Source organism: Centruroides vittatus, unplaced genomic scaffold (genome assembly GCF_030686945.1).
Source record: "Centruroides vittatus isolate TY-2023 unplaced genomic scaffold, ASM3068694v2 contig_1162, whole genome shotgun sequence".
In the NCBI taxonomy this organism is placed as follows: domain Eukaryota; kingdom Metazoa; phylum Arthropoda; class Arachnida; order Scorpiones; family Buthidae; genus Centruroides; species Centruroides vittatus.
The window spans coordinates 270,867-342,955 of NW_027120748.1; the positions used below are offsets into that span (position 1 = coordinate 270,867).

The 72,089-nt window shown below is 29.6% G+C and overlaps 2 protein-coding genes and 1 pseudogene across 2 annotated transcripts; 1 reads left to right on the plus strand and 2 right to left on the minus strand.

The window, feature by feature from the left end:
- Positions 1-312: 312 nt before the first annotated feature.
- On the minus strand, positions 313-26,552 carry LOC136981038 (T-box transcription factor TBX20-like; annotated as a pseudogene).
- Positions 26,553-52,193: 25,641 nt separating this feature from the next.
- On the plus strand, positions 52,194-52,745 carry LOC136980902 (forkhead box protein D3-like). Its single transcript, XM_067277107.1, has one exon. It carries the CDS (start codon positions 52,194-52,196, stop codon positions 52,743-52,745), a length of 552 nt encoding a protein of 183 aa, XP_067133208.1.
- Positions 52,746-55,124: 2,379 nt separating this feature from the next.
- On the minus strand, positions 55,125-62,281 carry LOC136981049 (forkhead box protein F1-like). The gene is made up of 3 exons (XM_067277324.1): positions 62,054-62,281; positions 61,012-61,663; positions 55,125-55,771 (listed from the first exon to the last, which is right to left on the minus strand). Exons 2-3 carry the CDS (start codon positions 61,649-61,651, stop codon positions 55,647-55,649), a joined length of 765 nt encoding a protein of 254 aa, XP_067133425.1. The 5' UTR covers positions 61,652-61,663; positions 62,054-62,281; the 3' UTR covers positions 55,125-55,646.
- Between the last annotated feature and the right edge of the window lie 9,808 nt (positions 62,282-72,089).

The window sequence follows — 72,089 nt, forward strand, 5'->3', positions numbered from 1 at the left end:
ATTTACTTAAATATAAGTTTGTAGCTTATAAACTTAAACTTTAATATAAATATATTAAATTTTAAATAATTTAATATGCGTTTTTAGTAGTGCTATTTGATTAAAGTTCAGTAGATTTGATATAGTTCATTTCTGAGTAAAATGACATGAAAATTTCAGAAGATTCTTCATAAGATTTGGTAGGAAAGTTTGAATTAAAATGAATTTCTCTACATTTTGTTTGGAGAAATTTAAAGACTTTAAAAATAAAATTTAAAATTTGTCGAATTTGCTCTTAAATTTGTATCCTGTAAGCGAAATTAAAGCACACCCTTATACAATTTGTACGATTTTATTGCTGAAATTAATATACAAAGATGTACACAATGACGGTATTCCGTCTTCGATTCCCAGTAAATAAATACATTCAAGAAAAATTGTTTTACTAACAATAAGAGCCAATTAATCTTCATTCATCCTAGGAACTGTACAGGCCACATAAAAGAGATTCGGAGGTCATCTTTCACCTGAAACCGTTCGAAGTCACGTGATCGTTGTACCCGGCAGCAGTTTCTCTTTTGGGATGAAAATACGGCATATATCGGTTGAGAGACAAATTTTCAGTAGGTGGTCTGACTGGATTTGAGTTAAAAATTAAACCGGAAGCGGACGTAGCCCATTGCGTCCAAAGATGAGGCGATAACGCACGTGCGGTATATAGTTGTGGGTGCACTAGCAGATTACATGTATCTCCGGCCATGGGAAGGCCCGGAGAGGGCTTCCACATAAATGGCGGCCTAGCAGGAATTCCTAAAAGTCCCGGATGATCTCTAAGTAGGAGACAGCTGAGGTCGTCCGGTCTGTCTGGATCTAAAAAGGGCCTGAATGAAGGATGAGTTAAAGTATCTGACAGCAACGTTTCCATTGTCTCCCTATAAGGAAAAAATTAAAATGTTATTTTTCTCACTAATTAACGAAAGCTTGAGAGTATTTGGAGATTTTAGATTAAAATATTTAATTGTAAGTCTAAATTAGCTTAAATTTTTAACAAAAAATTGATTGCAGAGATGCGTAGTTATATTCATTACACCAATACATCTAAGTTTATAAATTTCTTTTAATAATAAGATATTGTTTAACTTTAGTCCCTCATTACACGTATTTATAACAGGATTAATTAAGATAAATGTTCTCGACTTATTTCTATTAAAAATTTCAATTTTAATCATATAATTTTTCCTATTGACGCATCTAGCTTTAAATATCAAGTTGCTATAATTTTCCAAAACAAAATTAAAAATCTGCCTGCTTACTACGCCCTTTAACCTAATTTTTTTAAGTGTAGCAAGTGCCATATGAATTTAGATTTGTAGTAAGACTGTATTTTGTTATTTTTCCCACAACAGTAGACATTGCATTCACTTTTATAACGTTAGGGGACCTGTGTATTTCGGTGATGGAACGAAACGTACCAAAATATCTGATAATTCACCAATTTATAAACTTTAAAATAACTTTATTTCAAGATAATCTATTCTGTATTAAAGTCTTTATTACCATATTCCAGGACTTAATTCTATACAGCGCGATTAGATGTAACCTAGGCAATACTGTTTTACAATTTGGTAGAGGAGAGGAACTCCAAATAGTGAAAAATTTAAATATGTGAGCCGTAGAATCATAACGCGAGAATCTAACTTTCAGCGTATTTAGTTTATATGCTGAGTGTATAAGTCTATCGTAAGTCTATAGTAGCAATACATTTTATGAGCAGTCTCACTAAATGACCGTCTTTTGAAGATCTCAGATTTGTCATTCTGTGGTGACATCGATGAGGTTCAACTAATGGGGTCATAAACTAGTACATCATAGGGCCTATAGGCTATCTAATAGCCTTGTAATCAACCAAGAAGGAACAAGTACTTCTGAAGGACTGATACTATCGTCAAAACCGAAAAACGAACTAGTCATATTTATACACATAACAAAATAGATCAATTCTACTTCTTAATCGTAAAACAAGAAATGAAATAAATACTTTTTAGATGATATTAATCTTAACGGAAACAAATTTACTAAAACTTTGTCACAAATCGAAGATATCACATCGTCAAAGTCATTTCTTTCACGTATTATGGTCAATGATAACAAAGGACACGAGGACAAAGGATAAGCTTTAAATCGAATGTGGATAAAGTTCACCAAAAATAATTAGGCCTAATCCAATTTTGTATTTATATCTAAGAACAATAAGGATGAGAAATTCGATTCTGATTTAGATTCGTGTCTACGCATCCATAATAAGCCGCAAAAGGATTCTTGCGGGAAATTGAATCGTTTAATTCCTGAGAATCAAGAATGATTTATAAATTGCACGAAGTTATCTATGATCATTCTTAGATATAATTATAAAAAATGAGTGACTTAACAATCTTACTTGGAATAGCAATTTTATTTAACTTTATTAACCATTTTAAGACAATGGTTAATCCATGACCAATTAAGAGCTCAGTTTTAGACCTAAACTCTCGTAACTCTTTTACCTTAATAGGAAATATTTGAAATTAATATAATACTATTTCCTTTGGCTTAAAGTATTTAACTAACGCTTACCGTTACTTAATTCGTCTTAATTTTCTATTATATCGATCAGAGTTAACGAAGATGTGTTCATAGAATGAACGAAAGAATTTTTATAAACATTTTCTTCAAAGCTTTAAATTAAATCGTTCTGGGATATAGGATTTTAATTAAAAATAATAAATCATCACACTTAATAATTACAGTTTTATTTAAATAAATTCTGATGTTTTTACTTTGATTATCTCCTGGAAAATGGTCGCATATTAAAATGTTATTTGTTCTTTTCAAAGATTTCAGTCGAGCCTTTTTTATAATTTGGATGAAGCTCCTTATATGTTCTTACTCATGGAGATCGATCTTATTGAACAGATCATATTTGAAGATCAAAATGAAGTAATATATTCCAATAGGAACTAAACGCGTTTAGAAAAAAAATGCAATTTAAATCAACTTTCGCCAAATTTTATATTTATCTCAAACGAAAGCACGATACAAGTTTATTACATAAAAATTAATATATCAAATCATATATAAATTAATAATTATACTATATATATATTTTAAATGATCTAAAGACGAATTGAATATTGATTTTTAAACGTAAAATTATACATAGGCCCTATACTCGTATTCTAAATAAACTTATTTTTCTAATTAATTTCTTTATGTATATTTATTATAATGGAATATAATTTTGGAAAATGAATAAAATAAGACTACTTGTAGGAACAATGGATATATTATGCGCAATAATCAAATATTAATATACCGGTAATATTAGATAATGGTAGATAATATTAGTTATTTATTACTGTCTAAGTAATAAATAAACATTCGAAGTTATTATTAAAATATACAATTTTTCATTTTTAAACTATCAACCATCATACTTATGACAACTGCACTGTACTTTAGTGATAAAGATCCTAATGGTCTATAATGTGTTTTTTTTTCTTAAAAAATAAATAAATAAAAAGATATTTTTAACCCAAAATCTATATTTGTTTATTTATAATTACTATTTTAAATCTGTATTTTGCTCTTTTTAAATTAATAAACTCTCAAATTCGCCAACCATTTAAGTTAGCGACTGCAGGATCTTGGATCCATTTTTAACTTCGAATTCGTCAAAGCCTGACTTCTAAGAACAACTAGTAATTTGCAGATAAAATGACAAGCGAATCCTCTTCGTTAATGTGATGACATCTTCTTAAGACAATGTCAAATGTCAGAGTTGAAGGCCCTACAATAGAGCGTTGGGTGCTATTCCATCTGGTATTCTTCGCGTCATTTGGACCCCACGCAATGTCTCGGCTGCTGCATATGGAGTGGGCCACCAACTAATTGCAACTCCGGCGACATCTTATCGAATTACTTCAACTCTCGGTACTCGGGAGCCTTCTCAATAATCCATGACACTTCCTGTCCCGACCCACCTGAAGTATGACTATCCCGTCCTTAACAAGACTTGTCCAAAATTGAAATGGGCCAGGGATAATATGTTTGTCTTGTTGAGATGCGGATGAGGTTCCTTGGTATGTTGGTTTAGATATTCCTGGATCTATTTGTCAACAGAAGGAAATGTTAACTATGCCCACATTCGAGTGACGACCACCCGTGGGTTGACACTCTTAGTTACAAAACTGTAAATCGTCTATAATTAATAATTACGTAAATAGAAGTTTTTGCTTACTGCGTAAATATTTTTGCGCCTTTTAAAATATATTTAAGTTTACAAAGAAAAAAAGAGTTTCCATTGGATATATCTATTTCTGAAATTACGGCTTCCTACCAAAGTTATGAGCTTGGAAATTAATACTTGTAAAGAGAAATTTTAAACAAAAAATTCTCACAAATTTCACTTCTGGTTCCTAAAATATTACCATAAGAATTTCTAAATTTTGAAGAGTTCTCATGCAATATTATTTAATCTTTTACTAAAACGATTTCAATATTATAGAAGCTTTATAAATAAAGCTAAGTTCTTAGGCTGTTTAAAGCGAAAATTAATTAAACAAATTAAAAATATTATGCAGAAATTTGTAGAAGGAAATTTTAACATCTGAGCTATTTTATTTAATCTAAACCTAGAGAAATTATATTTTAATCATTTCTCTTAATGGAAATAAAGATTTGATAGAATAGTGGTCTGGTTATTTGTAAGCAAAACACTATATCCTTGTATTGTAGAGATCATAATAGAGTACAAAAATAACTTGTAAGTTGTATGGATGAATTACTTTGAAATAAGCAATTTCGGCGGCAGTATCAAGAGCGCTTTTGTGGAAACCGACTCCCTCGTAATAAGCGAGTTTAGACTTAATTCCAACTTCTAAATTAAAAGTTTTGTTATTAAAAATGTTTGTAACTTTTATAAACAAAATTTAAACGAAATGAATGCTTTGAGAAAGAATCATTCAAGAATATTAATACATAAAACAGTCCAGAATTAGAAGAGTTAAAATATTATTAACAAATATAATTATAAAACAGTCACAATTTTAGATGTAAACAATATTAATACATCCAAGATACCGAGATTTAATGGTAACAACGGGAATTTTTAGTTTCCTGTGTCAAAAATTGATCAAATTGAAGTTTATATTCTATTTCACGTAAATGTAAATAGTTCTATTAAACATTAACTGACATATATGAATTAAAAGTTATCTGAGAAAATCTATAATCAATAATTTTGTAATTGATAAAATTTCATTTTCATAAAAGTTGAAGTCTTATTTTTACATTTCACTTGCACAGAATAGTAAAACACAATATTAAAATCTTTCACATCCCTCACTCTTTTTCTTTCTTCATTCTAAATGTTTGAGTGGGCTTTACCCTTTAATAATAATATAGTTTGCAGAAGTATGGAAGAATATGATTAATTTTTAAAATAAAATAATTTCAATCAAAAATTCTGCCATTTTTATATAAAATAATCAGAAAAAAAGAGCAATGAATTATGAGAGAGAAAAAATGGAAACTTTCATAAACAAGTTTTACATGTAAAAACATTGATCTAAACTATTTTAAGGTATAATAGTTAATGATGTTTCTTTTCAGAATTCCTCTTCAGAATATACAAAAATACTTTAGCATAATTAAGAGTTGTATTAGACTAGATAAACTGTCTTTTCTTCTCAATTTGATATTCTTGGAAACAAATATTTACGTTAAAATGTAAAAAAAAAAAACCCAAAGATTCTACAAACATACTTTTGATATTTTATTAATTTTACATCAATTTTTTTTAAACGAAATAAAAATTTTTCGGCTCTTAAAAATGATAGCAAAGGCTATTTATAAATAAACAAGTCGATGTTTTATTATTAGATAATATTGAAGTAATCTTATCTTAAGCTGAGAATTGCTTAAGGGGTGCTGTAATTAATGCTATCATTTCATTACTGTAAAATACTTTGTTTACATTTTACAATTTGTTTTCTTTTTCTTGGTTTTTCAGTACAGTTTTTGCGTTCATTAATACTGTTTTTCGAAGTTATTAAATTTTAATTGTTTATAATTAACATGTGAACCGATTGAGACTATTATTTTTACATAAAACTTCCGTGAGTTTTAAGTAACTTATAGATGCAGTTACTTGCGGTCACGGAAGCTATTTAAACAGATGATGGAGGTGGGAACAAAGCATCTTACCTTTCGAACTCGGTTAAACGTGAAGAATCTCGAAAACCTTTGGCAAATGGGTTACTATCAATCTTCAGCTTCGTTATCTATTAAAAAGAAAAGACTTGTGTATTCAGTAGGTCACGACCCCACTAATCTGATAGTTTACGGTACAAGTTGTAAAGCACTCATAAGCCAATCTAGAGTTTCCAGATTGTAAATGTCAACAACATAAATTACGATTTGAAGCTAAAATAAAGTCTGACAGATCACCAATTACGTCGTGTTGCACCTGGAACTACCAAAAAAGACCCCCGCTGCTGACCAATAAAACACCTTCGCAGGGACAGTCCTGGTGTGGTCTACGAGTGACATTTCACCTGTCTCTTATAACAGCGGGGAAATTTAATTACCCTATATATAAAAATATGTCTTACCAGTTGATTTTGATATGCTGTTACTGCCGTAAATACCGTTTCTGGAAAGACGTAAGTCCGGAACTCGCTCGATTGCAATTCTGTTATTTGATTGTTACTTGGACTTCTAACCAGATGAATTCTCGGTTGATATTTGTGCATGGAGTTTAGAACTATCTGTAAATATACAAAAGAAAAATTCAAATTACTAAATTATTCACCATTAATAATTAAACTTTCATCTAAAACCGTGAATAACTATGTTAAATATAGGCATAGAAACGGTAACATAACAGGCTTTTGTATCGATATAATGTAATTTTTATTGGTAAACTTTGAAGTAAAATAATGCATAATTATTAATATAAAATTGATTTATTATCAATTTAAAATTGAAATTTTTTTATTCACAAAATGGAGAAATTTATAAGTTAATGCATATTAATATAATTGTAACTTGCAGAAGTTTCATTATTTAAGATCTTTATAAAATTATTGATCAATTTATTCGAGTAGAAGTTAATAGTTCCATGAATATAAAATATCAAGTCCTTCTTTAGAAACAACGATTTAATGCTTTTCTAGCAGCAAACCTTTTCATTTTGTTTCAATCATTGTCCAACCAACTAGTTTTTCTAACTGTCACTGATATACGACTCAGAATTTAATCACATCTTGTTCCTCTTATACACCATCTGTTTCGCTTCAATCGCTATAGGTAGCGTGATCTGTCACCATATCTCAGGCCTGGAAGGAAAAGTGCCGCCCTTCTGAAAGGCCTCGGCTCTTAAAGGCCCATCAGAAACTTGTTTGTTTAACTACTAAACTTAAAATATACTCACATGTCCTTGGTCGTCCATCTCGTTATTTGTCAGTTTTACTTTCTCAAAAGACACAACTTGCTTGCGAAGTTGGTCTCCTGTGAAAGGAGAGTCGGGATGGAGGTAGAGGCGAGCAGGAGAGGGGGGATCTGCTTTGCCTGCCACTAGCCACGATGATCGATGATAGGCATAACGATACCTCTTATTGTCTATGGGCACGATATCCAGTAGCACTGCATATTTGGTGTGGCTCTCACTCCGCTAAACGATATTCTCAGCGTTGGAAACATTCTCCTATACAAAATGAATTTAGTTTAGTTAATTATTTTTTTAATATTAAACTATATACAAGTAAAACATTCATTCTTACTAGATGCTAAATCGATAAACGAGGCTTCTAAAACGTCAAGTTACATTTACAATTAGAAACATAGACCTATATTTAATAATTTTCTTACATATAGGCTATATTAATGTATTCGTATTTCTAACATTTCATTTCAAAATTAATTCTCAAAAATATGTTTTTTTTTCACTTCTAAAATGTAATCAGTTATAAATAATAGAAAGATAGAATAATAAACTGAAAAAAATATCTATAGGCCAACTAAATAAAATATAAAATGGGGTTCCAATCATTAATGAGCTTAAACTGATAGACAGTTGTAATGTCTTCTTACTTACAAGAAAAGTTGAAATTTATCAAAAAAATTGGACCAGGAAACGAAAAACATTTTGGCACATTTAAACCATTTGTAGCTAAACGATAATATCTAATAGGTTTAATATAATTAATTATCATTCTCGTTGGACATTTATCTCGTTAAGAATCCACACGACAGTAAATAGTACAGTGTCGCATATTTTGAATTGCTGAAAGATTGACACGCAATGATTGACACACGCCGGAGTCTTTGCCAAAAAAATGAAAAAAATAGAAAAATTTTGTATCATGTTTCCATTTAAGAAAATTAATTATCCTAGAAAGAATGAGAATATATACGTAGTATTAATGAAATTGTAGTCATTAGATTAGCCTAATTAACTGGCATTAGCTTCTCTGCTTCACTTTTAAGTGAAGTAATTGCTCGAAAAGCTTAGATTCTTCATCTTCGGCTCGTCTTAATTATTAAGGACTTCTCGCAGTATATAAATGTTGAGATTGTCGCGTTTTTCTCTACGTTAAAGCCTTTTAAGTTAGTTTATTCGGCAGAGAAAAGTATTCTGGAAAATGTAAGATTTTTTCTTAATAAATAATGAGGCAAGTAAACCAAAGTTTTAAATTAACATTGATTAGTTAAAAATAGAAAAATTGCTTATACTAAGCGAATTCTTAATGGAATAAGTGGTAATTGCTTAAAATTGTCTTTCGTTTAGAGTCTAATGAGACGAGAATAAATCATGTTACGTGGACCTAAACGAATTTCCTAAACAGCAAAATTACGTAATAAAAAATTTTATTTTTAAAATTCATTAATTGTGTCTAATGATCCCTTCAAATTCGGTTATTAAATTAAATAAAAATTCATAAAGAATTTTAAATTATTTTCTACACTATCTCCAAGTTGATAAGATAAACAGCTTTTATAATTAGAATAACACTCGTTCTCGTAAGAATAAATTAACTTATTGATATTTTAAATGCAGAAAATTGAAAGAAAAATAAGCTTATATTTATTTAAAATTTGTCACGTTCTTTCTTAAAACAACAAAAATTAGGTTCCTTCAGTCTCAATAATTAAGTCATAAACTGAGACATAAAAAATCGAGATAATAGGTTTATCTTTTAGTCATACCGAATGCCTTCCTGTGCTATTTAAGTAGCCTGTAGGCCTATTCTGGTGCAGAATCAGGAGATGCCTGTTATCGTCAGTCTCTTATCTTGTAGGTCTCGTTTTAAGTGTTTTCCGTCCGAGCCATTAAGCTTTACAGACAAGATTCCTTTGCACTCCATCCAAAGTCCTGCACTTATTTTACGTGACATGGCTAATCAATTAGCATTTTCCCTTCGCGGCATTCGAAATAATTTTTTATATTTTTATATCTATAATTTTATCGTTCAATGGCGCAATTCGTTTCTAAAATTGAATCTTAGTCCGGTTATAACGCTCTTATTTTTTTCTGAATCACTGAATTAACGACGTTAGTCTAAATTTTGATTAGACTAACGTCTTAAGAGTTGATTAGGATAAAAGTTTTTCGTGTATATAATGAAAATTATCGTAAAAAAAACGATCTAAACTCCATAGGCTGATGATCAAGTATAGCGCTTGTATGGTATCTGGAAGGAGCTTCCCACTCATAAATAACTTGTGATTAAACTTAAAGAATGTAAAATATACTAATCAGTTATAAATAAATAAGTAAATTGGTTAATTACAATTAATTTTAAAACAGATTTAAATGATTTAAACTCTATTTATCCAACAGCAAAGCGAATGCATGCGAAGCCTTTTATTTTTTAGGTGTTTTTTTTTAGTCTAGTTTCCTTTGCTATAAAAACCAGACTTTCAAGAAGAAAACAGAATTTAGAGAAAGAGATTTTTCTACTATAAAAATAAAAACAGCTGTAAAGATAGACCTTTAGTGTAAAAGCTATAGACCCATAGGAAAAAAGGAAAGTAGTCTAAATCTATGTAATTGGAAAAATAAAACACCTTAAAAGCATCGATACCGTAAAAAATAACATTTAGATAAAGAAAATAAACGTTAAAACTATAAAATATTCTATCATTTATAATATTTGTTTATTGGATTTCGCTTATTTTACTCTCTTTATGAAGAGCCTTTTATGAAGTTGTTCTTATTAATTATGTTTAAAATAATCATAATTAAATATTTTACGACAAAAAAGGACAAATTTCCTTAATTAAAATTAAGAAATTATATGTTTAAATTTTAATTTTTTAAATCTGAAAATTATAAATTTATAGTAAATTTACATAGAGGATTAGTGCTTAGAAGTAAATTATTATATTTATGATTTATTTATATAAAAGTTAATTATATCTTTTTAGATCTTATCAAAATTAAGCTTATCAGAAAATAAGATTTTGATAGTGAAGCAGAAGAAATTCTTTTTGTCATGTCATATCAAAAGCACCTGAAAGTCGAATTCGAAGGTAGACAGTACTGATGAGGATCGATAGAAGTTGTCGAGGATGGTTGTTAATACGTATCAAATGGACAATGACAGGTGTTAGGACCTTATTCTAGCGCCAGATTAACCTGTGACTCAGGCTATCACGGAGATAATAAGTGGATGAGATGCTTCTAATCTTAGTTCTGATTGGTCATTGCTATGACATATGACAAGATTACGTTGTCCAATCAATCAAAACACATCCGGTAACAATTTTCTCTCTCCTGACAAACTTTTCCTCTTTTAATCAGATTTAGCTTTCTTCCATTTTCACCAAGTACTTTATAACCATGACTTATTTATTAGTAAGCTAATTAAGAAACTAATATTGCTTTAATAAACGTTCATAAAATTATAGTAACATTCGTATTTCGTCTACATAAAAATTAATGCGAATTCTTCGAGTAACTATTTCGTGTCAAAGTTTTAATTTTGATAAAAAATAGCACAGATTTAAAGGCAGTTTTTATTATTTAGTATAATACCTACAGTTTAATATTGTTTTAACTGTTAAATAAATTAATGTATAAGAGCTTCGAGCGGTAGAACTGTTGGAAGATAAGAGGAGCTTTTCGTAATGGAGAAAAATATTAGGTTGAACGTCAGTAAGAACCGAGCCTTATATTGACATTTTAAAACGTCACTTAGTAGCTTAACTACTATGAAATCTGGCGAATGATTTAACCTGTAAATAATATGCTTAATATTTAGAAGCTCTGGATAATTAAGTGCAATTGTTTGTATCAAAAAGAGTCTCCGGCATCCAATGAAATCAGCCAAGCGCTAAAAAATTATGTTGAGACAAGCAAGATTGCCAGAAGAAAACTAAAGATAACACCTTTTTTTACTGTTCAACGAACTCGAATCATCATAAAAGTTATTTTGAACATTCCTCGAATTTGACGACTTTCACCTCTCTCATTCGGACAAGGCGATTTCCTAAAATCTCTTTAAGGATTTCAACCCATTTCACCTTCTTTTCTTTTATCTAAATTCTTTTTTTCCCCCTGATCTTCAGATTTACTTCCAAAAAATTTCGATCGAAGATACAATTTGCTCTATTACATATATTGCTCGAAAATGTAGGCTAATGTAATAAGAGATGAACTATAATTTTTAATTAGATTTAATGAATTAAGACAGATTTTGGTCCGTTGTTTGTTTACAGAATATAATTAAAACTCTAGCAGTTATTCAAGAGAGCACAATTAATGAAAAGCCATTTCTGATTGGATGAGATTTTGTTGCCTGGCAGACTAGAGCCAGCCATCGACTGACATAGACCACAGCTTCCAAAAATTTGATTTAAATTGCTTACTTCCAGAAGGTGGAGGATGTATGGGTGTAAATTTAATATCAAGTCTGGGAGAATGGAATTATCATAGTTTCTTCTCATCTGTCAGGTGTTATCGGTATTGAAACTAACCACGAATATTCTTTTTTTCTTTTTTTTTCTTTCTTGGTTCTTATCGATTATTTTCTAACTATTATTATCCAGGTTATCTTGAAGATTTCCAATTCATTTTTAAAATAGGTTACTTTTCCTTTATGTTGATAAATGGAGCAATTCTTAATTTAAAGGTTAGCTTAGGTCTGGATACATATTAAAATATAAACGATATTAAATTAAATTTAAAGTTTATTTTGCAAAATTCTTTAAACATAAATACCTTTAAACGTATTTTAATCGTTATAATTAATTAAAATCTATAAATTTTAGTAAATAATCCATTACTGATACATAATATACACAGGCCCAGCTAGGCCTATATACTTTAGATATGATTTTAATAAATTTGAGTTTTCCTGAACAATATTAAAATACATTTAAATGAATTTCATTATATTCTAATTTAATAATTATACTAATGCTGACTAAATGGTTATTTAAATATAGGCCAAACCTAAAGGAATTTCAACAGCCAAACTCTTCAAATACCAAAGTAAAAATGGGTTAAGAAGCGAATAAAATTAAATCTATTGAATGGATAAATGTATATCTTTTAAAATAATTTAGTAAAGTTAACAGTTTGCTATTTTTTATACGTTATTTTAGGTATAAAGAACAAGCTTTTATATCAGATACCGGTAGGAGAGGATCAATAAATTTCCTGAGAATAAAGAACCGAATATCTCCGCATTCAGCATCCATTTGATCCATCTGTGTGCAGGTGAAGCAGGGTCAGATGGCGTCACCTGAGATCTGAAAGAAAACTTGAAGAAACCCATCTGGTCCACTGTGTTTGCTTGTAAACCATTCAGCAAAACTATTGAATTTTACTGTCACGCCTATCTTACATCTAGTTAACCATAGTAGTGGAGTAGTGCACGTCACAGCAGAGTTTTACTTCATTAGCTCCCATTGTAGTAAAGTCTGTAAGCCACCACAGGGCGGAGCAGACGTCGCCAAAGGGGCCAGAGGTGGAGTTGGACCCTCCTCTACTTCTACAACAGTCATTTTTATGAGAATGACAGCATCCGTGTCATTCGAGGTAGGGTCTAGCGTAAATAGAAAAATAGAGGGTATCGAGGTTCAGTACTAAATGGGAAAAATAGAGTGCATGCTGGTTCAGTAGTACATAAGAGGGTATGGAGTTTATTCTATGGTCTTTTAAATAGGTGAAGTACCATAGAATACATGTGTTTGTAATGAGAAAACACGCAAACAACAAGCTGCTCTTTCAATGAATTAACATATGGCATTTAAATTTCAATGTTTTATCATCTGAAAAATAAATATTGTAAAATAAAAATTAACGATCCTCTCTTAATTGACATTAATATATTTTCTAGAAACTCCATTTTATTTATTTATTAAATTTACGATTTAAATTTCTTCTATAATAAACCTTTATGTTTACAATTGTCATGAAACAAAGAGTTTTTGTTAATTTATTCATTTTAAAATTTGTATATCCTATAATTTCAAAAACAACTTTTTAAAAATTAATAAAATTACGTTTGACATTATAAAAGAATAAACGTTTAAAGAAATAAAATAATAATTCTTCTACATATTATAGTATATATGAAAAAATATACTGTACTTTATACAGATGAAAAAAATCAAAGACATCCTTTACGAATTATTAAAATCCTAAATATATAATTTACTTAAATTCGGTCCTTCCTTAATGTTTTAAAGGTGTTAGTGTCTATCTTACACGATTTTAAAAAATGTACGCTTAGCAATTACAGTATTTTAATCCCGAAAGTTAGTAAACACAAGATCTTTATGGTAGATAAGGATCTAACGTAAACAGAAAATAAAAGATATTTACTTAAGTTTGTATTGAAAGAACATGTACCGAAAGAATATGCTACAAACAAAGAAGAATTTATATTAAATAAACTGAATAAATTTTCTAAACTGTTATCGTACAGCGAACTTAAAGCTAAATATTAAAATTATTTCCTCTCGTACGTACAGTACAGTACAGCATTCATAGAGAATCTATAATAGAGTTATCTGTTATAATTCTACAATTGTGAAATCAGATTTATTTAATTTTTATTCTAAACATATCGAGATTTATAATATAGGCTATCATTAATTATATGTGAAATTATGAAATTTTTAATTTCTCATTTATGAAGAAAAGTAGGCCTATGTGGATGCGAGTTTATAGGCCTACATAATGTCAATAAAGGAAAAAAATTTATACGCCGATTTAATTACATTTAAAGGTATATTTATCTTTAAAATATTATTTTATAATTATTAAATATTATTATTTAAAATTCACAGTTAATTAAATATAATTTCTATCCACAAAATTTAATAATTTCTTTTTGCTACCGATCAACTGCATTTCTAGTGACATGCAATTTTTTGCGGTCGTGTAGGTGAGTGGAAAGCTCAAAAGTCATCACTGACTCATCGGTATTAAAGGTTTTCAAATGCCTAATGGTCGAAGCACAGATGTGAGAATAGTCACGTGTTATTGAACACGCAAACCATCTCGGACGTGACTCGAACAGCATTGTTGACACTTTCTCGAGGCTTATCCATCGATTATTCTTGCCTATTAATAGCTCTCACTTCAACTAAACGGTTAAATTAAAGTATAATAAATGCAAAATAAGCCTAGATGTTCAAATATTAAAATATCTTAATGTTTTCTGATGATTCTTTATATGATAATCGGTCCTGTCGACTATTTACTTAAAACTCGAGCAGTATTTTTCTATCCCTATTTTCATTCGTGTAAAGAATATTAACGCGTGCAATTTATTTACACGAAACCTTTGTTTTTATGTAGTTCTATAAGTCTAATTTATGACATATAGATCATTTAGTTAAGATGCCTTCGCATGTGACATCGAAATGCCTAGAAAACAGTAGGCCATTCAACTTTCACTGTATTTCTAAAACAGCTTTGTTTCTTGCGTAATTTTTTATAGTCTGTTTTTCTGAATACTTTTGAACGATTTTTTAATGTTTTAAGTAGATTTAAGAGCGAAGAAAATGCCCAAAAAATCGCACAAATACTATTTAATTGATGGTCCTGTATTCTTAAAGGCCAGTAATGGCGCTACGCACATAACTTAACGCTTTAAAAAAGTTGCAGTAGTAAAAAGGAGTAAAAATATAGTTTTGTTAAACTGCGGCATTAGAGTACTTGAATATGCCAAAGTCCAAAATAAACCAAAAGTTATTATCTACATTATTTAGTACAAGGTTCTTGTTACACGCTTACGACGTGTGCTATCGAGCGCATTCATTTTCGGATCTATTTATCTCGTAATTGGTTTCTCCAAGAGCATTTTCGTTCTAGACTTCAATGCTTATAATAAACATAGTATTTTTCTTCGTTGGCTGCGTTAAAAACTGTGATTCATCCTACTGAATTCCCAAAATGTTGAATCTCTTCATCGATTAAATAACTTAATAGTTCTAAGCTTAAGTTTAATTAAGAACTCAATCCTAACTTAATTAACAATAACTAGTTTATTCTATTTTTAATTAAATTAAGATTGAGTAAATTGGATTAAGGATAAAATGATTTAAATTTTAAGCTTGTTTTTAATCAAAAATTATAATTTCATAGTTTAATTTTGATTCGAAATGAAATTGTTGAATAAGTTTTATTTATATTATAAAATAGAAGTAAATGATGTATAAATTAAAAATAAAACAGACCTATTTACAGTATTTTTGAATACATTTTTAATACTACTAAAAAATAGGCCTGTTGTGTAACATAGGCTCATACCGCAAAATCCCAGATGTGCTATTGTTACGTAAGCTCTCATTTTTTTATAATTGTATAATGAATTGATATTAATTATTTAATATTTATAATCAAAAATAGATTTATTTTCATATGTCATTTCATTCGCACTTCATAAATTCTTTTTGGAGCAGCACAATTTTGAATCCTTATGCCTTATTTAGAGTAAAGTATAGTGCCAATATCTCGATAATGTGTAGTTTATATTAATTACTAAAAACTGTAAATTAAATAGCTACACTTTTTTTTATAACTGAACTTATCCTTACAATATTAATTCCATTTTTATCTTCTATAACGTTATTAAGTGCATAGGACCTGCAGTCTTTTGCATTTAAAGATAAGTCTGTGTAGATTTTAAACAATCTAAAGCTTTATTTAAGTTTAAAATAAGTTAATTAGCTATCAAATAATGACTTAGGACAATTTAGTACAATCATCATACAACTATGCTGTAAATTTAACATATTACTCACTTCATAAAGTATCCTATCCGATTACACTACTAGAGAATGAAACTGAATAACGTATATACTATATTTAGTAGTCTCAATAAAATACATTTTTCTAAGATTATTTATTATTTAGTAGGCCTACTTAAGTTTTTATTTATTATAATTTAACAAACACTAAACACAATTTGATATTATTTTAGCTTACATTAATCCTATCATCATTGATGCCACGATCATTGGAGAAACTAACTTTATAAAGTAAGATAAAGCATTGATTTAATTTAAATGTTTCTCGATTGCTTTATAAAAATAGTAGTCTATAGATCAACGCTTATTATAATTTTAATGTAAAGAATGCTTGCAATAGAGCTTATATAGTAATAGTCTAAGGACGTTTAAGATTAAAAAAAACTCCATTTAGATCTTATTAAAAACCTAACCACTACTTTTAACCTGCATCATTCTTCGAAAAGGACAGTCCATAACCTAATAGGATTCGTCACAGTTCTCGATAGGAGGTTTACAATAGGTTAGAAGGTCCGTGATTCAGCAGATCGAGCGAGAGAAGCCAAGATTAGATTATCTTTGTATTTATGAGGGTCTTTTGTCCGATGTTCAACGATACAAGTGTTAGCTTCAATATCCGGAATTAATCGTTAATTTTCCGGACTTTTTTCTGCGACATCCCCGTCTTGGACGTACCAAATGTGAGAACGCACGACGTGGGGGTGACGGATATGCTCCGTTGGACTCCCAGGACACGCTTGGCTGCTACCTCGACTTATGACAACGAATGGTTGCGTAGCGTTTTCAAGAGGGTTGATGAGACGCATTCAGATCCTTAACACAATTACCAGCCTAGGCCCAATTTGACTAACACGGCTGATTCACTGGAAAAGAAAAACACCTGCTAATTTCGGGCCCACTTTAAAATGTATTTTTCACAGAATATCCGTATTATATACAGTAGCTTGAATTAAAGCCAACTATTCGAAACGTTAGAAATTGATACAATACTTGCACAAGTCGGAACATATGCTTCAACTCATCTTCAATAAATTTTTAAATAATAAATATAACTCAGATGTAAACAATAAATAATACAGATAGGATCCTGGATAAACTAAATCTGTAGTTTTCTTTTCCTTGAATAAAAAAGAACTTGGAATCTTAATAGTTCTGATGGAAAATTATAAACTTAATTTTCGATAATACTAAATTACTAAATAAAAATATATCTTGATCAAAAATATTTTCTGTATTTTTTTTAAACTAATAATTATCAGTCAATCACAGCGTTATCTCATCTCGAAATTATCTTTTATCCGTTCTTAATGAAATACTTTAAGATTTAAAAGTAGTTTAATAGATTTATTAACTTATAAAGTAATTTAAATCTTTGATTTTCTTAATAAAATTTCATGAAATTCTTAATAAACGAGTTTATAAACTTTCTATTGACAAGTTGACGTAGGCGATTGATTTTATAAATTAAATTTCAACGTGTCACTAAAAGGCTTTACTTAATGATTTCCGTAATTGCTTTCATTTATCAAAGTTTAGTTTCAGATCACACGTTAATCTATGCGCTGTCCATCTTCACTTAAGTGACTTTTGCATTTAACTAAGAGGTGGGAAAGTAGAAAAATAATCAAAGATTTTAGTAATGTGGCATCCGTATACTTCTCTTGAAAACTACTGCTTATCGTTCAACAACTTCTCCTCAATCAAGGATAAACCGGTAAAAACGTTGATCAATGCTGTCAGGAACTTATATCGGATTTCTAAACAAAGATAGAGCTAAAGTTTAGAAGAACTAAGAAAGTATTTCCATTGTTTCCAGTGTTCAATTGATCGAATTCTTCTTCAATTCGCAGCTCTAAATTCAAATTTTAATTACCTCCAACATTAATAAGAACATATAAAAAGAAACACAATTAAAATAAATTATTAGCTGGTTGTATTTAATTTAAATAAAGTGAAAAAAAGATAAACGAACTTTAGTGATTTTATCTATTTTTTACAGATCCTAATCATATTTGCATGTATCTGAATACTAATTTGAAAAGGACCAATAGGCTTCGAGATAAGAAAGTAAATTTGACTTTCTATAGAACTTATCGTTACAACGGAGCATACAAAGAGCATATTTTTGACAGGATCCTAATATATCTAATTCGAAAGCCGATAGAAGAGAAGATAACGTGGTTAATTTGACGATTTCTCTTCCAAATTCTAGGCTTGGAAAATCGATTATAAACACAAGATATAAGGCCTAGCAGTGCGTGGAGGAGACATCAATGGTCGCAGATGTCGGAGATCTTCTCTCTATACATCACTGTCTAATGGACTAACGGTAGCGTTTAAACAGTGGACGGTATTGTTGTAAAGCTGCCACTCACTCTATTCGGTGTGTCCAATCAATGAATTATGCTGGCTACAGGCAGCATAACAAATAGGCCAGCAATTATGCCGAATTTAACACAACGAGATATAAATGCGATAAAACACATCTAAGTTTTCTCTTTGTCAGAAAATGTCAATCCATAATTACCAGTTATCAATAAAAGTAATTGTGACTCCGACTAAAAATAATTATTTGATTTTATTTTTTTGGTCAAAATTAAAGTTTCTTTACTAAGAATTTAAGCCTGAAAGTCTATAAGATATGTCGAACAACTATTCTCATACAAACAGCCAATAACATCTGCCTCTACTAGTCAATCATTGATGGCTCCTTTTTCACCTGTCTAAAATATCATCTTATACACCTGGCTCAATAGTAATTTTAGAAAGCTCACTCTATAGGCCCAGCTTTATCCTTTAATGAAATATAAACTTTTATATATCAGCTTTTAAATCTGAAAATCTTTTTTAAAAAAGGAAATATTGATGTCAAGAGGAGAAATCGTTAACATAACAGAATTAAAAATCGAACCACACAATATACTACACTACACTTTTTAATATATAGTGTATATTATATTGTACTCAGTGCCGGATTAACCGATTGACTAATAAGATAAATGTCTAGAGCCCGTAATTCCGAAAGGTCCGGCTTCTTATATATCTTTCGTTGTACCAGAAATTATATTAGTGTTTATTATTAATAAAAAATTTAAATGGCATTATTTAATATTTTTTTAAAAGCAACTTATTTAAATAGGACCCAATTTAAATTTTGTCTAGGGCCCGCTAGAGACTTAATCTGACACTGATTGTACTATACTTATACACTGATTAATGTAATGTACAGCTTATTCAGAGAATTTCTTAAGACGATGCAAATATATAAGTTTTTTGAAGGTTTTAAGCAACGCTTTTCAACTCATTCGGTATTTGAATAATACGAAACACTAAAAATTTAATTGATATTGTAAAATTATTAAAATTGATAGTTAAATCTAGAATCTAAGTTATAAAATAGGAAATTCAACTTATTAGTAAGAAACTATTTAAGATTTATATACAATCAAGTGGAAGAGAATACAGGTTATTTACATATAATAATATAGAAAGGGTTCATAAACCAACAAATGATAACTATAGCTGATGTGTGAGAATTTCTATGATGCTAAATAAGCCCTTCTATCTTTAATATATCTTTTATTATAATTACAGAGCCTCGGGTTATGCAGCAAGACATGCAAGTGCCGTAACTTTTTTTTTACATCGTTATCAACGTCTTATTTGTATACATTTTTTTACCGAGTTCATTTGACAGAATGAATGTCAGGAGAAGAGATTAATTACTTGATATTTAGATTCTTCTTAATATTTTGGCATTCTTAAATCGAATACACTATTTATAAACTATATTCGTCGAGCTATATATATAAAAATCTGTATCTTTAAAGTCTTTAAATAATCCTATTAATATATTAAAATGAATTAAATAAATAAATATAAGATGTAGCAAATTTATGACTTAAATTTAAAAATATAAATGAACTCATGTTTACTTAGGTTTAATGATGTTTGTGCAGACATACATTTTGAGTTAGAAATAACATTAATAGAAATAAATTAATTTCTTTAAACTCTGAAGAGAGGTTTTACAAGGGCGCACAGTATCTTTAGCTCTGTTTTATGAGAGAGCTGAAGATACGTAGGCCTATTTAGATATGAATTAGCATGAAAAACTAACCTGCCGGATTTTGTTATAATCATTTCAGTTCCTAATTCGTGGAATTTCTCCCATAGCTCCTTGTTTTCTAAGTGGCATTCTGATTTCTTTAAACTATCGCTGTTACATCGAGGTTTTAATGCTTCGGTATAAGGATTTATAACTGTCTTTCCCATAGATTCAGCATTGTCCTCGCTATCGGATCTGCTATCTTCTACACAAGTACGTTCCGATTCAAAAATCGTTGGAGATGTAGCGGGACTACAGATAGGACTAGCTTCTTCCTTTTCTGGATAATCGACCGGCCATAAACCCACTTCGGATAATCCTAAAAGAAAACACAAGTATAAAACTTAATTATTATATATATTATTGACAATCTGGCAGGTTTTACGAGAAACTTTATAATAAATATGCGGAAAAATTAACATCATCATAATTCAGGGTTCTACTAATTAAACCTATTCTTAATACTTGTTTTTAAAGCCTTTCGTACGTTTAGGCTAATTGTTTGATACAATAAAGAGCGATTCAAACAAGGTTTCCCACACAATTAATTGACGTATTACATAAAATAAATTAATAAATAATTTACGAATTTTTAAAATAAAAAAAATGTATTTATGTGTAGGCAGGCCTATGTCTAACGAAGTCTTGAAACTAGATAAATGTGAAACTCGTAATTAAACTTTAATATATACTAACAAATACAATATTACAACTAAGTAAAGTAATTAAACATAGGCTACTACAATTATATATAATATCGTTGAAATTTTAAGAGAATTAAAGAAGATATTGAGATAAACTTTGTCTCGAAATGCCTATAGCATAGATCTAAATTTTATACCACAAACCTTTCAATTTTATCGAATTTACAGGAATATATTTTGATAGATAAAGGTTAAATAAAATAAATAAATAAATAAAAATGTAAACCTTTCATAATTATATTCAAACTGTATTTTTCGTTAAAAAAAATTACGAATAAATTCGATATAATGGAAACAATAATATTTGGAGAACCAATTGAACTTATCTTGAATGGGATCTGTTCGGTCAGAGCTCATATCATCCTCTTGAAATGATTGATTCTCTTATAATTTCAGATAGAAGTCCTCTTTCTTTTGTTGTCAGAGATCATTTATATATCTCGAACTTGTTCGGTTTTGTCACATATCATACTACATTATTATCATTTAATATATATATTATAGCTATTTCTTCAATAGAAAATATAATACGAATTGATTTAAAAGCAATATTTTTATGTCATTTTAAAAAAAAGGCTTAAATTAAGGGAGTTAATCCACTTTAATGCTTAAAATTTTATAATTATCTCCCCTCATAAATGTTTCGGCAAAATTAAAAATATATTTTTTGTTATATATCTTTCTGCAGTTCATATAATGTTAAAGCAATAAAAACATTCGTCTATCCGAAATAAAAACATTGATTTGTATGGAATGCGAAATTATATTCCCTCAGGCAGCCACATATAAAATCTATTTACAATTGTGGACAGTAAATAATAAAATACTTTATTAAAATTTTAAAAAATTGATTTATATGAAGGCGTGATTACTTATTAAAATTAATCTATAGGCGGTAAATATCTATATGCTTTCAGTATTCTCGCATTTTTAATTAAATTATACACGTGTTTAAAATTAAAATTAATTGATTTCTTTTAAATAATATTCTCGATTTTAAAAACAGAATTTTTTTTTTTAAATTCTATTTTAAAAGTTGAGCAAAAGATAATGAAATCTTCGTTCGAATTTTGTTTACACTTATAAAAACAATTAAATTCTCTTCGAATTTTAATGGAATTTCATAAATAATCATTTTAAATTAATTTTAAAACATAAATTAAGATTAAAAATACGTTTTTGTTATGATTCCGATATCTGAATCTAGTTAAACTTTAGGCCAATAAATAATAATGATGGCCTAATCATAACATTACCCAATTTCTCATCTCATCAATGTTTTAAGGAAAAAATTACCATCATTTTTCGTTAATTTCGATCAAAATTACACAACATTGCTAGCAATTATCCGCAAATTATCTTCCTATGGCATTGGATTTTTTTTTAATAAATTAAAATTTATAGATCAATTTTTCAAAATAAATTCCACTTATTGTAAAGCTTAAATCAAATAATTCGAATAAAAAAAAATAAATAAATTCACATAAAATAAGAGCTTAATATAGAAAAAATAAGGTTAAAATATGAAGCCGTGTTTCTTGATAAATTATAACTTAATTTAACCGGAGTTTTCGTCAACGCAGTTGACATTTAATATTTTCGATATTCGGTGACAATATATTGTCAGCTTTAGTTTGAATCCTATTTTATCTTTAAGGCGTGTAGGCCTGCTCTTCGTGGTTACTATATAATTACATTTAGTTTAACAGCGTACTTAATATTGGTCAAGGTGCATTACTAGTCCAAAATATCAGTGAAATTTAATCAATTATTAAATTAATTATAAACTAGATTATTTTATAATTACTATATTTTTATTCTAAATAATGCAATTTTATAAGGAAATCGTTGAAAATTAATTAATACACCTTCCTTATAGGTTGTTAAAGGCTTCGATGTTACGAAATTAATCGCGAATTTACATGTAAATTGTGAAATTTCTGAGCTTTTTATCTTTTATATAATATATAAAACGAAATTTAGGAATTTAATTGTTTTCTTAACGTTTTAATTATGTTTTAAGGAACTTAATTCGATTTACGACGATTTCCTTCTTAAGAAAATAAGTTTATAAATTAAATTATTTGCATAATTACGATTTTAAGGGAGAAAAATTATTATTTTAAATTGTTTTAGAATTCAAAATGAACCAATAATGGTTTAAAATTCGATTTTTTTTTTTTTTTTTTTATGTATTAATAGCTTAAATGGAACTTTATCTGCGTGAAGATGCAATTGAGATTACAAAGACTCGGGCGACTTAAAGAACTGCCAAAAACATTCAAGTACATTTAAGGAACCATTGCCAATCAGATAAAACATGAGTAGAAAAGGGTAATGTGTAGGTAGCGATCCGTGCAAGAGAAGGGAGAAGTACCTGTCTCACTCAATCTTCTTGTAGCTGCAAATAGGACAGATGGGTCTGTGGCGAGCGCTCTTCTGTGCCACTTCTTCAATTTGTTTAATGGTTTCTCCACCTAGCCTACCTTTAAAAATGGTTAAATTCAGCATATCTGGTAAACTTAGCCTGTTTCCCTTATTATAATAGACTAAGTTCCTATAGTTTAAGGTTCAAAACGTAGATTTTAATTTTTACTAATTTTTTCCTGTGTTTTCCTTCGCATCCACTAAAAATCAATGCTTTTAAAGTTATGCTTTTTTTTTTAAAAAAAATAATTTATTTAGAATCCTATTCTTTTCTTCTTTGAAATTTAACATAAAACTTATTTTTATTCCGTAAATAATTATACTTGTCAACGAGAAGTTGCTTACTTAATTGCACGCTTCTAAATTTGAATATGATCACAATTTTATTAATGAAGAAGCAAAACTAATATATATATATATATAGAGGCCTAATATTAAAACCAAAATTACCAGTTAAGTAATTAATGGCAATACTGAAAGAGAAACTTTGACTATCAAACTTTTCAATGTAAATGCTGGCAATCTAGATTAGATTTGAAGCATGTGTCCCATATTAAATCAAATTACTCGTGCAAGAAATTTTCCTCAAATATGAAATAATTCATAATTTCGCTTTCAAGTTTAAAAAAAATATGAAAAATTTTTACAGTAAAGCTTCCGAAAATAGCAGAAGATATCCTAATATTCCTAAATTTTATATCGCTTATTTAAAAAATTAGACTAGACTATGATAACAGCATTATTAATTAATATAATATTAAGATAAATTAAGAAAATCAATAAGATCTTTGATAAAAGCATTAGAAAGCATTTTATGATGTTTACGCTTATGAATTTTTAACGCTTGAATTTTAAATAAATGCAAGACTTATCTTATTATAAAAAATAATAAACTTATAATTATATTATTGTAAGCATCATTAATAAATTTATAATTAATTACACTTCTTATCTTAGTATAAACCGTAAGATACAAGTCATACATTATATTAAATTTAGAACAAAATTTTCGTTTTGTAGAATTTAATTTAAATTTATGCCGTAAATTATAAATAATTATACGAAAGTAACACATTTTTCTATTTGTTACAGACCTGTAGGCCTGTTTAAGTAGGGTTTTTAAGTTCCCAAGCGTGTAGTTTAATAACAGTTATGGATTTCAAATCTAAGAATTTAGCCTTCAGGCTTGACTCGATCTAATTATAAATGAGATTTTAAGTCATAAATACGTTTTTGAATGCAAAATAAGGCACTAAAACTAAAATGGGTTATAGAAGCCGGTCGTTTTAAAAATAAGTTTTAGGTCTCGTATATACAAATTTGATATTTTACACGTAACTGTGAATATGAATTATTTGCAAGTCACTTATTAGTGACCCACTGTGAAGTGATGAAAGAGTTGCGCAGCACGTCACCGAATTTTAATAGGCGTTGACAATCTGCAAACACAGACACGGCTTGTTTGTTAAGAACAATGTTGCCTATCATCACCCACATACTCTTAGACTTATATTAGCACTGCTTTCCAGAAACAGATGCAATATTACAAATATCTTGCATACTTACTCATATATCATTGTAACAATCTCAATCTAAACCTTTTATATATACAGGCCTACAGATTATGCGATATTTACAAGCAATTTTACTATTATTTTCATTCATAACTTCTCGCTGTGTCGTTTAAGAAGCAGATTAATGCCCTATTCAATTTATAGTGTTTAAGCTGCCTATTTTAGGGCCCAATATTAATTAAATCATGAAGTACTAAATATTATTTAGGGTTTAGCTAATTATTTAATAACTTTGAAGTAAGTTATAACTTAAGATATATTATTTAAAGCCTGTGCTTATAATATTTGTTTAAAGAAAACAAATTAATAATAATTCGGCTCTTCATCAAACTCACTCAACAGAAAATTACAGAAATCTCTTTAATATGTTAAAAGAAACTTGCTTAATTTCCTGATATAATAAACTTATTTAATTTCCTAACTAGATCTAAATCGGTCAAATTATTAATTTGCCTGTCGGATTTAATTAAAATGACAAGTAAATGATTGTGATATTTTATAATTCAATATTTATTTCAAGCGAATGTATTTAAAAGCATTTATAAATCGAGAATAAATTTTTATCCTGTAAAATTTTAATTAACATCGATTAAAGTTTTAAATAAACTAAAAATATAGGTTTAGATATGAATTATTCTTATAACTAGATGTTATTAATGTTTCTTATCAGATAAAGGATCCTGTATTTTTGTTTAATTTCGTATGCCTGATATTTCAGGATTCGATAAAATAATTCATAAATTTTTAAGATCTTCTTATCTAAATAAAATTGGGTTTTTTTAGTTTTAGTTAATAGCATATTAAAATATTTAAATATTAGTTTCAAAACGATTCATTGTAAATTTATAGTAATTCAGACTACTCGGAATTTTTAGATTTACAACAGATTAAACTTTCTCAGTTTGATTCACGAACGGCTCACGGCACTGGGCCTATTAATATTTTATTGCAATTGTAGATTTAAATAATTAATACAGAAATTCGGAGTAAAATCTTATTTAGATTAGACAAAGTACGGTAGAAAGAGCACACGTGAAAATTTTCCGGAATGATTATCGAATGACACAATGTTCCATTCCCGTTAAGGCTGTCGATTTAAGCTAAATTAGGCCTAAATATGTAAGTTTAATTCATTTTAAGAATGAGAAAGAGACTCACCTGTGGGGAGAGAGGCCTCATCAAGTTCCTTCTCGGCCGGTTTTTCTTTAGCCATAATCGCCGCTATAGAAAAATCGGTGGCTTTGGTCACCACACCTTTCGTCAGAGACGACTGCATGTTGCAGATTAACGGTTTAAAATCTGCTGTAATCACAAAGAAGAAGCATTTTTTGAGGATTTACATTCGAATCCCTAAAGGTAAATCGTCTATCACGTGTCAGGAGAAAGTTTCAAAGTTGCAGCTCCGAGAGTAGATGTTGCTGTAACGGAGGTTGCCGTAACGAAGTGTCAGGCCATCCACCAGCCATCGAAACAGACAAATAGGCGGAGAAGTGCAGCCAATCAGAAGCTGTACATGTTTCGGTCAATCCCTTGGGGTGGAGTTGAATCAAAATACAAATGTGCATCCCGGTTTGTGGTTAATTACATCTGTTGTGATTACGTCACTTTTTAGGGTAATTAACTCGTAGTTTGAATTGTAGGGATTTTTATTTTAAATTAATAGCTTTATCGGGCATTAAGAGATTTTTACTGCACGGGAGGTGATTAAAACTCTGCTTCAGAATATCATACCGTTTCGTTCTTAGTTCATTTTATTTACAAATAAATTCTTAATTAAGCATTTAAAAGTCAAGATCGATACGTGCTCGAATTTGTTGGGATTTTGGCATTTTTAAATATATTATTTTATCGATTTATATACTCTCAAATCGTTTTAAATGCACGTATATATATTAATTCTATTTTTAAATTATAGTTAATCGATTCAAATTAGCTGGCTGATTAATTTAAATATATAGGCCTAATTAATGAATATATATTATTTATATATTATAAATAATTCAATATAACTTGAAAGCTTATAGTTAATTTTTTTTTTAAATTTTATATAACTCTATAAGATTTATTCAAAATTAACTTTAAAATTACACTTTTTTTTCAAATGATAAAATTAAATGGAACTATTTAAAATCGCCTAAAGGATTAATTATTAGACTTACATTTACCCATCATTATCTTTAAATCTGTTTTAATGATTTTTTTTCCAAATGTCAAGCTGACTTATTCTTACAAAATGAGAAAACTAAACGACTTTTTAAAGCAAGATTTAAGAATTTTGTCTAGAGTTTTACATTATATTCTTATGTATTATAATGTAAAATATAGTTTTATCCGTTTAGGCTATACAGAAGTGTGTTAGTCAGAACTAAAAGATGGAGAAATTCTGATATTTTTCGTGTATAAGCCTATTAGTAAAGGTACCTAAAGTTAATTTTTGTTATTCTTGAGAATTTGTATATAAATATAAATGAATACAGGAGACTTAATATGTTTTTGATAGGCTACATGAATAGAGAAGAATATGCGTTCGTTTTTTGGATATTGTGTTAAGTTTAATCAACGAGTATTGTTAATTGGAGTGATTTCGACTTGAATCGGAGCAGAAAATGTACTGTACAAGAGTAGAAGTTATGTTGCTCGTTCGCATCCCGGGACGCATCGGACTGACATCTGCAGCTAGACGTTGACAAGTTGGGCCCCCTATCGGACAGCAACCGAACTGATGTACAAGACGATAGAGCAGGGTGGAGATGGAAGGGACAACAAGGGACATTAGTTAACTTGGACGTGCTAGGTAGGTGGGCGTGGAGGAGTGGCGACATCCAGTAACGCCATCCACACCATGACGGATTAAGCGGTGCACCTTAATTGCTGCCATTGTTACCGGTGATGGGTTGGGCATGCGCAATTGTGTTTGTTTGTCTTGTAACGCGCGCCACTCACTTCATCAAGCTAGTACTAGGCCACCTAGCGGGAAAGCTGACGAACTAACCGCCATGGGGTATTTGGCATCGTTTACAATAATTCATCTATTTTAGGACACTTTCTCTCCCACACCCTTAAATTTAGTATTTTACGCGAAGCCAATTCCTCTCAGAAATATTTCATATGATAAATTATAGGAAAAGCATTTAAAATTTTTATCGATCATTTTTGATGATTTGTTTAACATCTCCATACAAATATTTGCCACTGGGAGACATGTAATGTTACCATTTATATCAAATATTTATACACGAAATTAATTTTGCTTATTACATGATTAATTCATATGTAAATACGTTTATTGAAGTGAATATTTTTATGTATTTGTTGATACTTTCATACAAATTTTTTATTGTAAAAGCGAGATAAATGAAGTAGAATTCTCTAACGGCAATGGAAATTTCTTAGGATGAACAGTATATATGGCTGCATGTTGCACAGGATTAGTCACGTGCTTATTATATTAGTTCTTCCACTTGTATACAGTAAGATACATCTAATATGTAGCTTAATTTCAATTATATAACATGTATTTTACGCACAGTCTTTCGATTTTTTCCTTATAAGAAACAATCTTGTAAAGCAGGTTTTATATTAAAACAAAATAGCAAATGACGCAAAAATATAATAACTTAAATTCATTTGAAGACATTTTACTGCACCTAAATCAGGACTGTAAAAATTTAAAAAAATTTGAATAATAATTATTGATTTATTAAGGCTTTATTAAGACAATTCTAATTTGTTGGAAATTTTGAAAAATATTTCTATTACAGTAAATTTGGAATCATCTCAACATTATTTACGTGATAAAAATACAGACTTTAATTAAGTTTTTCAAAATTAAAATTGTTATTATAAATCGAATAATGAAAAAATCAAAATGCATTTTTTATACATAGTTAATTTATAAGAAAATAATTTAAATTTATAAGAAAATCTTTCTAGAAATTACTTTTAAAAAGCATATTTTAATATACAGTTTTATGAAAAATTATAAAATATGTGTAATATTTAAAATCAAATGTTTTTGGACCTAAGATTTAATCAATGTTTGCTTATGAAATTATATTGTTTTACATACATATATACGATTTAAGCGTAAACTTCCAGAATCTAACTTACAATGGCAATGATGGTAGTTCTCTATCACAGCGTAGTCCATTAACTGACTAAAGAATTCAATAAATCCGCCTTGAAATAATCCATTTGAATCCCTATTCTCAAACAGTAAACCTGTTCAGGTAAACAAGAGTTTCGTTGTGGGGAGGATGTTAGTCAGGTAGGATCATATCTGTAGGGGGCACCCGGTTCCTGGTTATTTATATACTGCACTACCACAGAGACATATTTCACTGGAGATAGTCACCTAGGTCAAGTCCTCCTGTTGACAGGGGTCACTGCAATGCTTCACAACCTCCAGTTTTTTGGTATGTGGAATATGCTCTTTATATTCTTCCCGTTAAGTCCGATGACAGATTATGCCTACGGGCCTTTGTCATACTAAAGGGGGATTCATTTGCATAGTGCTATTATCTGTGCTTTAGATTTCTCTCGAATTATCACGCAACAGGGTCAGCTACCTTGGTCTTTCACGTATGAGGGTGGGGCACGTGCTTCCCACGTTCTCATGGCAACTTTCACTATCAATGGTTTCGACGCCTGCTTTACAACCCTGAGGCAGTATGGTACATCTCAGTCAACTTGGATATACCTACTTATATAGTAGCCGAGGAACTAGAGTTAGGTTGAAGATATGCTGAAAGGTTGTTGACAGTTTAGAGGTGGTCCTGGGACCTTCTGTCTCCACACCTTATCATCCATTAGCGCATGTGACGTCACTCCAGACAAGAAATGAAAATATTCAAGGATAATTCGCTAGACTTTCCTGAAGATGACAATAAAACCACGTTGAAACTCAATAAGTAATTTTAAAACTTTCTATTAAAATGTCACATGTGGCACGACAAAGCATAATTCATATACAACGCAATCTCCACTGATGGAAATTTATCATAAACAATAATAATGTAATCTATTTTTAAAATATTTAACAACTTTTAAAGCAAAAATGATTATTTTTTAAATACATTGTGATACACCTTATCATACAACAAATCAAACTCTAGTTCAGAATTAATGGAAAGTAATAATAATTAACATTTATAATTAAAATCTGAAATTAGCCGAATTAATCGATACGTGTTTAGAAATTATTTAATAAGTTTTTGTAATAATTTTTAAAAATTATTCGATAAATTAACGTATAAGTGCTAAAAGATTTTATGATTATACTAACATTAAATATTTTTTTTAATAAATACAGCTTACAGCTAACACCGCTTAGTGTATATAACTTATTAAAATCTAAAATAAAGACTAAAAATCATGTTTATTTACGAAGCAATTATTTGGATTACCACTTCATATTGTAAATGTAGATATGTGTTAAGCTTCCAAGACAAAACTTGCATTCTAATTAAGGTAACTTAAAAATAAATATATTTATTTACATAGAAAGATATCATGCCAGCAAAAGACTACAATTTCTGGAATGTTTATAAACATCTAATTCTATAGACCTAGATATGTCATAAATTTATCCAAACAAAACTCAAAATTTAGAGTTACAGCTAAACATTAGTCATTATTATAGTAATTACGCCCATGACAATAAGTGATTTTGTTTTCTTTGAAATTTTATAAGTGGGAGAGACAACATAAAATAGGACTACTCTCACCTAGTAGTTAAGAGGATATTTAAGAGGGTAGGGAATATCTTTAAGCAGAGAAAGTGACAGAGCGCAGTTGTCCCTGTCTAGTAACTCTGCAGATAAGATAATTTCCTTGTCTGGTTTTTGTTGCCTTTCTGCAAAACACACTGAATCCTAAGATGGAAATCTTTATGACTAGCTTTATTGCGGACTTTAGGTACGTCTTTAAATTTGTTTTTGTGTCATTCCATTCCAGCATTTCTAATTTTAATCAAAATTTTATTTTGTGCGCTTCTGTCATTTCTTTCGAGGAATTGAATTAAACGTCTTAATTTTCTAATTCGATATTCTATGAGAATTGATTCTTATTCCTCTTCTTTCGGGTTAAGTTCTTTGAATTATTGTTAGAAACAAAGAAAAATTCGTTTTTTTAGTAAAAAATAAAATATAAACTAAGCTTTATATAGCCTATTTTTAAAATAAATTTAAATCTAATTTACTTATTAATTAAACCTTATTAAACTTTGCTAATATATTAAAGTTAATTTCTGTTTAATTCTAAGTTATTAAGATACTATCGATTTTAAAATAATTAATAAAAAACTGATAAATAAATTATACGATTATGTGATATATAATCGTATAAAAATATTAAAATATTATAATATTTTAGTAAATATTTTAAATAAAAATATTTTAATATTAAAATATTTTAATAAAAAATTTATTTATTTCAGATACCTTCCATCATTTCCAATATAATAAATGCTTTGTTGTCTTATTATAATTATCTGTCTTACTGAAAATTTTAATTTAGTAATATTAAGTTTATTTAAATAATCAGCCAGTGTTTTTTATATGGAGAATCGAGTGGTAAAATATATAATATTGAGGCTTGGAGAGCGAATGGTAGCATAGTCTAAACTATCCGTCAGTTGCTTCTTGTGTCAACAACAGACACAGAGTAGCAGATAACGAAGCAGAGAAAGAAAAACTGCTTTGAAGCAGCCGTTGATCCCGCTTCCTTTTGTCTTACCGCCCGACAAATAGTTCGTTCACCGAGTGAAGGGGAGGCGCTGATTCAGCTATCACGTGACGTCGTGACGTCACGCGTCACGTTCTGGGGTCTCGAGGGTCATGCCGAACGAACGTGATGCGATTAATTAAAGTTGCATCCTCTCTTCGTGGTTTCGGGTCTGCCGATAATTAGTTGTCCGTTGAGTTGAAAGGTCAACAATTAAGTCGACCACCCTGTAGCTCTTATCTGTGGGAGTGGACATCCGGGAGCGTTGACTGGATGGGTCCAGCCTCCTATAAGATTTCGACACTTAACCTAATTGAAATATTGCATTAATGCTTTATATGTACGATTCTGCACTGGTCTCGTTAACTTATATATTGTTACCTAATTGAATTCTTTCCAATTTTACTCCGTTAGTAATACTCCAATTGCATTATTGTTTTCTCATCGATTATCTCAATTAAATTTTAAATGAATTTATTAATTACATATACGTAATGTACCGTACGGTACCTTGTAGAGAATATCGCACACATTAAATATTAATATTATATACATATTAATACGTTCCCCTCAAAAAAGAATACTGATATAAGTTATTTAATGTATTGCAATCTAACAGTGTTATTAATTCTTCTCGAATACATCTACCAATAATTAATTAATAAGCAATATAAATCAACACGATAAACTGCTTAACACATGAATTATATTTTCTAATTTTTATTCTCTATCTGAAAAAAAACACCTAGAAGTTTTAAATATCTGAATTTGCGAATATTTAATAATAATTCTAGGCGTGACGTGTCTACCAAATTCCTACTTATAGTCAACTGTTAAAAAAGATATTTAACTATCAATCATAAGTCAGATTTATATATGATTTGTAGCTTTAATAATAACTTAGTTTATTCTATATTACTAAAAAAAGAATTTTCAGTTTAAGCCGCGATTTCAATAACTTAAAACCAAGTTTTAACCCGAGATTTTCATTTTAAGTTAATGCAATTAGTCATAGTCATAGAAACCCATTAGAAACCATATGGAATCCATTTTAGCAAGCTGTGAAATTTGTATACATTTTTTATTTGGAATAATTATACAATAAAGTTTTAATGATATATAATAATAAAATATTTTGAACTATTCATTGAAGATTATTTATTTTGGTCAGTTAGAATTGAAAAGAGGACAAGCCTGTTGGCTGTTAGTCCAACAATATGCCCACTGCTGTGTTTCGAGTTGGAGCCAGTAGTTTTGATGTCGGTTTGGGTATTGTGTACATGTCACAGACCATGAATTTGTGGACCGTGTCCGACTTTGGGGTCACAGACAATGAATGCCTGTTAATGCTGTCAAACAGAAACTTGTAGTCTCCTGACTTCCATTGTTGCATTCTGGACCGTTCTGTAGTTTAATTGTTCGTTTAAAATGTGTGAAATGGTATTGGATTGGCCAAATCCCAATCTACACGCCCTCAAAGGTAAAATATATTTTGCAAATACAGTATTTTACTTTCCGTATTTATAAAGTAATACTTAACTTATTATATATGATAAATAGGCTATTGATGTATCAGTATATATAGATTTAATATAGTAATTTTTAAAGGTAGCGTATACTTTTTATTAAATTAACATTTATTTATTTTTATAATATTTAAAGTTATTTTAATGAATTATTGTAATGGTTAAATTAAAATATTATGGGAAAAACGAAGAGTTTCATCTTTATCATTCTGTAACTCTCACAAATAATTCAAGAAGCGAAATACTATATAAATATGTCTGAATTTAATATAGAAAAAATGCTAATTCTAATTTATTTTTATATAAAAATAACTTTAATTTTGAGAATTATATTAATATATTTATTAATTTTTTAAAGAAGTATTAGTTACCCCCTTTAAAGAAACGTACTGTACAGTACACTTGATTAAAACTTACTTAAAATACAGTGCTTAAATAGAATTACTTAAATGTTAAATAATTAAAACAAATTAATTAGAATCATTTTTTAAACAACTATTTAAAACTTTTGTGCTTGAAATAGGCTTGCAACTCTCACTGTAAGGAATCTTGTTTTTAAATGCTGTATTTGTATACATAATTTGTGGGTGTGTAGACAATATTAAAACAGTTTAAAATGAAATATGTTGAATATTTATTTATATAATAAGCTATTATAACACAATTCTAAGCTATTATATCAAATAAACGAAAATATAAATGATTTAATTATATCTTATATCTAACTAACATTTGTTGATAATAAATTTATGCCATTTCTGATTCAAAAATACAATTTTGAAGATGAAAAACAATTCGAATTATTATATAATACTGTGATTTAAATTCATTTCATACAGAAATATAATTTATAATACTGAAATAAATAAAATTAATATTAAACTTTTATTTTTCTTGCAACTATTTTTGCTGAAATGTAACTTCTAGGAAATGTCTGAACCTATATAACTTGTTACTTTATAATTTTAGAGATTTTCTACTGATTTATTACTAACAATTTTTAAGTTTAGCAATGAAAGTAAATAAATATTTTACTCAAACAATGCTACAGAACAATTTTTATTGTAGGTATTAATTCATAAATTTTGTTATATGCGAAAATATCCATTTTATAGCATATTTTCACATCTTTGAATATACTGAATGTAACGTGTGATAGAGACTCAATATTAAATCACTTTTATCTTATCTTCTAACAGCATACTTTAATATAAAACTGCAACACGAATTTAGCACGCCTTCCATATTAAACTAGTTTATATTACTTAGAAAAAAAGGTTCTTTTAGATATCTTAATTTCTATTTTATTAGAAAATACACAATTTCTAGACATATATTTTCATTTATTTCATTTTCAGCGAATAAAGTATCCTTAAAACTATCCCATTTCTTTTGACCTTGCCATTTTTCCTGCTTTCTAAACAGGTGGGTGGTGATGGTATGCAAGCAGGTGTCATGCAAATCACTCAGAGGACCTCTATTGACTGACCCTCTGCATGACATGGATCCGGATTTATACATAATCCTGTCTCTCTGCATCTGTTTTCAGGAAAATACAGACAGGATTATAAACAAGTATTCTATTAATAATCCCTTTAAATATTAAGTGAACGGAGTGGATCACGATTAGACACTCTTCCATATAAACCATCTTATTAATTATTATTTATTTAGACATTACATTAAATGAAACATAACACTACAGTATTCAAGATGTTTTAATCGGAATTATTTTACAAATATTTAATTTTTTTAATGAATAAGTAAATAAAGCTGGAAATATAAATCTTAGCTTAAAAATCCTCCTACTAAGAAAAAAACTAATTGAGAGAAGAGAGGGGAAATACATATATTGACATTTGGAATCAAGCTGATGTTCTTTACAAACATATCGAATATTGTAATTTATTCTAAATTCAAACAAATTTTGACTTTTCCTTACAAACAATTAATTTTTAACACCGTTATACATTCAAGTAATTGACTGATTCCCCTTCTTAGAGCTACGCCACGCATTTATAAGGCTGTATAAATATATTCTGATGCTTTAGAGCTATGTTACAGAAGAACATACTTCAGCTCTTAGTAGATTAGTAGAAATTATATATTTTATGGCTAAAATATTTATAGACTTTTCTTTATTTCTTATAATGAATTTAAAATATTTTCTTTATTTTATAAACTATAAACAAGTCACTTGAAAAATAAACATTTTTATCAATAATTTTTACTTGATAAATTAAAAATTTCGAAAAAAATAATTAATTAATTAAAAAATTTTTCATTTAATATAGAATATAATATATTTTTCTGATAAATAAAGCGATTTATGAGCGTAAGTAATGTTTAAACAATGTATCAAGAAACAAGTTATATGATGAAATCTTGTATTGTTGGAACTGAGATTCCTAACTCAGACTCGAGCATAAGTGAAGGGATATCAAGAATAGGACCAATAACAATATCCTGGAGGGCTCTCGGCGGGGTTCCCATGAAGGGCCTTTCGTCGAGAGGGCTACCGTCTACAAATTCCCCGAGGGCGTGAAGGGCCGTAAATTCGTTTCCCGTTCAACAATTATATAGTAGATGAATCTTTGTGTCCGTTTTGCAGGTGTAAAATTGAGAAGATTTTTAAAGGCTTTTAAATCACTCAAATGTCTACCTTCCTAACTTACGATCCTTTCTCGTGTATCTTCTCCATTTGTTACTAGCTCCTATCTTTACAGCGCTTATATTTTTACTTTGTTTTCATATAAATCGATTAATAGAATAAATAGAATTTTATTTAAAACTAACTTTAATAAATTTAATTCAATAAACGAAGCTAGAATCATTATAAACTATGATATATTACGTTTAAATTAACATTTCGGTTTATAGTATAAGCGAATAATTTAACTGAAAAATAATAATATTCTATGGTAAAAATTTTAAATAATGAATTATATTATGTGATAATTATCAATCGTTGTAATGTAATTAAACCTAAAAGTCAAATACAATTAAAAATAACCTTTAAACTACGGACATCGATGAGAAAACATAGAAAATGGCCTTTGTTTGGGGGTTATTTTGTATGCATTTGGAAAAGAAACGTTCTAAAAAATTGGCCGCCGCTTAGAGGTGGTCTTTATTAGAGGTTTGACTATATAAATTGGTTTAAAAACTTGATATAAAATAATTTTCTATAATTGATTCTATGGAAACGAATTATTGCAAGTGCTTTAATTTATAAAATTTTGGGTTTATTTTGAAGAAAATTAAGAATTTTTTATGAAAAAGATGAGGCGTACAATTCCATAATTTATTTAGAATTTTCAGAAATAGGAAAGAATTCCAATTAAATTTACTGGGACACTTGCCAAATATTAAATATATCACAAATCTGATATTCGTGAGAATTGTAAAGAGATAAAAACTAATAAATAATTTATTATTGTTCTAAATAATAATAAATAAAAGAAATACACTTTTTAAATACGTGTAATTTCGATTAATAATGCAATTTTTAGATTATAAATATTCAAAATTTAATTTCTAAATTTATATATCATCAGGGATTCTGAATTAGCATCGGATGTTGGTCATTTACGTTTCTTAGTTTTATACAGAAACTCTTTGCTAGAATTGTTTAAGCAAATTCGTTATTAATATAACTGTTAAATTGTATAAATGTCGTTTAAAGGATACAAGTAAGTTTCCAATCCGGTTTGTACAGGGGAAATAATTTGCATTCAAGAGAGAGTCAAGTTTCTTGTTGATAAATTAGTTTTACCATAAACAATGGAGATTCTGGAGAACTTTAAATGTGTTTTTTGTTCAATTAATTTGAGTTCTGTTAAGAAAATAAAAGGATATGTTTTTCTCAATTAAAAAAAAAATCATTAAGCATTAATGAACTTTTCTCTAATATAGGCTATTCTCATTAGTTACATTATTCACTAACATACTACATTAAAAACTTTAATTTTTCTTAAAGAATCTTTAATCTTTCAAGTATAATTAATGGAATTTTACATCGTCGAATAGTTTGTAGTAGATGATAGTCTATTGTAGTCTGTGAATAGCTTCAACAGTGTTGTTTGTATAAGTTATTGTTCGGTTAATACACTCTCGTATATCCATATTTGGATTGGTCGAATAAAAAAGTACATTCGACTGATCAACAATGCCGAATAACCAATTACCTAGGTAGGCATTAGGCTGTTAGGCAGGCAGAGCAACTGCAGAGAGTAATTGTCGATATTCCCGCAGGAAGCAACGCGGTGGTCCGCAGATTTTCCACGCCCAAATATCGGCGGCCCGTGTTAGAAAAAGAGGACAAAATTAGAGGTTTGAAGACAGCACTAACACCTCGATGAAGATATATGAGGCCTAGGTCATGTTAATAGGAGTCCTCGTGACAATTTCCACCGCTCCGTCTCCAAGAAAACAATAGCCTCAAAAGGGGAAAATACAGATGCTACATTACTTTTCTATGGACTTGATTAAACAAAATATAGGCTACTTTGTTCTATTTGGTGATAGAAATTCCGAAACTTCTTTAATTTATGCCTATAGGCTCGGATTTATCACGAGCGAACATTCCGATCGGCTATTGAATATGTGATGAAGGAAACTGGCTTCTCGCTTTTATTACTTTCTTGCCTTCAGCTACGACCGAGTCTAGTCTGTTTAAGTAACTAAGTAGGCCTGTTATACAATGAATGGGGCCTTTTAAGTCATAGGCCTACATCGAAGTTCTGATCAAAAGCCGCAACCGTCTGTTTCTCCTCATCTTTTAAGAATGTCCAATCATTTTTAATTTTCATTTTAATATTAAACGGAATTTAGCAATTTTTCAAGATTAAATTAAATTTTAATTTTATTCTTTTGCGCTTTTAAATCTTGTTTTATTCGTGTAAAATCAAAAACATATAAGCACTTAATATAATCATTGTCTAAGTATAAACAACTAAAAAATCGGTATCATATAAATTCTAGTCCTTTATTAAGTGCAGAAAACAACCGTCTAAAGTCGGCAGTTTACTGAAAAACTTCGTTAGTTATCCCTTAGCTAAAGTGAAAGAGGGATCGTCCAGAACGTGACATCATCCAGAAACAGAGTTCACGACCTTGAGGGGACCGCGACCTACTGATTCAGAAACATTACTGTAGAATATAGACAATCAATCTTCATTAATTAATTAATTATTCCATGTAAATAAATACGTTATTTTTTTCTACAACTTGAAATATTTATAAGAATCATATCTTTAAATGGATCTAATTAATATTGATTGTCTCATGTATAATTTTATGCAAGTAAACTGTTTCGATATAACCCAGGACGTTGCCAAAATTCGAATTTTATAAACTCGTTTCTTTGTTTAGAAGACAAAAGACACAAATATCGACTGGGAAAGATAGTATTAGTAGACGAAGAGCAATTACAAGTTATATGGGATATCTGTTGTAAAATTAAATGTAACGAGTCGTAATTAAACTTCGAAGCTCGGAGTTTTTTTAAGCAAGAAATACCTCTTATTATTGACCATATATTACCATCTAGACCAAACCCCGAAGGGTTAAAAGCCAGCGATCTTCTCCATTACAAATCTCTCCCTCTTTAATTCCCAGCACCGCCATTAGTGGCCTCTGTGTACTAGAATAATAGCCTATCATGTACGTGCCGTAAATTGAATTAAATGCTCCAAAACAAGTCATAAATCATGCTGTACTGCTCTCAGCTACGTAAACGCTTTTCCTTGGAGATTATAAACAGTTTTAAAAAGATTACGTTTCAATAATTATAACTTAGTCCTTGCATTTAAGCCTATAGATAAATTTAGACACGACCACATTACACACTCCTATATCATAGAAGGATCAAAATTACATAGGGAGAACCTAAGCTTGTATTTAAGAGGTTGGATTATACAGAATATAGGTTATATCGGCTTATACCTTTAGCCAAGATGTGAAATTTCGTTTAAAATATTCCAAAATAACATTAAACTCAATTACAAGTTTATAATAGAAACAACCTGGCAATTAAAGAGTAAATTATCCTGAACCTATATAAATTTAAACAGCTAATACGGCAATTTTCTTTCAATAATTTAAATGTAACTTCAATTTTAAATTATTTACAGGATTATTAGAAAAATATAAATAAAATAGTTTCGTTTTTACACTTTAGAATAAGCAATATTTTACCAAAACTCATTTAGCAATAGAGAATTTAATAATTAAATGCTTTGCTAATGTAGATGTATACTAAAATTTAACAAGATTTTTAATAGAAATTTTGTAAAAATAACTTTAAAATAGCTTAGAAATATAATAAAGATATTAAAATAATTTGGTAAATTACTTATAGTAAATAATACATACTGTGTATAAGCTATCTATTATAGTAGTGTAACTTGCTCCGTTATTGGAAGAGCCAGAATTAGAACGTGCAAATCTGCATTCACCCCTATATCACTGTGGATGTAGCCACTAGCATTGAGGATAACAGTACTACTGGCTACAGCCACTAGTACACGTGTGTATACAATATCTACGAGTTTACTCGTAGATATTGTATACACACATGTAATCTATAAGTGCCTTTGTCAAATTCAATTTTTTTTTTCTGTATTTATTTACGAAGTAAGGAGTCCAGAGCCCATTCTCCTGGTTACGCTACTGAAACTATCTATAAAAATATAAATTTAGAATTTATATTTGTAAACTATTTAACAAAATAAAAAATTAATTTATAAAGGAACTTTTAAATTATTAAATACATAATCCATTTGGTTTTCGAAGTATAATATTTAAAACACTTAAATCAGATGTTTTTCAGTGTTTCTATAAGTAAAAATTTTGACTGTAAACTTTAATAATCCGTTAATATACAAGACTTATCTTGAATGTCTGTTTAAGTCAGGTTTAATTAAAGATAGGTTCACTTTAGAAGATATTAAGACGTTTCCTCTTATTGGTGTATCACAATAGATGTAATTTATTCAGTAAGTGATTAAATCATGCACATCTATCAGAATTTACTGCCATACCAATCATAATTGTTTCAGAGCCGGAGTTAGGCATCAATTCAGATTCTCCCTCCGAGGATAAAGATTCCAAAGCAGTAAAGTCATATAACAAAAGACCAACACGGATGGGTATTGAAAGGTGGCAAAATTTTAGGTAGGAAACCTATAATTTACCTTCATTAATTTTCTTTGGCTCGTCTTTAATTAAGAGACCGCCTGGATCAGAGACATCTTACGTTTGTCCCGAAAACTAACCGCTCGGCTACCCCTCCGGCTGACGGAAGACTCCAGCTCATTAATCTTTATTTACACACTGCCAGAGGGTGTCTGCTACGTCACCAAGGGTGGAGATACCCTCCCATGTCGGACAAGTCTAGGTGTACCTTACTGTGAAATATCAGTAGCTTTTATGATCCACGTCATCTTTAAAGAGGGGCTTAAATGCTTTTAGAAGCTTAAACAGACACCCTTAAATTTAACGTTCGAATCTTAGCTCCATACTTATACTCTGGCAAAAATTAAACAGATAAATTATCAAATTTTGATAAAAATCTAAAAATTTTATGCCAAGGTTCCAAATATTTATCTTGAGAAGATTATGGGATTTATGCTAAGAAGTTCCTCAACTCGATTACAGTTTACGTTCGGAGATCCTTAATACGCATCAAATTTTCAATGTACAAAGGTTATTTACGCGTAAATGATCATTTTTTAAAGCACGGTTTGATTCAGAAATAAGATTTTGTCATCGTTCAGTAAAGAAATAATAATATATAATTTGAATTTTATCAAGAGGCCATTGTAAAGATAGGCTACTATCATCATATACTTTCACGGAAAGTTTCATTTACAATAGGTTACTAACGAGATATTTAAGAGGCCTTAATAGTGATATCATATCTTATTGACTTCTAAATGCCCTGAATCGAATGAGGCGTGACCCAGATAAATATCAAGGGTGACATCTAGACACGCGCGGGTCGAGTTCAGGGGTTACGAGGTCTCGTTACACAATAGAATGATATTGTCTAAACAAGAACTACGATACAAACAAATAGCTGTTTATAGTAGCTTTAACTTTATATTTACTGTGTTCGTGGTTTCGTGCAAGGTCGTGCAAGATTTCTGAGTTTAATTGAAGCGAAATAATTTTTGATAAAAGTAAATTTAAATATTTGTTAACATTTTATTAATAAAAATAAATAACACATTTCATACTTTACACGATTAAAATGTTATTTACTTTATTATTTACAGTAATTTCGTACTTTACATTTATTTCCTTTTTAAATTTATTACTAGATAAGGCTTACTTCAATTCGAGAGTCGAGCTTAAATTACCGAATATAATTTTTTAACGTTTCGACAGAATCATAGAAGATTTTTGATTCGTTTTCACTCATTGAAGTTGATAAATATATTAGATTTTTAATTTTGCCAATGATAATTTGGTCTTCAACCTTGAAGCAAATAAAAAATCTATGCTTAAGCCTACAGTTAAGCCTACCTATCGCTCCTGAACATTCGTCGACACTTGTCACAAAGGCAAGATTCCATCGGTGAAGAAACGATAATCTTTGATGTCGTTCAAAAGCACAAGATGCAGGAGATGCACAAAAGTCGGCTGGTAAAAGGAATCAATTGTTAATGCCTGAGTGAACATAGGACGAAGTTACAAGTCCATCCAACGATCCTGTAGATATGCAACATCTGATAAAACACCAAGTATTTTAAGGAGGTGGGCGAACAAAAAGTTGTTCTTCTGGTCTCTTTCAGATATGATCTCTGGATGACTTCTAAGCTCGCGAGACATTGTAAAAGTAAAAAAAGAATCTGTTTATCTGATGGCAAAGTGAGTGACATAGTCTGCCAGATGTTGCACCGCTTCCATTAAGACTTATGCAAGCCGACTGTCAATAGATTGGTGTTGTTAAATGTGGGTCACTTGAAAGGACCGAGGCTGTCATTTCGCTTGCAAGTCGCAGTTCAAGTTCTGTTCATGTCAAAAAAAATCATAAAATCCATTTTAAGCTAGAGCAAAGTTCGTTTTTTTTCCAATCTTGCAATTCCTCGATTAAGATCTGTTTCTAGAAAACAATTATAAGATCTATTCGTCTCCATAATCTATGTAATATTTTAAATTTAATTTCATCTTTTAATTGATTAAATATCTATTTCCAAATCAATCTTTAATTATAATTAAATATTTAATACATTTTTCATTTTATTATAAGAGAATTAATGATAATTTGTAGGACTAGCAATGGCCATTTATTTTAAATTACACACGAATTTATCAGCTAAGTTATCTGTTTACAGGAGGATATTGTATTACAATAAACAGTAAAAAACAAAAATCTTGTCTGATGAGAATGTTGATTCTATAATTTGATATTCATATAATTTTCACTCTTAATTTATTTTTTAAAATATTTAAATATACAAATTTATTTCTAAAAATTTTATTAGCATTTTTCCATCTTATTAAATTAAATTTCTACATTCAGTAAAAGATAGAAATTTTAAATAAAGACGAGAAACAGTCGGAAAAACAAGAGAAAGTAATGCTGAAAACATAAATACTTAATTATTAATCAAGCAATTTTTAATTTAAATATCTGATAAATTTTTGAAATTCAGTTACATTATTAATCCTAACTGGTCCTATTTAATGCCAATCATTAAACTTATTAAAGAACGATTAAAGGACAGACATATTCACATTAGAAACTTAAATACTGTATAGGTCTTATAAGACTTTATGCTATTGAAATAAAATATTTTACTTGAGATTTAACACAGATTAATTGTGAAAATATTCCCTATTGGAAGTTTTGCCAAGCATCACCATTCTCAAATTTGGCATGGATTCAACATTCTCTCGATAGATCTGAATGTTTCTATTTATCCAACATAATCATACGATGCTTCAGAATTCGGTGTTACTAGTTAATTAATGCAATTATATACAGTAGAATCTCGCTAATTCGGCTGTTATTTGCAGATAAGCGCGAGTGTCGGATTACTGAGTGTACAGGCCTAAAGGCAATTAATGACGTGATTTCGGTACTAAATTTTTTTTTTTTTTTCTGGTGGAGGCTGGCAAATAATACAAGACTGTTGTAAAGAAATAAAACCGAGTAAACAGAAAAATAATATTGTCACATGACTAGTATTTTCATAGGCGATTACATTGAAGAGGATGCCGGATAATCGGAAAGCCAGATTGTTCGGCCCGGATTATCGAGAGTCTACTGTAAAATATTCTTATCAGAGAAATTTTAAAGCTACGTATAATTCATCTTGAATGGAAGGAACGTAAATTAACCATACAATTAAGCTGTATAATAAACGTTTAATTTCATTGTTATTATTACTATTAAATAGTCTGGTATAAGCCTCATAACTTTTATATTTTTAGAATTTCTAAATATTCTTATCGTAATAAATTTAGGCTATATTTTCATAAATATTTTTTCAGTCTATACTAAAATATCTCGAATCAAATACATGATGATGCATTTAATTGTTATTTTAACAGTAAATAAACGTAGTTCAGGTTTAAATAGAATATAAAATGTTCTTTACGTGATATTTATACGGAAAAGTTAATATTTTAGTAATTATTTTAGGTTTTTTTTCCTCGTTATATAAATAACATTATGGTGTTAGTCTTAAATTTACAATTTTCCATTTATAATTTATAAGAGTTTTCAGGTTAAAACATAAAATCAGTAATCATTATAAATTCATGAATGAATCTAGCGTCATTTATCAAAATATTTAGTAAATTATAAGTAAAATAATTCTAGAATTAAAGTTTTTTCCCTAGAATTTTAGGCCTATCAATAAAGTAAACATGAATTAATTTTTCTATATTTATTTATTTTAATATTTTGTAAAATCACTCCGATTTTCTTTTTAATATTCTGCGTAATAATGGTTTATATATTATTAATTGTTTTCCAGAAAATAATATAAATCTTGTACACTTTAATACGGTTTTTAAATGAAGGCAAGATGATAAAATATGATCCATCCTTCTCCGACTCATTTAAAGCTTTGTAGCTTAAAAACTTATTTTTGTAAAGTGATAAAATTATATTAATTAAATATAAATTTGTAAAATATCATAATCTGTTTAATTGATATTAAGATTAATATTCCATTCTTAGTTGAAAATAGCATAATTTGGATTCGTCATCTTGCCCCCCGTGCGTTAACTTATCTTCTCTTTCTCCAGAGAATGAGCGTGATTCATAAGATTACAAGATAAAGGAGAAGCAATTTTAAATCAAAATTAAAATAATTATTAATAAATAATATATATAATGTAAAATAAATGAGCCAATGGGCCTACTTGTTTCATTTATTATAGATTTTACAATTCTATACTTTTTGATGTATTAATTTGTGTTCTTAATAGTCCTATTATATGTAATAATCTTTATTGCTATCATTTATTATTATTTTTTTAGTCAGAATTCCGAAAATTAATGACAGTTTAAAAAATGAAAACAGATTAAAGTAATTATTTAAATGATAATGTTAAAAATTCTTCAATTTTTTTTAATAATTTGAATAATTTTCTCATATTCTGAATACATTTTTGTCTTAATAATATATTTTAATTTTTTTAAAAATTAAAAGACAAAAAACTCTTAAAGAATTTTTAAAATCGAGAGTAGAAGATATGAAAAAACTAATGCGATATAAGTTAAGTTTCTGCTGATAACGGAGATAGTGTGATGGAATGACGTAGCCCCGAAAGGAATGTTTTGCTATTTGATAATCCAAACATGTAAGAATGATTAAATTTTATTCAAATCTCCTTCATCTAGTTATTCTACGTGTTTCCTGCCCAATCTGATTTCTATCAAACAATACTGTTTTTAAGGTCATTTACTCTAAAACATGGCTTTACTTAAAACAGCGTACAAAAACAGAGGATGGGTGTATGAATGTTTTAGTTTTGTAAGAAATCTTTCCTGTATCCATATTATAATTTATTATCAGTTACAAGCAAATAAAGAAATAATTCTAAAGCATAAAATAACACACCCATAATTTGCAGAAGGTGAAGTAAAAAGCAAAGAAATGTTTATTGAAATCTTAACAATGGAGATGACTTTTCCTTCATTATCATGCAATTTTTTACTCGACACATTTTACATGATTTTATAAGCAATTTTACAAGAAATGTACAAGAAATACTCTGACAATTATCCAAATTTCGCATCGAGCCAATGTTAAAAATTTATATAGGAAAATTAAGTTAATATGCGTTTATCTGTCCTTAAATTATGTAAGTGATGATAAATAATGTTATCATATAAATGAAAAATTCATATTTAGATAAAGCTATTTAATTAATTTATTATATTGTCTATTAATAGCTTGGTTTAAATGAGGGGGCTATCTATCTCCTATGCCTAATTTAGCTTGAATCCGGACTAACCGGAAAGGAAAAAAAGATAAAAGAAAAGACCAAATGATAAATTAAGTAGGGCTACCAATTGCTACGTTTTGTAACAGTCGATTCTCAAAATATTATACGGCACTTAAGACCACCCTATCTGTCATTTGGGAACAAAAGATGAAGCGGGCAGTACTGCAACAATAGGTATAGAAGTAAGGAGGCGCCAATCGCCCACTGAGACAGCACACAGTGCTGTTCATAACCAAACAACTACAGCAACTGACTACTAACTGTGAATGGTGTAGTCTCAATGGGTGTTGCTCTATAATCACTTAATAGGATTAACTCGGACATGGATGTCAAGTACTGTGGACAGTGCAGATTCTAGTTAGTCGGGGGCGACCCACTGGGCAAGCGGGAGGTCCACTGGACTTACAATAGTCTTACCGGACAGACTTTTTGGAAGTGATAGATAGAAGTTGCGGGAAAGTGTCAACTAGATAGATAGGTTGACCAAAGGATTGGGTACCTACTGTGCCTATCTATCACGCACCGATATCATCGCTTGGTTGATTATATTGTTCTTTAACAATCCCAGTCTTCTCGGACTTCGGATCTTCAACAAATTCCTGTCCTTGATCTGGAATGTGTCATATGAAAGGGAGTACTTCTCCGCAGTCAGAGATCGTGAAAGGATCACTACAGAATGCCAATCTGAGATAATTGAAATGGATACCAATACCAAGCGGATACAGTTCTTATTAATAAATTGTAACGCCTTTAACTGGTCGATTTCACTTAAATTCATTCATATTAATACGATAATTACAGGGAATTACAAATTCCACAGATTAGAAGAATCCATTTAAAATTATTCATTTGATAAGACAAAAATTTTCAGTTTTCAGTATAGTAAAAGTTCAGGATGGGATGAAAAATAATGTAATTAATTTGCTAATTATAAAGAAAGTTCTCGAGCAATAGGCAAACGTTAATCTTTCAAAATAAAATAATGGAAAAAGTATTGAAAGTAGCAGAAGTGAGGCTAACATAAGGTACGTACCTGAAAAGAACTAAAATATGGTGACTGACCAGTTGGGTACGGATAGTCTTGATGCATAGTATTAATATAGATAGAATCAAAACTGTGTATAGGCCCTCTCCATTAATATGTGTCACGAGTTAAGCCACCTGCATTCAAGTCAACCTACCTGTGAGTAAAGGTAGGTGTTACCCAGTCAACGAGTCCCTCCAGTGATTTATTGTAGAAACCTGCAATAATTATACGTTATTTAGCTGATTACAGGAGAGATTTGATTCAATTATAACCTAGCCAAGTGAACAAGAAGAGTGCTGTGAGTGATGACACTCAGTTACTCCCGCCTCTTCTTCTCTGAACCACACACCAAATTCTTCTAAAGTCTAGATATTAAAAGAGATGCCATGTGAAGAAATTTTTTGTTTCTAAACTCTAATAAATTTACAACAGCCAACAAATAAGAATATGAAATTTGATATAAGAGCATATCCTTTTTACCTTTTATCGTATTTATAGCATTATTCTGAATAAACGAATATTATCTCATCGATATTTATAATTAAATGCCAATTGAAGAGGGAGAAAAAGAGTAAATAAAATTTGAAAAATAAGTCTTAATATGTCATTTATTATGTCGACTTATATCGTGGTTAGAACTTTATCAGAAATTTTCAAATGAATTATGTATCGTTTCCATGTTTATACATAAATTAAGTTTATTATGTTGGATCTAAGTAAACAATAAACAGCATTGAGAGACACTAAGAAAGGATTAACTTTTTTTCACTTTTTTAATCAGTATAATAATTATAACAATCCTTATTTACGTCTCCAGCTTTTCGTGCAAAGAATTAAAGAATTTGATCTTAATTACATTCATAAACAGCAGAGTAACCAGAGGATCTCGGGGTCCCGGGGCTTCTTACTTTTATAAATAAATAACTTGAAGAAAAAATAAGTAAAGGAAAAAATATTTGAATGTGACAATCGCACTTATACTTATCAAATCTTAGGTATTGTATATACATATTTTTTCATTCACGGCGCTATTGATACGTCTACAGTGGTACAAAGGTGAATGCAGGTTTGCAGGTTCTAATTAAGCCCCTTAATACCAATTCTATTTACGCTACTGCTTATGAACCGAAGAATTTCGAACACATCTGACAACTGAAAAGTTGTGTTCGAATAATAAGAAAAACTGTAATTTATTGTGAACGATAATAACAATATATATATATTTTAATAAGAAAACATCACCAATTTGCAATTATTGTCTAAATATTTATCGTTATTCTCAATCGATTGATAAGCTTACAAAGACCTGTTAAATGTGAAATTATTTTTCTAAGATGCTGATGATTTTTTTTATATGCTTCGAGGTTCCAAATCAATAATTTGAGTTAAATTGGCACCCTGCCCATTTTACCCTAGAGCGAGGTGATTGCACTTCGCAAAACGCATATTTTTCCTCCGATCTCGCATTAGTATATGCCTAGTTTCCGAAATGATCGTACAGCTTGTATATGTTATCCAAATCACTTAGATGCAGTAAATTCCTCAAGTCCCCAAATATCTAATGATTCCATTTATAGGCTAATTTCCCTTCATTATATTCTGTTTTTTACAAAAATTTTTCACACATTCATAAAAATGGCTTCATGTAAAAAATTTACAGATGTACTCTCAATTCTTATCTGGAAATCGATTAATTCGAGTAAGCTTGAAGCCATATTAATAAATCCCTCTTGATAAAATAGTCAGGTGTAAAACTATAATAAAATAAATTTAATTAACGCGATCATATATGAATTCGTTGAAACTTTGCAACATCTTTCACTTATGATAATATTTACAAACAAGAATCAAAGGAAACATGATGTAAAATGCCCTTGGCATCAACCGGGGGCATTCTATTAAGTCAGAATAAATGTTGTTCTCTCACGCAATCTTCTATTAATTGGGAAATTTTCACGCTGAGAAAGTCATTAACCATTCCATTTCGTGTATGAAACAAAATTTATGAAAGTTTCTTAACCTCTTTTGATTTAGGTTTTCATTCTTCATTTTCAAAACAAAAATTCTCAATAAGTAATATATAAGTTAATCAAAAATCGAAAATGTTATCTGTTGTTAAACAATTTATAGGCCTGGAATGATTTTTATGTCGTAAACTGTCGAGTTATATATACATATATATATATATATATATATATATATATACATATATATTTTCCAGTGTCAAGGAAACAAAAACTGAGTCAGAGTTAGAAAAATCACGCGACACGTTTGTCGTTTGATAAATTACAGTTCTTGAAATACAGCAATAATCACACGCTCTCAAACTCTCTACAAATGAAAAATGAAAGAGAAAAATAAAATAAAATGGTAGAATAATGATACTCAAATTATTTAATGAGGAAGGAATTTTTGTGCTTTTTTTTATTATTGCTTAAAAATAAATGTAGAGTTATAGTTTTGGCTTATTAGTAAATATATTTTTATTAAAATTCGATAATGGTATGAAATTTGCAGTAATCGACTTGTTACCGAAAACATTACAATGTTTTATAAGCTTTAAAAATGTTAATTATATTTAAAATTCTAACTTCCATTATCTATCTTCATGAAAATATGCTTTCAATAAGAAATTTAATCTTTTCTTATCTATTCTCTGCGGGATACTCCGTGGCAGTTTGATCTTATTGCGGAGATAATTTAATAGAAAATAATTATGCTATTAAGTAGATATATTCAAAATAATTTGTCTAATTAAAGAGATTTTAGAAGTAAAGAATAGTTAGTTAATCGTATTTCCAAACGGGACATTATAGGACGTGCCTGCCATCCACACCCCTCCACTTACAAATCACTCTCCACTTACAAGCAGACATCTGAACTGCGCCATCTTGATTTAGATGGTGGCGGTGGCCGTGGAGATTTACAGACCAGTAAATCATTGGCTTAATCACAGTTGTTTCAGAACATGACGGACGACAGGTCTGCTTGAAGGAATGACTGCCCCTCATTAACACCCACCATGGGTGTCCCAGCTCCGTTCAAACCGGAGTGTCTCTGCTGGAATGTTGGTTTTTTATTTTCACAGGTCTTAAAGAGTGTTGAGAAACCTTCTGGTTTAGTTCCTTCATCATAATGCGCTGGAACAAGTCATCATCGAACAGTACAAATCACTCTCCAGTTCTTTTGCAAGTTAAGGTCTCTGCCATTCGTAATTGCTTACTGAAATGGACACTGTATTTGAGGGACGTTGGAAGAATAAATTTCCTTGTTAACTAGGAAATTCATTTTCGAATCTAGTTAGCTGGAACTTTCATGCAACATAAAGAATCGACGTTTGTTATTGGGATCTCTCCGTTATCAGATTGCGCTTAACAGTGGTTAATTCTGCTTCCGAAAATCAACTGTTATCTGGTTTAAAGGAAGTTATTATTATTATTATTATTATTATTGTTTTTCTTTTTTTCATAAGAAATGCTGTTAAATATCGTAGATCAAAACTCGTAAAATGTTAATTTTGCTCTTAATATTTTCCATCTTACAACAAACATATTGCTGTGTTACATGAATAAAATCGTGTCTGCGTGAGTAAATTTGGTACCTTTAAAAAAATATTTAAAAAAATTACATTTAAAATATGGTTATTGTTTTTCACGTTTGATTTGTTTAAATCTGTAATCTGGACAATCAGATAATACAAAAATAATTGAATGATATCAATTGTAGCCATACAGAAACACATTACTTTCATTAAATTTTATTGAAAAAAAATATGAGTAACTAAAAATGTTATTTTTTTCATTAAAAAAAATAGAAAACATTAAGATAAGTTAATGTATTTTTTCCCCGATTCTTGTTACTACTTAAGTAACATTTACTTTATTTTTTAAGAAGACATTTTACAGGAAAAAAAATGGCGGAAATGTAACTTTCATTCGAGACTAGTTTCGCCATCTGGCGATTGAAAAGAAAACTGTTATAAATATTATCAATTGAAAAGTTAAATGCTACAAGCGATGTCTTGAAGTGTTAGAAAGGTACAGTACATCAGAATTCAGGCGATGGGATTTCGGGTGGTAACTTTTCGATACGAGGATGATGTGAGACTTTCAACAGGTGTGGCGTGCAGAACCTGTTAATAATGACTAGCTATCGGTAGGAGGTTTCTTTAAGGTAATAAATTCAGCTAATGTTATTCCGTAATTTGAGATTCAAGGCGCGCTCGTACTGTCATATCAACACTCGGCAATGATGCAACTGATGAGTTCAATGACTGAAGATGCCCACTCGATATCCGACTTCTTTCCAGAATTAAAACGAGCTCCTTTATTGGATGAAGAGAGCGATTACGCGAGAAAGTATATTTAAAAGTTTTTTTTTTATTTAAGAAAATAATTAAATTTTTGTTTTATTTTTTTTTACATTTAAGTAGTTAATAATTAACTTTTAACGCTTTTATAACGTGATTAAATTATTTTTGTTATATGTTGTGATCGTTGTCGTTAGATGGCGTGACTTTCTCATCTCTGTTAACGGCATATCTCGTTTCGTTCGAAATTCTCGTTTTGATGATAGAAATTCTCGCCATCTGTAGATAAAAAATGATACTATTTGTTTTATTTACGAAAAATAATTATTATTGTTTAATTGAATAATTTGTGTATTTTTATTTATTCTAATTATACAATCATTTATAAATGAATTATTAAAATATTAATTTTGTTTAAAACGTTTTGTCAATAAAATTTATCATTTAATTGTTATTTTTATTTATTTTTTTTAAATTTTGCATGTTTTTCATATTCGTTTTCAATATATACTAATCCCGTATATTTTATATTTAATTTAAAATAATAATTAATGGATTAAATAATACATCAGGAAAGTATTAAATTTCGACGTGGCGCCATCTGTTAGTTATAATTTGAAGTTGACCCAAATTCTAGTAAATGTTCTCAAATTCCAAATTTAATCGAGGAATCGTATAGTTTAATGTATTTAAATTTAAAATTTACACCAAGGTTTAATTTAGAGAACATTGCTAGAATCCATTTTCTTAAAGAGAAACGTCGCGGAGAAACCTGAAACCATTAATAGTTGACAGGTCCAGACATGCATGGAATGATGTACTAATGCAGCTATCGGTGCAGCACCTGCGTACATGTCAATACAAAATCCATTTGCTTAGACAAACCAGTTGAGGGTACAAAAGATGGTGCAAACAGTATCATTTTACCCGCCATTGGGGTGGAAAGATTATAGGTACCATTAGTGCCAGATGCTAAGTAAACGTTTAAAGATGGAGTTATATAAAAGAGGGTTTAAGCAGATTTTTCTTCACTTAATATGTCGACTGTGCAGATATCAGAATCGACTTCTCAAGAGGAAAAGAGGAATTATCATAGAAGAGGAAAGCCTCCCTATTCTTACATAACTTTGATAGCCATGGCCATCAGAGATTCTCCTAGCGGAAAACTTACCTTAGCCGAAATAAATGAGTACTTGAAGACTAAATTTTCATTTTTTCAAGGAGAATATACCGGATGGAAGAACTCGATAAGACATAATCTATCTCTAAACGATTGTTTTCGCAAAATCCTCAAAGATCCTCAGAGACCTTGGGGCAAAGACAACTATTGGACTTTAAATCACACTTCGGATTTTGCAATCGAAAATGGAATTTTCTGCAGGCGTAAGGGAAGAAAGGATGGCAAAAAGAAAGAGAAAAATTATCGCAAATCCAAAACATCGAAAATGAACGACAATCCTTTTTCTATAGAGAATCTTCTCAAGCCAAAGCAGCAAGACGAATGTAAGGTGGAGGAACAGTTTACTTTTGGACAATTTTGCTCTAACGCATGTTATTTTTGTTCTACGAAAATTGCCAATCCTTCTTGACAATTATGGTGTTATTCTTCTTTCTATCCTGAAGAATTTCTTGAAACTCAGGTACGTAAAAATCTATTGAAATTCACACATTATAATATGTAAATGATAATTGCATTGAAAAATATTAATTTTCAGAATATTTATGCATCCTAATTTATGCAAATAAGCTAAAGTAACAGGAAATCTAATGTAAATTCTTGTATAAGTTCATTAAGGTATAAATCCTTATTGGCATATTTAATATTATATAAGTTTTATATTACACTTAGGCCTATATTAAACATTTCAACTTGATATAGCATTATACTTATGTTTATTACATTTTATTCATTATTTATTAGAATTATAATTTAATATTATTTTCAGATAATTCAAGACGAAGTTTCTATGGCTTCTAACTCAACAATTATTCAAGCGCCAATTTATTATTTGGTTTAAAATCAGTCATTTATAAATGTGTATGTGAGTAACACATTATAAAAATAAATAAGAATTAAAAATTCATTTTTAAAGTCTTATTGAATTGTTCTATAGTATTTTAATTATTGTTCTTTTACTTAAAAAGTATTAAAACATTTCGGCTTTTGTGATCTTGTATTGTTTCCCATTACAATTTTTATAGTCTATGAAGAGGATGGTGCTCTTTTGTAATATAATATTAAATGGTTTTTAAAGTAGATAATCTCACAATGCTTCGGTTTATCATGATTAATTTTACTCTTGACAGAATTTGAACCAAATTGATTTGTTAAATTTTAAAAATGACGCTCTTTTAAAAACGATTGCTCATTTATACAGAAACATTTTCTGCATTTAGAAAATAGGGGCCGTCCATTAACTACGTGTGCACTTTTTGAATCATTTTTAGCCCCTCCTTCCGTGTAGTGTACTGTATAATAATGTACTGTACTGTATAGTAATATACTGTACTGTACTTTAGACAAGTCCCACCCCAATTATGTATACGATAGTTCGTGGATCTCCCAACATTGAGAAAATAACTTAAAACAGTTCTGCAAATATTTTCTAGTAGTTTATTCACATGAGTAGTAAGTAGGTTTGTAAGAACAAATTCGTATGCCACTAATACCATTTAAAAAGTGTCTCGACAACCTCCCTACCCGTCCGTACGCACTTTTCGCGACTCCTCCCTCCCTTAAACTGTAAACGCAGTTAATGGATGACCCCCTTAAAAAATGAAAATGGAAACTGATGAGTTTATTCCATGTGAAATTCATGGAATAAAGTCATCAGTTTATTCCAAAATTAGTGTTATTCTAAGCATAGACCTCGGATAAAAAACGTAAGCGGACATTCTGTCATGCGATTATTTATCATTGTAAAGTGGAGAGTCAGCGATGTCTATAGTGTCTTAGACTCTTTTTGTAATGGAAAAGCGATACTTTCGGCACAGAACTGTTATTAAGTTCAGTCAGACTGTTTCCAATATTAGCACCACAGGATTTAATAAACGATTATGTACGCCACATTTATTTTCAGTTGTTAAAGCGGTAATTATGAATGGACCTTGTATTAACCTTGGGCACACAATCACCACGGCTCCTTATATATATATTATTTCTGACATTTATGTTTAAAAATATAGATTGCTTACACCTACACTTTTCCAGTAATTATATCTGTCTCTTATCAAGAGAGTCGAGATGAAAACGGGACAGACTTATTATTAAGAATCTGTTAACAGTTTTCTAGTAAAACTACTTAAAAATTCCAACGCAATGACCGGAACTAATTTCATAATTTCTACATTTAGTAACAATGAATTTTAATAGGTTATTTTCCTAGAACGGAGATTTAAAAAGACCGAATGAATGTATCTTGTGTAATAGTTTGCTTAATTTGTATCACAGTTCCTTATAACTTATTGCAAACCTTTTGTGCAACTTATTTTTGAGCATTTCTAATTTAATATTTAATTAATACATAGGGAGTAGGGGATTCAAACCTCTTTCGTGTATCGACCTCATATAAGTTACTGTATATTATACAATATTAATTAATTAATGTTATAACCTCTTACATAATTTTTAAAAGACATTCTCATACATTTATTTAAGGGCAAAAAAATGTAAATTTTATTTATGAAATTTCTATTAATGTAGCGAATTAATACACGCGAATGTTCCTTGTCCGATTTGCTTCCTATATTTGATACTAATTTACAAATATTTTATGGTTTTAATAGAAGTACACGTTTTAATAAAAGTAATAGCGATTTGTCATTTATTTTCTGCAATTATATGCTTTAAGAAGTATCCTAAACGCCGATTTTTGATGTCTAAAAATAGACTTGTATTAGGACATTCCTATTGAGAATAGAAAAATGAAAAGTTTGTGTTTTAACAGAATTGAATCACATATAAGCACTTATGAACTTCAAGTGTTTATTTATTTTGAGCCCTTTTTAAGGGGTCGGTACAAAAATTAAAGTTGACAAAGAAAGAAATAAAAAAAAGAGAGAAAATTAAAATAAGAAAAATTCACTTCCTGTGTAGATCACGTGGTGGAGGAGGAACAGATGGGATGAATTACATCACTACATTCGGATCATGCGCATTAATCGTTGTTCAGACAGAAAGAAGGTGAAGATACACGAGAAGCGACACAGTAGTAGCCTAGGTAATGGACCGCAACTTAGAGGCAGATAGCAGAACGACAACACTATTTATCCCAACCATTTCTTAAATTTATTTAAATTAAACAGAATTAAACGATCAGATAATGCTGTTTTTTTTTTTTTTTTTTAATAATCATATCGAGACTACTATATCTACAGAAAATAAATACGGGTGCTTAACTGACTAGAACTACACGAGCCCTCAAATCTAGACATATCCTCTACACCAAAGATAAAAACTTGAACTTAATCTGTACACGAATTTTATGAGGTCATGATGCATATCTGAGATCGTAAAACGGCACTGTCGATGACGTCAGAGGAGTAGCGAACGAAGTTGTGTTGGTACTTCTGTTTGCAGCATTGTGCATTATTCGATTCCCTTGCCAGGAAGGACCTGAAAAAATTTAAATTGTTTTTTAATTTATAAAATATTATACTTAAATCTTAATAAAATTATATACAAGTCACACAGTTATACACTCTCCATTCTTATAAATTACATATAAAGCCTTCTATGTGCATAAGGATAGTTTAATTTCTCTATTTTCTCACATTTGCAGGCTTTGTATGAGAATTTAAGGCCTTTATATGCATGTATAATGCTGTCTAATCAAAGATGAATTCAGTTTTAACAATATTAAATTTTACTAGAGCAATTAAAATATAATTTTTCAAACAGAACAACGTTTATAATTAATGAAGTTAACGAGTATAAATTTACGTAACGATTGCGAATTACATCATTGAAAATAGAAGAAAAATGGCGCTTTGTTTTTCTTACCGTCTTAAATTGGAAAACAGGAAAGACAGGTGTATAAAATAATTTTCTATCAACGTATTCGTCAAGTTTTATCTGCTTTTTATTGAGATCAGAACAAGATAAGTTAAAAGATGAAAGAAATCTTTCTGAAAAAAACTAAGCTAAAAAACACGTTTGACACACGATATGCTTGAAATGGGCCGTAAATTATTTTTTCCTTAACCATCTGTCTTTTGATTGAAGCAGAGGGGAATAAGTTTTTCTATCAAACAGTTCCTTACAAACTCTACCAGGGATTCTTTCAAGTAACACCGGAAATAAATTCTTTTCATTGAAATACACGCTGTTTTACTAAGGGGGAAAAAAAAGCGCATTTAAGACCAAGTAATTGTTAAATTTAGCCAATCTTTTTTCTCGCAAACACTAAAATTTCACGTGGAAGACAGAATAACCAGCGTGGCAACTATAAAATAACTTATTTTGTCGGATATTTTTGATAAATTGCGTATGAAACTTACGCCATAAATGCTGACGGTTACAACAGTAGCAGCGTACTGTTGAAGGAAAATGATACATAGAAATAGTTCAACAAAGCTTAATACAGGTAGAGAACTGAAGAGCATTGTTATCGAGTAACACGATCTTCGGTGTAGTGGCCGAGTTATTTCAGATAGTCACACCGAATATAATTCGAACAATGTGCTCTCACATCGATAACAAGTTCCACCTCCTACTGTTTTCTCAAAATGTAAAACATACCCTTAAATGTGTCGTAAGAATCCTTCAAGAAATCTTCCTTCGATTTTAAAGGATTGTAAATTCGAATATTCTATTTCGAATTTACAATTTTTTAATCACTGTAAACCATTAAAATTTTAAATTATAATTAAATTAATATATAATTAGCATATTTTAGATTTACGTTGATAAAATATTCCGCCATTTTTAATTCAATTTCATCGATTTGTAAATTAAAATAAGTTTTAAAAAATAAATTACAATATTTAAGATATTTTATATCACTTATATAAGAGATACGAGAGAGATTATTCTATAAAAACTACAAAATATTTTTTAATATGATGGAAACTCCGTGAAAATTTAGCTACAAGAAGACCACTCTAGATGTTCACTGCAAGAAAAAGTCTGGGATCTATACATCATTTTCACCTTATTATTCACCTTATAAACAAGTTAGCCTTAGCCTATATAAGTTATATATTTGTTGACGACCGTATGACAGAAGGTGTTAAAGAGAAAAACCCACCGTTCTGGGGACCCGAAATCGAATCCGGCCAGCAACTCCCTAGAATTTTTCATGGATCTCGGATGTTGGGCCTACTACTTCTCTATTGTGGGCCTGCCTAACTCACCGTGGGTTGGAAAAAAGGTCCCGTTAGTGTCCACAAAGAGTATTAAAAAACACTTTTGCTTGTTAAATAAGTTTACTAAATTTTTATAAAAAATATTAAGATCCGTTTTTTTCTCGTGTAAAAAATTAATTTATATGTAATTATATTAAAAGATTATAAGGTTTTATAGAATTGCCAATAATCTACTTCTCAATTACTAGAGCCGAGTGGATAACACCACCGAACAGCGATCGTGGGTTCGTGCCCGACCAACGGGTTAGCCGCGTGGAGTTTGCACGTGTCAAACACCTAAACAGGAACCAGTTCTCGTAGGAAGTCCTTCCTAAAAGCCATCCTTCCCTTGGGAGATCGCCCATATGTTCAGTGGCGCGTTATCTTATGGGCAAAAAGGAAAGTTGCCCGGGGCCCCACAACAGGAAGCCTCAAAGCAATCTTTTATAAGAAAATATTTTCCCCAAAAAATTCCCTGGAAGAGAAATGTCTGAAGTCAACACTGTACGTAATGTCCTCCTAATTCAAATCTGCTTGGCCCTATTAAGATATAACGCTCCACCGCACGTGTTACGTCGCCTCATCCCATCAATGGTTAGAGAACAATCAGATAAAACATTAAAAGAAAGCATTTCTTCGAATTTTTCACGTGAAATTTTAAATATTTTCTGAAAACCACAAGAGAGGAATATCTTCTACCGAAAACTAAGTTAATTATCAAATTGCTCGATAGTTAAAAATATTATTTTCGCTATTCTACATAAAGTTTTTACAGACTTTAAGTGTGACAAAATAATTGATAGACGTATAAGTGAGATGTAACAAAATTAATCGCAGTTTTCTGGCAAGAAATTATAATGTAAGGTTGGGGGCATCTATCTATTATGTTATTTGCGAAGCAATGTTGTAATTGGAGTATCCAGTTGGAGTGTGGAGTTTGGTAAAGATCACGTTACAAAATGTCAGTTGGATAGTTTCCCAGCGATAATACTTCTGCTAATAGTTCTAATAAGACTGACAGTGTTAAATCATTTGATGGATAGCTGATATCGAGAAGGGAGAAAACAATGCCAAAATGCTTCCGTGTGAAAGACTAATTAACAAATTCTATTTTTAAATAAGTAAATATTACTACTATTTTATAAAAAAAATAGTTTTTAATTAGGAAAGTCAGACCACCCAAGGGCCAAGTGTGTATTTTTGCTAGCACACTAAACAACTTTATAATGTTAAAAGTAAGCAGTTTCTTGATTATAAAAAAAGAATCAAGGGCAAGAATTCATTTATCCACTTTTAGAAGCTAGTAGAAAGTTCAAATTTAAGCCAGAATTTTTATTAAAAAATCAAAATTTCCTAGCTTCTGTCGGACGGAACGGATTGTTTAATGGAAATTTGAAATTTTTTATGGTTATAATATATTTATATTCGATTAAATTGCGGATTTCTTTTTGCTCCCGAATGATTGTTTGTAATGAATAAGAGGAAGGAACACGTCGAGAGGTAAGAACTGCCTACACAAGTGACGAAAGGTTTGCCGAATTTTAAATTGTCATCAGAAATCTTTGCCAAAAAATACTCAGATAACAATTTCCTAAATTAATTCTGGAAATTAAATCAATCCGCACTTAAATATTTAAATGCGTAAGCGTAAATTAACTTAAGTGCAAACGTCGCTCCTACTTTTAAAAAACGAGTATTTTAATGAAAATATTTATATTTCCATCTTTTTTTCCGGTATTAAACAAAGGAAAAAAAATAATTAAGATATAAAAAAAAATTATTTTTCAAAAAATAATATTTAATAAAATAAAATATGGACTCTGGAAGAGAATAAAAATATAAGAATTTTTTTTCTTAAATTCTTTGTTAGGACTAGATGTAAGTTTATATATATAAAAGCAGGCTATGAGAATTGGAAAGAAAGTAAATATTATTGGAACTAATTTGTTATGATTCAATGGGTAAAGTCCCCAAATTTCGGAGTAATAAGGGGTTGCAGCTGTGTTATTAATTTGTCATAGACTGAAAATGGAAGTCATAAAGGAAAGATGTATGGCTTAAGTCTGAAAGATATAAGCTTACAGTAGCTAGTAGTCGCTTTAAAAGTTCTCTCTCATTTCTCATACTGTCTCCGTTTTAGCTTACTCTCTTTTGCTTTACTTAAAAACCGGATGTATGTGAAACACAACACAGCTCTGGCTCCAGTGCAACATTGTATTCGAAAAAAATTTTTTCTCCACTTTTCCTTCCTCAAAACTAAATATAACCCGTCTTCGGCGTGTACTTATTGTAAATTATGTCAGGATATAACATATTTTATGGGAAATTTTAACTTATAGAAGCATAACTAAACTCGAAGCCAACGTTTTTTTTTTTTTTTCCTTTTTAAAGTCTTTTAGACAATTCATTCTGTGAAGCAAATACATTTTACTATTTGAAGTCAAATGACTTCTATGTCTTACACAATGGGATTTAAATCTTCTCGGCAACTTTGATTACTTAATTTAAACAGTTAAATATTGTTTTTACTCCCCTCTCGAGTATTTTCGAGCGATGTTTTAGAAGTTTAAAAAAAATGATTTTTGAGTAAGTTGGGATTTTGTATAAAACTCTCTCAGGTCATCGAACGATTGTCAGGAAGGTTGACAAACACCAGGATAAGAATTTCTAAGGAGGAGGTCTGGTTGATAATTTCAAAAACTTAATATGTTTAAAGTACTTCAAATATTTACAAAGTTTGCGCGTAGATGAAAGGTTTTTCCGCCTCTTCAAAATTATTTTAAATAATCGAAAAATAAAATAAACTTCGACTGAAAAAAGACGGCAAAAATATAGGAGATAATATTTCTCGTTCTATCTTTAACAAAGATTAAAATTCTCAAGAGTGAAACGGGATATAACGAAGAAAGACAATGTAGCGAAATCTATTTTAGTCGTCCATTACAGTTTAAAGTTTAGTTAGAAAGTAGAAACTGAATAATTTTGTATTCGAGTAAACAGAAGATCGCATATCGCAATTACATGACCGCCCACACAAGTATTGTCTGTCAGTATTTACCGTTGTAAATTAGACATAAGCGTGCATTTTGGCTAGAACTATCTAAGTGAAGTCTGCTTCGACTAACTTATGGATTAACTGTGAAAACATCAAATTTAGGTAATTTATTTCCTCTATATTTTAGATTTGAGTCCATTATCACCGCCATTTTAAACTGTTAACGATAAACACTATATTCATACGCTGTAATAATTCACTCTCTTATAATTTATTTAAAAGTAAGTTTAGTAGAAAATTCTCTGTTAAATTTAACAGTCGGTAAGATTATGTTTTCCGTTTTAATTAATTTTTAATGCTCTAATTATCGTTATACAGTTTATCAAATGGGCTATACGGGAGCAAAGCATTAGCTTGAAATTTAAGAAAAAATATTTCGTAGACAATAAAGCATAGAAAGACACTAAAATATAATTTAATATTGTTAATTAGCGAATTCACTGCGACATTCTTACCGCCGATATAGTCCTCTGCGTTGTATTGTCCTACAATTTCTGTCTGATATCCAGTCGCTTCTAAAGGAGCATAATTTTGCCAAGTCACATCCGAATTCTGGCTTCCAATTGGATATATATTGGATTCCGGATAATATTCTTGGACGGAATAATAATTCACATCTTCTTTCTGCTTGGAATCATAAAAAGAATGCGACTGATAACAATTCTGTGCACCGTTGACCGCTTGAACGGGTGCAGAATTGAAGTTCATTTGAGACGAAGGATAAGGTTTGAGGCATTTTCGTCGAAATCCTCGGGGTCTTCTTCGATAGGAACCTTCCTCGAATAATATTTCGCTGGAAGGATTTATAGTCCAGTAGTGTCCTTTACCCGGTCTTCCTAATCCTTTAGGTAACTTCACGAAGCATTCGTTAAGAGAAAGATTATGACGTATGGAGTTCTTCCAACCTTGGTAACTACCTCTGAAAAAGGTAAAACGCTGTTGAAGAAAGTGATAGATCTCGCTCAGAGTTAATCTCTTGTTTGGCGAATTCTGAATGGCCATCACTATCAATGCTATGTAAGAATAGGGAGGTTTCTCGTGTCTTCGAGAATTCGGCGATTTTCTCGTCTCTTCGCTTTCTGTTTCGATCTTCATTTTTCCAAATATCTAATTAATAAATTTATCTTTTTAAAAAAACATAAATTAAATAGAAAATAATTCATTTTACAGAATAAATTTAACAATTCTGCAACCTCTTCCACTCACTTCTTATGTAAATACATGTTTCTTTTTCTGAGGCTAAACTTTTATTTTTAGGCCAATTTAATGCAGACTCTACGTCTCCATTAAGTTAAATAATGGAAACGGAGTAAAAAAATAAATAATAATTAGCTTATAAATGGAATTTTCATCGTCCGAATAAACTATTAAGGATTAAATGTGTTTTATAATTAAAAACTAAAAGAAAATCGAGTTTGTACGTGTTTATTTATCCGAGAGATCAAACATCGATAAGTAGGAATAAAGTGTGTAATAATTATTGTATAAGGCACTAACCTGATCGCCATGCAGCAATTAAAGTCCAGTGAAGAGACAACTTCACTTGTCACATGTTATACTCGCCACAGCTCGTGCTTCACTCGGGTCCAATCGTTTCGTTCGGGAATTGACGTCACACTCTCGTCAACCAGTCTGTAGAAGGTGAGAAATGAATGGATTGCCTAATGGAAGGAGATTTTCACACGAAAACTCTGACCCAAATATGTCACTTTGCTACATTAAACGTTTCGATCGGTTAAAAATAACAAATCATTCCAAATATCTTTATAATTGTTATAATATATCAATGGAATTTTTGAAAAATATATAATTAAAAATTCTATTTTAATTCCATATTTATCAATTTAACCATTATAAAATTATAATTGATAATTATATATTAAGGAAATCATCTCGTTATTTAATTCAGTAGGACCAAGTAAACTTAAAGATACAATTTTATCATTAAAAATAATATTTTAAAGAAAGAAAATAAGATTTACTAAGCAAGCTCTAACTCTATTAATTTAATAAACCTGAGCTAATTTATAAGCATTTTATATCGAAACTCGAAACCCAATAAGTCATAAAGAAATTACTGTTAAAATAAACATTATTTTTATTAAAATTATTTAACGATCTTTAATTATAATACCAAGAAGAATTTTTCGAATAATCTATAGACTTTATATGATATAAAAAAATATATAAAGAGACTATTATAACTCTTAACGAAGTGTGTAGTAGATAACTCGATTACGTGAAACACTTCACTTTTATCTTCGATGACCTCACTCCAGAGACAATTTAAAAATTTATAAATAGAACAGGATCTATCGAATAGTATTTTCTAATTTATTTATTGTAAAACGAAAATATTAAACATGAATTGAGGTTACGTTAGCCTTGGATAAATTTCGTCCATCGAGAAAAACGTTTTAAGGTTTACTCGATCTCATTGATCTCTCTCTCTCGATTAATTATAATAATATATTTTTAAAAAATTCAATATTCTATATTCTCAACACTTAATTAAGCTTAAATTTTCAGTAATTGACTTGATTGTTTCTATCTTCTTAATGGTTATGCTACAGGCACGCGAGTAATAGGTTATAACAAGTTTATAACCTATCAAATTATTCTAAATTCGTATTTTTAAAAATTGTATAATAAGCTATGAAATACAGAATCTAATGAACTTAAAATCATATGTAATAAATCGTAATTATGCTTAGAAAATGGAGAAGATTAGTGTGAAATGTGAAAGCATAGGAACAATTTGCTTATATATCAAGAGTAAATTTATCAAAACAAATGATTAAATACAAGAAGGGAAATCAACAACAAATCACAACAAATTAACGATTAAATACAATATAAAACGAGCAAAATTAACTCTGCCTCAGTTAAATTATAATAAATGAAAGCGTAAATGATTTTATTTAAAGTTTGATATGCTTAACTAAATCTCTAATGCATTTCCAAAGATCTTGATCAATTATTTACAAAGCAATAGGTTGATTGCATCCGATAAACTACATATTCTTCCCTTATACTTGTTTTTTTATATTATCTGTATGTATAAATGCCCTATTTGCAATGCTTACATTCAAATTTAGCTATTCTTACACGTCCTGAAAGTAATTTTATATAGGCCTATTTGAATAAGTTTTCTTTATTGTTACTTCCATGCATCTCGCTTAACATTTATAATTAGAAAAACAATTTTCTTATGTTTGCCGGTTTTTTTTTTATATAAGATAAACTGTTAATGAATAAATCTACAGGGTGTCCTAAAAGTCTGAGTATATAGGAAAATTGATCGGTTTTTCAGCCTCATAGATTGATCGTTATGGTTCTACGAATTGGCCTCTGAGATCCCCAGGTCTTCACCCTGTTAAGTTTTATCAGTTGAAGGCTTTAGTATATCAGGAAAAGATTCAAAACATATATGACTTTAAGGAACGCTTTCAAAGTTCAGTTAGGTGTCTAACATCTGTTGCGTTAACACTAGCTTGAGTATCAAGGAACGGATTTAAGCGTGTACTGTACATAGGGCACATTTGAACTCCCCTTTTGGGGGTTTTCTCCAGTAAAAACAAGCATTTCAGGTAGTAAAAATTTTTGTAAGGTATATTTCCCTTTCTGCACTCCACTCTAAGGAATTCCGGATCCTCTATTGGATGCATTCGTACGTGTTTAGGCAGAAATGGCCAATATGTACAGGTAATTTTATAAATAAAATCATTTTTCTAATGTGTTAAATTTTTCTATGTATCGCGACTTCCGGACAAATTGGCCTCAGAAATATTAGACAAGAAATTAAATAAAGGAAGACTAAATAAAACTTTTCTATGATCGGGAGAAGGCCCTAAGATAATCTTATCATTATCTTTCTCTGCTTGCTGTATTTCGGATTAAGGAACAATATTTTAAACAGTTTATTTCACGATAAGAGAAGATTTGATAAACCTTTCTGCCTACACAATTAATTATAAATAATTTAAAGGAATTTTCTACCGAGTAAAGCTTTTAAAGAAAAAGATCTAAAATAATCATTCCTTATTGATTAAAATCATTAATTAAAATGAAATATCTCAATTTATTTCCTGTCCGTGTACATCCTTTATTTTATCACTATTTATAGCTATTTATAAAATATTTTTCATTATAAATTCTAGCTGAATTTCATGCAGATCCTATTACAGTAATTAGGTCTGAGAAAATATTTTTGTAAATTTATTTTTCTAAATACAAACGTTAGATCTACTCTTTCCTCTCTTGTTGTTTTTACGTTAGGTTATTTTGAAATTCTATATTTAAAAATGTAATATATAAATGTAAAAAATATTATTATTAATTAGAAAAGTAATTAAGTAAATATTAACAGTTAAACCTTATAACTTTTAATAGTGTATTTGTTTAAATGCTCATTGTACTAAATTTAATTTTCAGTATCATTTTATAGAGTATTTTTCGATATTTTAAACTGATTAAATATTCTATTTTAATATAAATTTTATTGCGATAAATAATTATAAAATGACTTGTAAATTTTCTTTCATAATAATAAAGAAAAATAGCCGACAGTGACCGTCCATTAATTACGTGTACAGTTTTTCAGTCACTTTGACTCTCTCCCTTCCTGTTGTGTACAATTATGTACTTTTGATAAACCTCTCCCCTTTATTTAAGTGTATACAATAGTTCGTGGACCCCTGACATTAAATAAACGACTTTAAACTCCTTAAACTGTACACATAATTAATGAAGTTTATAAACTGATGTGTAGGCTTATAAATTTAAATATCCTTGAATAAATTTAATTGAAATATAACAAATTAATAAAACAGATTTTTAATTTATATACTTTATAGATTTTACTACTTAATATTATTAATTCCTTTCTTTGAATCGTACAATTAGGCCTACTACTAATACAGTATTAATTTGTTAATTGTGTAGTTTAAACGTAATCTATGTCTATTATTTTAGGAATATTTATTAATATAAAGCCTATAATCATGCGGTATATCAAGGATGGGACTATGTGTCAAAACATGCATAGGCCTATATAACTAAAATTTAATGTTAGCCCAAACTTCAGAGGTCCTAAAATAGTGTTTAATGACTGTATTTTTTAATAAATTAAAGTCAATTATTTAAATATTTCTGGTGTGGATTTTGTGCTTTAGTTTTGATTAATTAAATTCTATAATTTTTAATTCATTTATAAGAATATTTACAGTAAAAATAGGCAAAAAGTAGTGTGATAGCTTACACGTTAAGCAATAGGCTTGTCATCTCTGTTATAGCTTATATTGCTTTTTCTAAATTAATGCAAACGTTATTAAATTATTTTTTATTCAATTTGATTCGCTATAAATTCTTTTTAAATCAGTTACTTTTTCCCTTTAAAACTGTTTAAATTGAATTAACTTACGTCACAAAGACATATTGAGATAAACTATCGATTTAAATATCGTTTTATGCCCGCTACAAGTTGTTTATTTAAAGAAAATTTTAGGAATTTGACGAATTTTAAATTTGTTTATAAACCCGAATTCATTTGGTGCAAGGAAAATTATACAAGATGAGTCAAACGAGTCAAAAAATAGATTCTGGAATTTTAAGGATAAAACATTCCGAAATATTTCCGAAATTTCTTATGCTTATTTGAAATTAAATAAGAAATTTAACAATAATTTGCACCATTCACAAGTTTAGTAAAAAATATTTTTGAATCGTCACAAACATTTTTTTATACTTAAAAAAAAAATTAAAATTTACAGCATCAAAATATAATTTTAAACGTAGGTATAGTACTGTACATAATACTATAGGTCAGATAACTGACCTATAGTGTTTGGACCACCCCGTAATGTTTTAATTTCTTTTATAATTCTCAATTTTTTTGAATTTACGTAAATAATTAAAGCCATATTTAAATTTTGACTTCTTTCTATTTAATAATTTGCATACAGTCAATGAATGTATGCTGATGTCTATTCATCAACATACATTTTAATTGGTTCGGACGTAATGAGCGTACGTACAGGTTAAATAAATATATAAAGTATTTACACGTGATTTTTAAATTTATTGATAAAAGAACACGATTGTTTATTTAGTTAGTAATGCATGAAATCAAAAACCGTACTTGTTGGTTGGGGCTACTTTATGCATCACTTTCACATTCCTAGCTATTTTTGTTTTTTAAAATAAGTGTAAATCTACTAGAATTATTTACAGAAAATTTACATAATCGCTTATCACTTTAAAAATAGCTAATTATAGTAGGCCTACATACGGCACTTAGGCCTTAATATACTAAGTACGCCTACTGTACAGTACCTTATATTAAATACTGTATATTATAATATATACAATATTTAAGGGGGCAAAGAGAACGAGGAGGCAGCTTTGCCCTCTTATTCCACTATTCGTAAAGAAAATATCGTGACGATTGATCGATTTCTGGTGCCGCCGTTTCTATTTCCTATTTTTTTTATTTTATTTTTTATTTTTGTGACGAGGAGGAAACATTGTGACAGTGTCACAACTTACCCTGTTGATCTTACGTTTATTATATGTTCTTCTTCAGAGATGGTACGTAATTACAAGAAGAAAACGAAGAGAGTAACAATCTACATGACTATAAAAAAGCGGCTAAAGAAATAGAGTTAGGAAGATGTAGTTTACCGAACTCTTCAATGTCTATAGAATGTCTCTACTTTGATCTGTAAAGAAGAAAATCAAATCAGAGATGGCTGCAAAAATAGGAGACAAGAAGCTGCTTGTGGTATTTACAAAATCTCAAGAAGAATTATGTAGTGAGAGCTTACGAGATATTTTTTAGGAATAGCCCCCGTGAGTTAAAATCGTTTGAGTTTGCGTCAGCCAATAATATTACATTTCCTAAGAACTTTAAGGAGAACAGATCTGCGAGCAAAGTTTGGTTCACTGCTTTCGAGAAACGTCACAAAAACATATTGAAAGTACAGTACTTGAGCCTACAAGCTTAAGCAGAAGCACCGGTTTCAACAGGCAAAATGTAACAACCTTTTTTTTGACAATTTAGAAAATGTGTTATTACTATGGTTTGTCAATAAACTCATTGAGTAATTTCATATCTTCTATGTTAAATTTTCAACTCAAGTTCTACAAAGAATGCTTTATACGTGATGGAACCCCCCCCCAGGAAGTGCTAATCCAAGTGGTTGGATAACAGCATCAGATTTTTGCTTTTTCTGAAACACTTTAAACGTGTTTGTTGTTCACAAACGTCTCATATACTGATGCTATTAGACTCACGTAAACTGTACCAACAATAATCCTTATTATGTTTGTCTTAATTGCCAATCTGAAACACGGGAAAAAAGTGAAGATGGTTACGCTGCAGCCAAATATGCCAACGATTAACACACATATTTTAAATTTATAAGTCTTACTCAGTTTAAATTAATAGTTATTGGGCTGCAATTTGAAAAAACTGTAGACCTATAAATTCCCACTCTTGTCCGCCTGTCTGTCTTCCTTAATCTCGAGAAAGGAGTTAGACAGATGAAAGACGAAGGTCTTTATATATGAAAACCCTAGGGGCGGAATCCCCGATTGATGTTAGATAGATGACTGGCACGACTCTATTGCTAACAGGAAAAGTTTAATATACAGGGACAAAACACTACTAATTTGAGGTGGAGAGCATATATTTTAAATTAAATATATGCTCTCCACCTGAAATTAGTAGTGACTTGCCCCTGTACATCATACTCTTTCTGTTAGCAAGCTCCTTGTACTGTATATTTATTCAATATGTACGGTTCGGTGCAAAGTTTCATACAGATAGATTCACTCGAACAAACGAACAGATAGAAAGACGGACGTGAATTCAATTTTATATTTATAGATGAAAAAGATATCGCTCAAAATAATAAATATTTAAAACTAATTCACACGTAAATGTGTAGACATGGTTTTAAGCTGTTCAATTTTGATGTTTGACGTTCTCTAACTTACATTACGGGCTGTGAAGCCGGCTTTAATGTTTACTCATTTTTGGTATGGGCCAGACTCGATCGAACAGACTTATTAGTGAGAGACGAGGAACGATATCGTGATCATGATAAATGACGTTGCTCCGGATCAAATTCCCCATGGCGGTATCCTAATGCTTTACCACGCGACCATCTGCCCGACTTATTTTTCTACAGTGTTATTTTTTAATATTAATACTATTTAATATAACATTTATTATATTAAGTTAATTTTTAACGTAGCCTAATTAATTCTGTACGTATATTAAACAAAAGGTAGTCTAAATCGTACCATGATAAAGTAAACAAGTGCACTAATACGGTCCTGCTCGTATACATATAATTAAAGTTATATGCACACGAGCAGGACCGCATACGATATATGTATATAATTGAATATGTAACATATTCCCCTATAAGTTATTAAAAGACACATATTTAAATCTTAATTAGCTTTTTTAAGCTTTTATTTTATTGTTGATCTATATGGAAGGAAGAATGAAAATCCAACCGGGACTCTCGATAACAGTTGCATAAATAAGGTTTTGTTCTGGATGATTTAAAAAGTACAATCAGAATGAAGAAAAATCAAACGTCCACCCTAATTTTTTAGCTTAAATTTTATTCTTAAAGTTTCTGGAGAGGGATCCAACATCCTCATCATCCTCCAATTACGCCCTAATGTTGACATACTTCAACATTATCCAAATGCAGGAATTTAATATATAAATTAAAAATTAGACGATTATTCACATTTCATTAAATTTTCTTTCGATCAAAATTTATAGGGCCTATATAATAATTTAATAAACCTCTCTCACAGTGAAGTCAACAGGATCATTCGACCAGGGCCTTACATTTACCAAGCCTCAAAAAAAGCTACGTACTTTATTATTATAAATTTTATTATTTAAAAAAACATAATATAAATCGTTGATTTGTTGTGAAACCGTGTTGTATTGTCTTAGAAGTGTTGAACACAAGATCGTGTTAATAACAATCACATAGCTTTTTCCACCTTTATTTAGTTGATACGGTACACGTTTCGGGTCTTGTGCCCCTCATCAGTCAACTAAAATAATATAAAAAATAGTGTATACAGCGTTTTAACATTATTTACAGGCAAATTGTATAAACATTTTAAAAACGTATTAACGTACCAGTCTTCCCCCAGTATGGCACTTGCACACGGTAAGTTTGCACATTACAAATTTTATAACCTTCTAATTCTCGGGTTTGTAATGTGCAAACTTACCGTGTGCAAGTGCCATACTGGGGGAAGACTGGTACGTTAATACGTTTTTAAAATGTTTATACAATTTGCCTGTAAATAATGTTAAAACGCTGTATACACTATTTTTTATATTATTTTAGTTGACTGATGAGGGGCACAAGGCCCGAAACGTGTACCGTATCAACTAAATAAAGGTGGAAAAAGCCATATGATTATTATTAACACGATCTTGTGTTCAACACTTATAATATAAATCCTTAAAATCTAAGACTTCCAAGTCCAACACCAAACCTTATTCAAGGAGCCCATTTAAGGTTTGGTGTTGCGTGTGTTAAATTAATTAAATTTTATATTCGAATTGTTAAGATCAACGCATTAATTTTAATAATAAAAATTAATTTAAATGTAATTAATTATTGCTCTAAAATATCTTTACAGAACTTAGAATTGTATGTTATAACTCTAAGTCAACATTTACAAATTTAAGAATGTCAGAAAGAAAAGACAAAAATATCCCCACAGAAATCCATCACAATAGCGATATCAGGGATATTTTATCAGAATAGTGACTTCTGTAGTGATATTTTATCTTCCTTTCTTTCGGGTCTATCCTTGGTATCAGTTTTATCAAGTTTCCTTTGTTCTTAACAAGTTGTCAGATGTATATTCTGACCGCTGGCTAGATAAAGAACAAATCGCTGTCAACAACAAAAACAAAAAAACTGATGAAATTATCTGTCAACCAATCGATTCTCTCCATCTCGGCTTCCTGTAAATGTTTTTGTGAACTTCCACATATAAAAACTGTGGATTTTATTATCTCGAAGCGTAGTTACTGCTATAATATGATTAAAAGTACGTACTGTACAAAAGCAGTCTTGTAGTGTACGTACAATAGTATATCCAAGGAAGGGCCTAGAGGGCCCGTGTTTCCTTATCTTTGTAAATAAATAAACGAAGAAAAAATCAAATAAGTACAAGGAAAAAGATATGAATGTGATAAACGTACTTACAGGCTATATATGTATACGTGGTATATTCAATACAATATTTCAGAGTTTATACTCTATCCACAGCATTAATAGTTATATCCAGTGGTACTGGGATGAATATAGGTTTTCACGTTCTAATTCGACCCCAATATCGGTTTTAGTTACGCTACCCTATACATATGATAAATACTAAAACACATCTTAGGCATAAGTTCTATACATTTTAAAATATAAGTTCTTTGTTGGCTTAATAAGCAAAAGAATTAGTAGAATTATTAATATAGATGTCGAAGTTATTAGTAAATCGCGAATTAATGTGACATTTTTCCAACATAAAACATACATTGTCAACTAAAAATGCTTAGAAAACACTTGTATAAATATTACATCATCACTCAAACCGCATTAAAATATTATAGGATAGTAAAATATAATAAAACTTGATTGTTTTGTAATTCAGAAAGCTGGAACTTTGTATTTAAACACAACACACACACACACACACACACATACATAAAACACAACACATCAACACAACACAGGGAGTCTACATAGGACTATATTAAAATTAGAATTTATATAAAGAGACTTTTGAAATTCAAATTGTATTTATAAATACAGTTCGAAATAACCGATTTATTTAACAATTGAACACAAAGAAATCTTTTATTATATTGTAGTTACAATTATTTCTTTATGCGATTATCTATCCACGCGACTAGTCACCATTCATTCATTCTGCAAGATCTACTAATTAAAATTTATTTATAATTTCTCTGTAAATCAATATTATTATCCGAATTCAACATAAAAATTAAATTAAACCATCAGACTGTTGTTAAATTCAAATTCGACAAATTTTCTTTTGTATCTTACCGGAATTTTTTCTGTTTTAAGGCCCTGTAAGTTGTATTCCGTGATTTTAATATAGGAATCGCCCGAATTAATTATCTTAAACGAACATTATCTCGATTTATGATACATACTTTAGGAAATAGCATGGCTCGCTTTACGACTGCCCGCTTGAGGCCTTATAAACGGGATTTAATGTTGAAAAAATGACTCTTGTTTATAGATTATTCTCTATGCATTTAAAAGGAGAATACCCGAAAATATGGCCGCCATTTAGATGGCCGTTATTGAAGGTTCGAAGGTAAATATTATTTTATTTCTTTTAAATATAATTTTAATTTAAATTATAAAAAATTATTTAAAACATTTAAATCTTTTCTAAAGAAATTCAAGCATTCAGGCCATCGATAGTAAATAAATAATTATAATGTCCTCTCCTG

Excerpts from the sequence above, each read along its gene's own strand:
- LOC136980902 (XM_067277107.1), top strand. The coding sequence starts at position 52,194 with ATGTCGACTGTGCAGATATCAGAATCGACTTCTCAAGAGGAAAAGAGG.
- LOC136981049 (XM_067277324.1), bottom strand. The coding sequence starts at position 61,651 with ATGAAGATCGAAACAGAAAGCGAAGAGACGAGAAAATCGCCGAATTCT. Across the intron at positions 55,772-61,011 it reads CGCAGAGGACTATATCGGCG|GTCCTTCCTGGCAAGGGAAT; the intron begins GTAAGAATGTCG and ends AAATTTTTTCAG.